This window comes from Triticum aestivum, chromosome 2D (assembly GCF_018294505.1).
Source record: "Triticum aestivum cultivar Chinese Spring chromosome 2D, IWGSC CS RefSeq v2.1, whole genome shotgun sequence".
NCBI lineage: Eukaryota > Viridiplantae > Streptophyta > Magnoliopsida > Poales > Poaceae > Triticum > Triticum aestivum.
The window spans coordinates 73797324-73869412 of NC_057799.1; the positions used below are offsets into that span (position 1 = coordinate 73797324).

General features: G+C 45.4%; 2 protein-coding genes, 1 long non-coding RNA gene and 1 pseudogene across 7 annotated transcripts; all 4 read left to right on the top strand.

Annotated features, from left to right (window-relative positions):
- Window positions 1-15264: 15264 nt before the first annotated feature.
- LOC123051661 (uncharacterized) lies at window positions 15265-21728 on the top strand. Its single transcript, XR_006424229.1, has 3 exons — window positions 15265-15651; window positions 15942-16167; window positions 21189-21728. It is a non-coding gene; the product is annotated as an uncharacterized lncRNA (long non-coding RNA).
- Window positions 21729-22553: 825 nt separating this feature from the next.
- Window positions 22554-25779, top strand: LOC123048779 (uncharacterized). Of its 4 annotated transcripts, none has more exons than XR_006423373.1 (3): window positions 22554-23015; window positions 23151-23543; window positions 25198-25779. XR_006423373.1 is itself a non-coding variant. In XM_044471811.1 (2 exons), the coding sequence occupies exons 1-2, from the start codon at window positions 22661-22663 to the stop codon at window positions 25260-25262; spliced, it is 420 nt and encodes a 139-aa protein (XP_044327746.1). In that variant the 5' UTR covers window positions 22554-22660; the 3' UTR covers window positions 25263-25779. The 4 variants fall into 4 exon arrangements, 1 of the variants encoding a protein (XP_044327746.1); XR_006423374.1 differs by having other exon boundaries at window positions 23223-23543; XR_006423372.1 differs by having other exon boundaries at window positions 23264-23543.
- Window positions 25780-30533: 4754 nt separating this feature from the next.
- LOC123048780 (uncharacterized) lies at window positions 30534-32899 on the top strand (annotated as a pseudogene).
- Window positions 32900-35808: 2909 nt separating this feature from the next.
- Window positions 35809-42799, top strand: LOC123051662 (uncharacterized). 2 transcript variants are annotated; one of them, XM_044474622.1, is made up of 3 exons: window positions 35809-36364; window positions 36880-36945; window positions 42392-42799. In XM_044474622.1, the coding sequence occupies exons 1-3, from the start codon at window positions 35993-35995 to the stop codon at window positions 42551-42553; spliced, it is 600 nt and encodes a 199-aa protein (XP_044330557.1). In that variant the 5' UTR covers window positions 35809-35992; the 3' UTR covers window positions 42554-42799. The 2 variants fall into 2 exon arrangements, with proteins under 2 accessions (XP_044330557.1, XP_044330556.1); XM_044474621.1 differs by having other exon boundaries at window positions 35817-36364; window positions 36639-36945.
- The last annotated feature ends 29290 nt before the right edge of the window (window positions 42800-72089 follow it).

A 72089-nucleotide genomic window follows, 5' to 3' on the forward strand; every position in this document is an offset into this window, starting at 1 on the left:
TCACCGTGGACCGACGCCATTACGCCAAGACCGACCCCGTTTAGCTGTAAAACGAATCCAGTAACCTCCACTGATGCTGCCTGGCCGTTCAAACCACCTGCCAACCCACTGCTCCGCCGTAATCGCTCGCCGGAGAATCTCCGTTCACGGCCACCCCGTCGATCTGCCTATAAATAGAGGCCCCGAGCTTCAACTCGAGCACCCACCAGCCCTGCACTCCCCCTAGAGCACGCCTAGCCACTGGAAGAGCCCCGAGGAGGTCTCCTTCCTCGACTCTGGCCGCCGCGACCCGCCACGGGATCCAGCCCGATTCGCCTCCGTGTGTGCTCCTCCGCCTCCATTCTCTTGCCAGTAGCTTCACCTTGCATCACTCGTTCTGACCCGCGCCTCAATTCGTAGTTTGCAGCCCTCCACCGGAGTTCCCCATCCTCACCCGAGCCACCGTCCGCCGGAGAAAGTGTCGCCGTCGACGTGGTGCTCCCCGTTGGACGAGTCCACCACCCACCGACGCGGAAGAAGACGCTGAAGCTCTTGGTACCCTCCGTTTCTCCTAACTCGCCGTGGTTCGACGCCGGCGTCCACCGCAGTCTTTGGGCGCCGGCGAGCTTTTCAAACCTGACATGTGGACCCCGCGTGTCAGCCTCTGTTCTTTTATTCGCGAACCGTTTTCTGTTGGCACCTTCGGGCAAAATACGTCTTCTCCTTTGCGCTTGCGCATTCCCAGCCGAAGCGTTTTCTGTTTTCTAAGTTAAAACCCTGGAACTTTTCTGTTTCATTACAGATGAGTCCCTGGACAGAAACCTTTATAACTTTTTAATAAAAAGGTATTTTTGAGTGATTCTTTTTCTGACAATCTTCAAATTTTGTCTAGTTTTTTATGGGATTTATTTGAAAAATATTTGGAAAGGTTTCTGTGTATGTGTTGGTTTTCACGTTAGTACCCGTTTCGAGATTGCCGTAGGTTCCGGGAGAGGTGACGGAGCCGCGAACTTCGCCGAGCTAGACTCCGACTTCTCCGAACCAGGCAAGCATGTTTTGAACATTTTATATGGCAGATGATTTGCATGTTCACGTGAGAGTTTGTGCGTGGCATATGAGTGCCGGTAAAAACCTCGTTGCTTGTAAGGCGACGACCCGGTTGTTCCAAAGTTGCGATGACCTCTGATGAGAGGTGGCCAAATCATGTGGTGACATGAAGGGCGGCAAGGTGGTACTGTTGTAGCATACCAGCCTTGCGTCATCCGACTTTCCCCGACGTTAACATGGTTGGAGCCACGTTACCGTTCTTTTCCCGCATGTTCCAAAGTTGCGATGACCTCTGATGAGAGGTGGCCAAATCATGTGGTGACATGAAGGGCAGCAAGGTGGTACTGTTGTAGCATACCAGCTTTGTGTCATCCGACTTTTCCGACGTTAACATGGTTGGAGCCGTGTTACTGTTCTTTCCCCTTCCGTGCTACCACATGTCTCATTGCCAGGATGCGGTTTAGTAAGTTGGTAACCTCTTTCCGTGTACACACCAAACAGAGAGGCCGGGATGATGGTACCTTGGCCCAGGATTAAAGCCAGTCATCCGGTCAGGGGGCATGGGTGTTTCCGGTTGGGACCGAGAGGGGGGCACCCCCTTAGAGCGCGCGTATAAAAATTTGATCCCATGCTACGCGAGGTTGTAGCCTCCCCGTCTCAAGGTTTTTCTTGGACGTTGCCGAGGGTGATCCCTGGCTTCGGATGGTTGAATTGGGTGTGTACTGGTTAGACGTGTTTCTTCCAAAACACCGTAGACGGAACTAGTCCCCGTGACTACTGAAATCCGTTGGCTGTGGTTAAGTACAAACTCTGCAGAGTCAATTCTTTCCAAATCATCGTATCCATGATCAAGTAATGAAAACATTATTATCCATATCTATCCGCATTGAAAAAAACTTGTCCCGGTGAACAAGCTCAAGTGGTAAATTCAGATTTATTGCTATCCCTGTGGATGGACTAACTGTATATTTGTCTCATGCTTGTGATACTTATGTTCCCGAACTATTGTATTATTGAGTTGTGATATAAGCCCTTTATGAGACGTCGCGCAGACGTCCGACTGTGGCGTGTTCTTGTTCTTTACTTTAAATATAAGCCCTTTCTGTGATGTCGCTCAGACGTCCGACTGTGGCACGCACTGCCTTTACTTTCTGTAATAAGTCCTTTATGTGGTGTCGCCCCGACGCCCGACTGTGGCATTATTATTCCGCATTTTCCTCTCGAGGAGTCTTTCAGACACTCGTTTGGCACCTGTACTACTATTCTGCATTTTCCGCTCGAGGGGTCTTTCAGACACTCGTTTGGTACCAGTATTACTATTCTGCAGTTTCCGCTCGAGGCGTCATTCAGACCCTCGCTTGGCACCCAGTATTTATTACCTCTATGTCTGATCGCACTGGTTAATTTGTTCATGTGCTTCATGTTTACATTTATTATACCTTATGTCCGAACTGTCTTGCGAGTACTTTCATAGTACTCACCTGGCTTGTTGATTTGGCCAGATGTTGACGAAGGCGATCTCTTGGATGAAGAGTTTGATAGCGCGTCCGACGCCTAGAGGAGTCCCAGTCAGTCTTGTGCGATCCCGGATATTGGTCACTTGGATTGTATACGCTTCCGCCACCCGCAATAAGTCTTCTCGAGCCTCACTCCGACGCTCGATGAGTTGTAGTTTTCTGGAATCATATCACTCGCTTCGCGATGATATTTCCACCACCATCATTATCGTGAGTTAGTAGTTGCCACCCTATCCGCCGTTTTGTTTTAGCGGCGTGCATGTAATAAATTGTTGGGCAGTCTCTGCTCAACCTTGTATTATATTTAGTACTCCTGGTATTTTTATTCTGTGACCAAGATATTGTCTATCAGTGAGAAGGAATTCTTCCTCGCTGGTCCGTAAAAGGGATTGGTCTCTCAATAATTATTTTATTGAAAAACCGGTCGTGACAATGCCTCCGGCGGTGTACCGGGATGTGCAATGATCTAGCGTAGCAATGACATCAAAACGGACAAGCCATGAAAACATCATGCTAGCTGTCTTACGATCATGCAAAGCAATATGACAATGAACGCTCAAGTCATGTATATGATGATGATGGAAGTTGCATGGCAATATATCTCGGAATGGATATGGAAATGTCATAATAGGTAGGTATGGTGGCTGTTTTGAGGAAGATATATGGTGGGTGTAAAGCACCGGCGAAAGTTGCGCGGTACTAGAGAGGCTAGCAATGGTGGAAGGATGAGAGTGTGTATAATCCATGGACTCAACGTTAGTCATAAAGAACTCATATACTTATTGCAAAAGTTTATTAGCCCTCGAAGCAAAGTACTACTACGCATGCCCCTAGGGGGGAGGTTGGTAGGAGTTACCCATCGCGCGCCCCCGACCTCCACACAAGGGAAGACAATCAATAAATACCTCATGCTCCAACTTTGTTACATAACGGTTCACCATACGTGCATGCTACGGGAATCACAAACCTCAACACAAGTATTTCTACTAATCCACAACTACCCACTAGCACACTTTAATATCACCACCTTTATATTGCAAAACTATTGCAAGGAATCAAACATATCATATTCAGCGATCTACAAGTTTTATGTAGGATTTTATGACTAACCATGTGAATGACCAATTCCTATCATCTCTCTAAATTGATATAAGTGAAGCAAGAGAGTTTAATTCTTTCTACAAAAGATATGCCCACACTCTAACAAATATAAGTGAAGCAAAAGAGCATTCTACAAATGGCGGTTGTCTATGTGAAGAGAAACAGGCAATCCAAACTTCAAATGATATAAGTGAAGCACATGAAGCATTCTATAAGGCCATACTCAAAAGATATAAGTGAAGTGCAATGAGCATTCTATAAATCAACCAAGGACTATCTCATACCAGCATGGTGCATAAAAGAAAAGTGAAAACTAAGTGCAAAAGACGCTCCAAGATTTGCACATATCGCATGAACGAAACGAATCCGAAAACATACCGATGCTTGTTGAAGAAAGAGGGGATGCCTTCCGGGGCATCCCCAAGCTTAGACGCTTGAGTCTCCTTGAATATTTACTTGGGGTGCCTCGGGCATCCCCAAGCTTGAGCTCTTGCCTCTCTTCCTTCTTCTCACATCGGGACCTCCTCGATCATCGAACACTTCATCCACACAAAACTTCAACAGAAAACTCGGTAAGATCCGTTAGTATAATAAAGAAAATCACTACTCTAAGTACTGTTGCAAACCAATTCATATTTTGTTTTTGCATTATGTCTACTGTAATATAACTTTTACATGGCTTAATCCACTGATATAAATTGATAGTTTCATCAAAACAAGCAAACTATGCATCAAAACAGAATCTGTCTAAAACAGAACAGTCTGTAACAATCTGAACATTCACCATACTTCTGATACTTGAAAAATTCTGCCAAAATTGGGAAAAATAAATAATTTGCATAGAAAGACAGTGCAAAAAGAATCAGAACCAATTGACGTTCCAGAAAAAAAATTAAAAATCGCGCACTACAGCCAAAGTTTCTGTCCTGCACCGCACAAACCAACGAGCATTGTAAACATCCTAAAGGCAAACCTTGGCACATCATTTTTATAATACAATGGAATTGTACAAGGGGATAATTATATTTATTGAAAAGTTTCTGTAATTAAGATTCACAAAGTTCCCATGGGCATGAACAAAGTTCAAGGACGTCCCCCACTTTCACAATGCTCGTCTCTCTCACTTTCACTTTTCTTTTTGAAAAGTTTTGGGTTCCCCTCTTTATCTTTTTTTTGTTTAAACTATATAAAAGCACTCAACAGAAATAAATGACTCTCTAAAACTTCCGGGTTGTCTCCCTGGCAGCGCTTTCTTTAAAGCCATTAAGCTAGGCATATAGTGCTCAAGTAATGGATCCACCCGGATCCCAAGGTATATCAAAGCCAATTTTAATTAACAATGATTTGTAATTTAGTAGTGAGCACAAAGTAACATATATCAAGCAATGACAAAGTCTAACTCTCTTCCTATGCATCGGCATGTCATAAAAGAACAATTCATGCACACCAAGTAAAGGCCAATATATAGTATAAGCAGTTTCTTGCAATTTTATCATATTGGAAACATAGAGAGGTGGAGATATAGTTCCTCTCTCATAATAATTGCAAGTAGGAGCAGCAAGCACATGCATATTATATCTATCAAAATCATCATGTGTGGTAGTAAAACACAACCCATCAATATAATCTTTAATAAGCACAAACTTCTCCGATATATTGTAGTTGGGAGAATTCAAAAAGATAATAGGACTATCATGCATGGGTACAATAGCAACAATTCATGTTTAACATAAGGAACTATAGCAAGTTCATCTCCATAAGCATAATTCATATTGGCATCTTGGCCACAAGCATAGCAAGCATCATCAAAAAGGGATATTTCAAAAGAATCAAAGGGATCATAACAGTCATCATAGCAATCATCCTTCGGTAAGCACGAAGGGGAATTAAACATATGAGTTGAAGAGTTACTCTCATTAGAAGGTGGGCACGGGTGATCAATCCGCTCTTCCTCCTTTTGTTCTTCGCTCTCCTCCTCATCTTTTTCATCCAATGAGCTCACAGTTTCATCAACTTCTTCTTCCATAGATTCCTGCAAAATATTAGTCTCTTCTTGGACAGCGGAGACTTCTTCAATAAGTGCATTAATATCGTAATTGTATTCATAATTCTCATAAAAATATTTAAGGATAGCTAAATTTTCAGGTCTATAAATCGAATCATCAAAATCTTCAAACTCTTTAAACATAGATTCAATTTCATAAGCACCCATAAAAGCAACAAATTCTTCTATTTGTTCCACATCATAGTAATCATATATACCTCTAGCATAAGAAGCTAAGGTTTTATTATCATTAAATTCGCATGAAAAGGGAAGGTGTGGAGACTTCATCCTAGAGCAACAATTATAATCATATCTCAAGCATAGTTGCCTAGCATACCACTTCAATATATGAATTTGATCCCATAATAGTTTCCCTTTTTGTGTCAAGCGATAATCCCTAAAGTATTCACGTTGATCCAACGTTACTCCCATTACATAATTGAATGGGGTTTTCTCAGGATTATTAAAGTAGTACATAATATCTTTCACATAACCAGCATCGAGGGTTTTAGGAGGTTCCCCATCTCCATGAGCAGCAAGTACACCTAACTTTTTTGGTATTTCGTGTTCCATATCCATAACTGATGATAAAGAACAACTAAGAACAGCAAATAAAAACTACTTAGTGATAAAGCAAACAAGCACACACGAGAAAATCCACCCCACGCTATTGCTCCCCGGCAACGGCGCCAGAAAAAGGTCTTGATAACCCACAAGTATAGGGGATCAATTGTAGCCTCTTTCGATAAGTAAGAGTGTCGAACCCAACGAGGAGCTAAAGGTAGAACAAATATTCCCTCATTTTTTATCGACCACCGATACAACTCTACGCACGCTTGATGTTTGCTTTACCTAGAACAAGTATAAAACTAGAAGTACTTTGTAGGTGTTGTTGGATAGGTTTGCAAGATAATAAAGAGCGCGTAAATAAAAAGTAGGGGCTGTTTAGATAAAGACATAACTAAATTAGTTTTAGTAGAGAGCTTTTTGTCACGAGAAAGTTATTTGTCCCTAGGCAATCGATAACTAGACCGGTAATCACTATTGCAATTTTATTTGAGGGAGAGGCATAAGCTAACATACTTTCTCTACTTGGATCATATACACTTATGATTGGAACTCTAGCAAGCGTCCGCAACTACTAAAGATCATTAAGGTAAACCCCAACCATAACATTAAAGTATCAAGTCCCCTTTATCCCATACGCAAACAACCTACTTACTCGGGTCTGTGCTTCTGTCACTCACGCCACCCACCATAAGCAAATCATAATCATATTGCAAACCCTACAGCGGGGATCCCTCATGCTTGCGCGACACGGAGAGCACCATAGGACAGCACCAATAATAAAATATGCAACTCAAACCAATCACGATCATCAATAAACCCATAGGACAAAATGGATCTACTCAAACATCATAGGATAGCCATACATCATTTGGAAATAATATATAGTGTTGAGCACCATGTTTAAGTAGAGATTACAGCGGGTAAGAGAGAGGTTACACCGCTGCATAGAGGGGGGAAGAGTTGGTGAAGATGTTGGTGAAGATTGCGGTGATGATGATGATGGCCATGGCAGCGCTCCGGCGCCACCGGAGGAGAGGGGGAGAGGGCCCCTCCTTCTTCTTCTTCCTTGACCTTCTCCCTAGGTGGGAGAAGGGTTTCCCCTCTGGTCCTTGGCCTCCATGGCATGGGAGGGGCGAGAGCCCCTCTGAGATTGGATCTGTCTCTCTGTCTCTCTCTGTTTCTGCATTGTCCTCCGCTGCCCTTTCACCGTTTCGTATATATGGAGATCCGTAACTCCGATTGGACTGAAACCTTCGCCGTGATTTTTTACTAAAAATTAGCTTTCTTGCGGCCGAAGAAGGGCATCAACCGCCTTATGGGGGGGCCACGAGGGTCAGGGGCGCGCCCCCTGCCTCGTGCCTCCCTCGGGCACCGTCTCGCGTGGATTTTCCTTCCCATATTCTCCGAATATTCCAAAAATAATCTCCGTCCGTTTTTATCCCGTTTGGACTCCGTTTGATAAGGATATTCTGCGAAACAAAAACATGCAACAAACAGGAACTGGCACTGGGCACTCGATCAATATGTTAGTGCCAAAAATAGTATAAAAAGGTGCCAAAAAGTATATGAAAGTTGTATAATATTGGCATGGAACAATCAAAAATTATAGATACGACGGAGATGTATCATTTATCTATATGGCGGTAGATATAGATCTCGTCTTTTCATCCTTAGTAGCAATGATACATACGTGTCGGTTCCCTTTCTGTCACTGGGATCAAGCACCGTAAGATCAAACCCACTACCGGGCACCTCTTCCCATTGCAAGATAAATAGATCAAGTTGGCCAAACAAAACCCAAATATCGGAGAAGAAATACGAGGCTATAAGAGATCATGCATATAAGAGATCAAAGAAACTCAAATAACTTTCATGGATATAAAAAGATATGACTGATCATAAACTCGAAGTTCATCGGATCCCAACAAACACACCGCAAAAAGAGTTACATCATATGGATCTCCAAGAGACCATTGTATTGAGAATTCAGCGAGAGAGAGAAAGAAAGCCATCTAGCTACTAACAATGGACCCGAAGGTCTACAAAGAACTACTCACGCATCATCGAAGAGGCACCAATGGAAGTGGTGAACCCCTCCTTGATGGTGTCTAGATTGGATCTGGTGGTTCTAGACTCTGCGGCGGCTGGATGAATATTTCGTCGACGCTTTTAGGGTTTCTGGAATATTGTGGTATTTATAGAGCAAAGATGCAGTCCGGGGGGCACCCGAGGTGGGAACAACCCACCAGGGCGCGCCTGGGCCTCCTGGCGCGCTCTGGTGGGTTGTGCCCCCCTCGGGGCACCCCCCAGGTGCAACGAGGGCCCATTGCCTTTCTTCTAGCCCATAAAAAATCATCATGGAGTTTCGTGGCATTTGGACTCCGTTTGATATTGATTTCCTGCGATGTAAAAAACATGGAAAAAACAGCAACTGGCACTTGGCACTATGTGAATAGGTTAGTACCAAAAAATGATATAAAATGATTATAAAACATCCAAGATTGATAATAAGACAGCATGGAACAATCAAAAATTATAGATACGTTGAAGACGTATCAGCATCCCCAAGCTTAACTCCTACTCGCCCTCGAGTAGGTAAGTGATAAAAACAGAATTTTTGATGTGGAGTGTTGTTCATCAAGTCATATCATATTCTTTTCTTTATAGCATGGACATTTGGACTTTTATGTGATTCAAAGTAATAGTCTAGTTTTGACACAATAATTTAGATACTCAAGCATATCAACAAGCAACCATGTCTTTCAAAATATCAATGCTAAAACAAGTTATCCCTAGCCCATCATGCTCAAACATTGATCCATTCATGAAACACACTCGAATATTAACTACACCCAATACTTGAGCATGATCATATTGCCTCCTAGTTGGTGCTTTTGTAAGAGAACATGGAGACTCAAATTTCAAAAATAAAAATTGCATAAAGTAAAAGAAAGGCCCTTCGCAGAGGGAAGTAGGGATTTATAGAGGTGCCAGAGCTCAAAGCGAAAAATTAGAGATAAAAACATTTTGGGAGGTGTATCCATCCCACCAACGAAAACGACTTAGAGTTCCCAACACTTTCCATGCTAGATATGCCACAAGCGGTTCCCAAACAGAAAATAAAGTTTATTCCTTTTTCCACCATTACTTTCACTTTCCATGGCTAACCGTATCCACGGGTGCCCTCCATACCAACACTTTCCAAGGAATTTATTATTTGACAACATAAAGTAAATATATTTTTTTGCATTTCGGGACTGGGCATCCCTAAAACCTTTGCCTTACTCTCGTGCAATGACAAGTGAATAAACACTCATCTTGAGAATAACACATCTAGCATGGAAAATATTAGCCACCCGTTACCGTTCCGCGAGCGAAACAAACACACAAAAGAGAAGTTTATTTTGAAAATTAGAGATGGCACATGCAAATTTGCTTAGAACGGCAAAAGAATACCACGTATAGGTAGATATAGTGGAACCATGTGGCAAAACTGGTTTAAAGGATTTTGGATGCACAAGTAGAGGTCATACTTAGTGCAAAATGAAGGCTAGCAAAAAGATTGAGAAGCGACCAACCAAGAAACGATTAATCTCATAAGCAAGCATTAAGCATAATTAACACCGAATAATGAACCACAAGTAGGATATAATTTTTATTGCATGATTATTGACTTTTGTGCATGCATAGGGAATCACAAACCTTAACACCAATATTCTTACTAGAGCACAATTACTCATCAACATAACTCACATATCACATCATCATATCTCAAAACTATTACTAAAAATCAAGTTTATTTTGTCCAATGATCTTCATGACATTTTGTTTTTCTTTATCCTTCTTGGATATCTATCACTTTGGGACTAATTTTCATGTGTTGCTTTTCATAAGCTCAAACAAATATAAGTGAAGATCATGAGCATAACAAATTTTCTTTCTCTCAAAATAATTTAAGTGAAGCAAGAGAGAATTTATTCAAAATTTTACTAACTCTCAAACAATCTAAGAGAATCAAGAGAGCATTTCTTCAAAAATAACAAAGCACACCGTGCTCAAAAAGATATAAGTGAAGCACTAGAGCAACTCCTAGCTCATAAAAGATTTAAGTGAAGCATAGAGAGCAATTATAACAAGTCATGATATAATTTTAGCTCTCTCAAATAGGTGTGTCTAGCAAGGATTGATGACTTAAAACACAAAATAAAACAAGCAAAGACACATATCATACAAGACGCTCCAAGCAAAACACATATCATGTGACGAAAAAAAATATAGCCTCGAGTAAAATACCGATAGTTGTTGGAAGAAAGCGGGGATGCCACTCGGGGGCATCCCCCAGCTTAGTTGGTTGCTCATTCTTGGATAATAGCTTGGGATGCCGGGGCATCCCCAAGCTTAGGCTCTTACATCCTTCCTTCATCCATCATAAGATAACCCAAAACTTGAAAACTTCAATCACACAAAACTCAACAAAACCTTCGTGAGATCCGTTAGTGAAAGAAAGCAAACCACTACTATAAGTGTTGTATCAAACCAACTCATATTTTGTTTTTGTATTATATCTACTGTATTCCAACTTTTCTATGGCAAAAACTCATCAAAGAAAACCATAGAGCCATCAAAATAAGCACACAACAGAAAGAAAACAGAATCTATCAAAACAGAACAGTCTGTAGTAATCTGGAACTTCCGAATACTTCTGGAACTCCAAAAATTCTACAAAATTAGGACGACCAGGGTAATTTGTATATTAATCTTCTTCAAAAAGAATCGGGGCAAAATCTCTTTTCTGTGATTTATGAAAATTATTTTCGTGAGTGCAAAGTTTCTGTCTTTTTCAGCAAGATTAAACAACTATCACACAAGAAGATCCTAAAGGCTTTACTTGGCACAAACACTAATTAAAACACAAAAAACACAATCACAACAGTAGCATAATTGTGTTAACACACAAGAACAGAAAGCAAAAAGCAAAAATAATTTTTATTCATTGGGTTGCCTCCCAACAAGCGCTATAGTTTTACACCCTTAGCTAGGCGTAAGGCAAGGATCTAAGTTTTGTCTTCCGAAGGTTTGGCAACTTTTGTAAGGGTTTTCTCAAACCCGGGAGGCTCTTTACGCTTCCCTAAATTCTCCGGAAAAGAAACCATCTTAAGATCCAAAATATCCAACCGGTTGTTGCAAAGAGTAATCAAGGTATTCATGCGGTTGATACTACCATTGATGTGTTTGAGGGGTTCATTATATTTCTGTATTTCAACCATATGCTTATGCAAATCACCAAGTTTGTCCAACATTTGCGCTCCCTCAGGGGTAAAATGAAACCCCTTCTTTTGAGGTGGAATTCCCAAGATTCCCTCTAAGAGTTCATAGGCAGCATTGGCATCAAGTTCAATAAAATTTCCTTTAGCGGCGAAATCAAGAAGTTGTCTATGATGCAAAGCCAATCCTATGTAAAAATTACGAAGCAAAACCTTGGCGTCCCCCTTTAAGTTGGAAATACGATACGATTCCATAAGCCTATACCAGGCATCTTTCAAATTTTATCCTTGTCTTTGTTTGAAGTACAAGACTTCAAAATCTGGTGACAAAGGAGGGGTAGGGACGCTAGCTAGGCATCGAGACTAGAAAGCAAGAGAACGGCGAACAGAAAAAGAGAGGCGAATAAAACGGCAAATTTTGTGAAGTGGGGGAGAGGAAAATGAGAGGCAAATGGCAAATAATGTAAATTGCAAGGAGATGAGATTTGTGATTAGGAACCTGGTTATGTTGAAGATCCTCCCCGGCAACGGCGCCAGAAATTCTCCTTGATGGCAGCTGGAACTATGTCGGTATTTCCCCGGAGAGGGAGGGATGATGTAGCACAACGACGATAGGTATTTCCCTCAGTTATGAAACCAAGGTATCGAACCAGTAGGAGAACCAAGCAACACAACGTAAGCAGCACCTGCACACAAACAACAACACCTCGCAACCCGACGAGTTAAAGGGGTTGTCAATCCCTTCCGGGGTACGGCGCCTCAAGGTAGGCAAACGAACGTGAGGTAAATTGTAGTAGATTGATAGATCGAACGCCAAATAAAATAAATAAAGATAAAATGCAGCAAGGTATTTTTGTATTTTTTGGTGTAATAGATCTGAAAATAAACGCAAGGAAAAAGTAGATCGCAAGGCAAATATATGAGAAAGAAGACCCGGGGGCGTAGGTTTCACTAGTGGCTTCTCTCGAGAAAAATAGCAAACGGTAGGTAAACAAATTACTGTTGGGCAATTGATAGAACTTCAAATAATTATGACGATATCCACGCAATGATCATTACATAGGCATCACGTCCAAGATTAGTAGACCGACTCCTGCCTGCATCTACTACTATTACTCCACACATCGACCGCTATCCAGCATGCATCTAGTGTATTAAGTTCATGGAAAAACGGAGTAATGCAATAAGAACGATGACATGATGTAGACAAGATCCGTTTATCTATATGGCGGTAGATATAGATCTCGTCTTTTTATCCTTAGTAGCAACGATGTGTCGGTTCCCTTTCTGTCACTGGGATCAAGCACCGTAAGATCGAACCCACTACCGGGCACCTCTTCCCATTGCAAGACAAATAGATCAAGTTGGCCAAACAAAACCCAAATATCGGAGAAGAAATACGAGGCTATAAGAGATCATGCATATAAGAGATCAAAGAAACTCAAATAGGATATAAAATGATATGACTGATCATAAACTCGAAGTTCATCGGATTCCAACAAACACACCGCAAAAAGAGTTACATCATATAGATCTCCAAGAGACCATTGTATTGAGAATTCAGCGAGAGAGAGAGAGAGAGAGAGAGAAAGCCATCTAGCTACTAACTACGGACCCGAAGGTCTACAAAGAACTACTAACGCATCATTGGAGAGGCACCAATGGAAGTGGTGAACCCCTCCGTGATGGTGTCTAGATTGGATCTGGTGGTTCTAGACTCTGCGGCGGCTGGATGAATATTTCATCGATGCTTTTAGGGTTTCTGGAATATTGTGGTATTTATAGAGCAAAGATGCGGTCCGGGGGGCACCCGAGGTGGGCACAACCCACCGGGCGCGCCTGGGCCTCCTGGCGCGCCCTGGTGCTTGTGCCCCCCTCGGGGCACCTCCCAGGTGCAACCAGGGCCCATTGCCTTTCTTCTGGCCCGTAAAAAATCATCGTGGAGTTTCGTGGCATTTGGACTCCGTTTGATATTGATTTCCTGCGATGTAAAACATGGAAAAAAACAGCTACTGGCACTTGGCACTATGTCAATAGGTTAGTACCAAAAAATGATATAAAATGACTATAAAATGATTACAAAACATCCAAGATTGATAATAAAACAACATGGAACAATAAAAAATTATAGATACATTGGAGACGTATCATGGAGCAGGATAAAATCGGCCATTCACCATTTCGGCATGCCCGTTTGAAACCCGAATCCACTAGATGAAATGGGTTAGAACTGAACCGGAAGAGGGACAGTCGCTAATCCCCATTTCCCACAAACTCCCTCAGCCCCTCGCTGTGGTCAGAGCCGCCTGCCCTCGGCCCTGCAACATTCTCGTTGTTGCGATGGTTGTTTCGCCCCTCTGATTACAACATCGGCGTGATGGCCCCTCCCGATTCTATAGCCGCGGTGGCGGCGGTCGTGATGTGATTCTATCCTCTAGCCTTGAGTGACGAGATGAAAGGAGGTAGAGAGAAATATGTGGAGGAGAGAGCTTCTCCTAATAAGAGGATAAAGATTGAGGATCTCCACGGGGTGCGTCTAGCAAATCCAGCTGACCTGGCCGCAATTACACTCACACTGTAAGGGCATCTCTAACGCTGATCCGCAAATTTGCTCCAATCCGTTCACGGACATGGACGCTGAAGCCGGCCATCCAACGTTGCCCGCATATATTTCAAGCCGGATTTTGACTTAGCGGACCAAATTCATGCAAATAGGCTGATATTCATCAAAGTTTAGAAAGAAAAAAGCACAAACTATCCATGCATAACATGCAAATAAGTCTAGTACAGCAATGTCTCAAATTCGCCAATAAGTTTTTCAACAGATCATCTCGTCCAACAGTGTGTACGTAAATGGTCGTCCCTCTGTCCTGTGGTACATCACGTCAGCGCGTACGGGCTACACAATGTGTAGAGCAACATTGAGTGGACAAATAATTCAATCAACAAGTTGAGAAAGAAGAAGCAAAAACTTACGATCTCCTCCTCTGCAATGGCGACCTTGCCTCCAACTGAGTAACTATGTGACAAAACTTGGTGATGATGGTATGGATGGCGTATTGGCGTACCATCGATACGATAACGACCTCACATTGAGATCATGGGTAACGTGCATGTTGTAGGGCGCAATGTGTTTTCATGCATGAAACGATTCATGCACTTGCTACCAGAAGGCCCCCCTCTGCTCCTGCCTATGAAATCCGCGGATACGGCCAATCACGCATCGCACAATAACTCATCCCCCATGGTCGAGTACCCTGCCATCCTTCTTACTCTGAAGGAACAACATGAAGTCCGAAAATAAGCTCAATGACATTTGACGGAACAACTGATGGACGTGGTGGCCGCCATGGAGGTGTTCGACAGGTTGATGAAGTGTACCTGGGTACAAACGACTCTAGGGTGGACAGCGATGTCGTAAAAGGCGAGCGGGTGTGTCGGTGCTGGTTGCGAACGTCCGACAATGCCTGTATGACGGCCAGAGAGTTACAACAGCGACAGCGAAGGTGAAGGATGCAGACGCAAAGCAAAGAAAGAAATAGTGAAGTGCAACAAAATAGAGCCGGGAGGGCAGATTTAGCGGGTTTGGGGTGCCGGAGGCCGCCATCGACTCTCACAACCTACCAAATTTTATCTCTACGTTGGATGGTTTCACAGTTAAAACGTATCGGGCGGTTTGAGGGTTGCCCTACCGACCCGTTTGGGACCCGATCGACCACTTCACTTCCCGAAGGCCGAAACCCACAAAGCGTCCCCCGTCGCCGTCTTCGTCCACCCTCCCGCTAAACCCACTCCACACCACCCACCCACCGCCGCCTGCGCCTAGGGTTCCGCCCCCCATGACCGTCGGCGAGCCGGAGATGCCGGCGTCGGCGCGCAGGCGTTTGTTCCTCGCCAGCGTCGACGCGCTCATCTTCCTCAATTGCGGGCTGTTGTGGGTACTCTGCGCGGGGTCCCTCGCCTTGGTCTCACCGCGCGCCTTGCCCTGGGTCAGGTCGAGGTTCCCCCCGCGCTCTGGGCGGCGTCCTGGGTCTCCATTTACTTCCTTATGTTGCTCGGCCCCGTTGCCTGGTTCCTCGCCGGCGCGCGCTCCTCGCGCTCCCCGTACACCACCACCGACGCCTACAAGGTATCCCGGAAGAACTCCCCTTGCTCCTTTGAATACGTATGACCCGATTTGCTTCGAAAATAATTAAATAACCGACCGATTTTACATGTCCGCGGTTTAAATAAAGTTGCCAATTCGAAATTAGGAAGTGAGATCCATTGTTTTCCTGAATTCAAAAGCGGCTACCGGCAAAAAAAAAAAATACAAAATCAAAAGCGGCTGCCCTTATATGTAAACGCCTCTGCGCCTGTCTAGCTTCAGAGCATATAATATGATCTCGTACTGATTTTTCTTTTTTGACGATGCTCAAGGACTTGATGGGGATCCTTGTTCCGGGGGCCTTCATTCTGCTCGCAATTGATTATGATAAGGTGGTGGGTCTGCTGGGTGTGGAAGGATCCCAGAGGGAACGGATTGGTTCAACAGTGAGGGATTTGGGGTTAATGGGTGCTGGTGCAACATGTTTGGTCACCTTAACAACTATGATACTGAGGCAATGGAGGATGAAGTAGAGGGTTATGTGGTTATGTTGTTGAGGTATATACCTGCCATCTTCTCTGTCCACCTATTGGTGCCACATTATATGTTTTCTATGACCATGCTGTTTCTAGTTTCATGAATCCTGATAACTTGTTTTTTATTTGTGTCGCGATCATTTATACATGTAACCGAATAACACTCTTGGTGTTGATAACTTTATACCAAGCCATTTTGTCGTTCATCCCAGTTAGACCTACAAGAAAGTTTGGTTACTCGGCTTGTTGACCGAATGATCGATGTTAGCTTTCCTAAAAGTATTTGCATTTAACATTGATTTCTTTGGTAAAACAAGTTGCCATTTGACCACTCAGATCCATACGGATATATCATCAGCGGAAACCTAGTATGCATTGTCCATGTTCAGTCGTTGCCATGATTATTATGACCGGGAAGCTTTGAATTTATCATTCAAAACCCACCGTAAGTGGTAGGCCTCAAATTTCGAAGGGCTGGGTTCTGGGGTATCTCTTATTTAATTGCACTAGTTATTTATCTGCCTGTTTATCTGTTACATATAAATTTGTTGTCTTATTTTATCTGCCTGTTTATCTGTTTCATAAAATTTATTGTTTTATTTTAGTCAAGATAGCAAATAGAAATTTGATTTGATTATTCCAGTAAACTATGATGGTATTATTATAGAACAGATCTTCATTTAATTCGCAGCTAATATATACTTGCATGTGGTGTTGTGCCATGACATTTTTATCGAAGTGCATTCACACATGTCGAAGTGCATTCATACTTGCATGTGGTGTTGTGCCCACATCTGACAATCACCAGGAGTGATGCTGTTTGTCGACTAGATTCCCGGCTCTGACATGTTTTGACGATATGAGCCGTCTGCATAATTATTCTGTTCCCAACGACGTCCGTCCACGGGGTCCTATTTATGACAGCTGCACAGCTAGACCTGCTTACTTTTCCCATTCCCGTCTTATCTCTTTCTATAAGGTGTTCACCTCCGTCATTGATCAAACCCACAGCCCCCTTCCACTCCAACGAATCGGATCCTATAGCTTGATTCACCGAAGAGTCGGACGCAACCCCATGGTGCACCGTCATGACATCTTCAGTTATGCAATAGAAAACCAGTACATGCGCATAAAGCTAATACTGTCAACTTGTTTACCTATTAACTTACATATGTTAATCCATCGTCAACAACTGAGTATCACTCGGACTCCGTAATCGAAGAAGAGGCATCAGAGAACTCCGAAGGAGCCATGCACATGCACTGAACCTCTCCTTCCTCTGAACTTTGATCTTGCCCCCACTACACTGTTGTGTAGATGACTGCTATACAAACTATGCCTTCAGTGCGGCCTCTGAACCACCTTCTTGCGCACACACCTCGCTGAAGGCTCCCGCCTTTGTTGTCCAAATTCCAAACTTGCTCTGTATTGGACCTGTTAGCATAGAACCTGGCAAATGGCTACATTTGTCAACAAGCTTGCTTTCAGTGCCAACAGCATGAAATATTTTACACCATACAGCAAGCAATTGCAGTGCCAAATTTCACATTTACGGAATTCCAGATAAAGGAACAAGCTCATAGTATGGACAGATAGATCAACGAATTTGTATTCAGTGGTATAATTTTTGCTCCCGCCGCAGTCGGTCTCGTTGGTTAAATTTATGGTCAAACTTAGATCTCGGGAAGCGCGGGCGCACTACATTGTGGAATGGAGGGAGTATATAACAACAACGAGTTGCTCAAAGAATCAGCAAAATCATTTTTCTACAAATATAGTTCGATGAACTGGAGCAGAGTTATTGATACTATCATTCAGAAAACGTATATCCCCTCACAGCGGACACATGGCCTTAAACATGGTTTCACTAAATAACAACAAGTACATCATAGTTCTGAAGACATGATCACAGAGACAACATTTTCATCAGCACATACAGATACACAACAGTTTGTTAGGCAAACTCATTCGGACCTGTTCAATCTCATCTACAGTGTTTAAGAGCTATCATGCAGTCTAAGTTCCGCAGCTCTTGTGCAATTGTTCCTTCGACGACCCTCCATGTCGCAGTAACTGCAGCGAGCCGTCTTGCAAGGCTGTTCCGGCACATCACCTTGGTCCAGGCAGGTTGTCCTCCTGTGGACTTGCCATTGACATATTTTGCAGAACCTGATACGTTTACTTAAACCTTCATACGGCGCCCTATCCCTGCTTGTTGTTGCCATCCCCATCTCTTTCCTCTTAGCTGATGGCAACAGCCTTGCTAATCTATTGTCGGACTCATTAGCTGAATATGTATCACCATTGGCCTCATCGTTATTACCACCAGTCCCTGCAAATAAGATAGGAACATCTAGCTGATTCAGGTTAACAACGTCTCCATTTTCTGCAATTCGATCCTGTCAATCGGCATACCTTTCCGTCCACCCAGGAGCTGCAGGTTTATCTCGTCTATCGATTGCTCGGACGCTTGTGGGGATTCTTGCCTTCCAGCATTCATCACGGTGCCCGGCGCACATATCTGACTCTTGATGCTTAATGCCGGCATCCGCAGCGGTTGATGGACGCCCACCGCAGCGACACCTAGATAATGCAGTGGCTCCATCAGAGTTTCCTTGTTGTTCACCTCCTCCAGCACCGTCACTCTGCACAACCATATGAGTTAGGGGTGGATTGGTACTAGGACCGATAAGCACAGCCAAATATACAGCATGCCCAAAAAGATTAAGTGAGTAACCTTTGAATCGGTTGCATCAGGAACTCCATGTTCACCTTCGGTGTTAGCGTTCCTCTTCGCCTGCAGCCTGAACCTAATCCACAACGCGCCCGCAATTGGTACTCGAAAAATGCAGCCGCCGAAGGCAGGATACGATCCCAACTACCAACCATTATCACTTTGTTTTTTGAGCACCTACCAACCATTCTCCCATTTACTCCATCTCTGCCCCCCATTGAACGGAAAGTGTGTTTGCTGATCCATGGATCAGGAAAGCAACGGACGTCATGAGCTACGGTCCAGGGAATCAAAACTTATCCCTAATGTGGGCACTATCACATTCTCGCCTGGGCTCTCTGCAAAACCATAGATTGCTTTCTCTAATGCACTGATGCGGCCAGGACACAGTGTCCTCCCTGGTTCAGCAGCCCCGATCCTCACCCTGCATGGAAGAGCGCTCATGAGAAAATTCTCAAACTAGCATACTACCTAGAATCTAGTGATCACATCGTTTAACTGATTACAAACTATCTCTCTACCATGGTACCGGAGCACACAAATCATTCCTGCCACAACTAAATTTTGTCTCCTATTCTTTCCTTTTTTTGCTGCAATTTTTTTCCAATTGACATTCAACACCGTGTTTGTCTTGTGGCATAGGTTATACCATTATTTCATACTACAATAGCTACCAAAAACAATGCCATTTGCAGGACATGTAACTTAACATTCAGGGCGTAACACTCCCCCGTTAATATATCTCTGAATCTGAAATATAGCTACACCAGCTGCCAATGGTTGTAATGTATCTATGAATCTGAAATCCAGCATCCGAACACTGCAATTCTACCACTGTAGCACTAACCATACTGAAAATTTCACAGCACAACCATGGTAACTACAGGTGCCATACGGAAATCCCCCTTCAGCGCAGTCCGCAACATGCTAATACAGCTCATACCTGAGTTTTTGGGTCAATCTGATCAATACAATGCTCAAATCCTTGTGGCTGCTCCGCTCCTTGGGCAGGCACCTCTGCTGTACAGATCTGGTCATCCGCATTCACTGCATCCATGGGCGTCAGGAGATCTCCGGTTGGCTGCACGCCTGCACCACAGGGTAGTGTAGTGGCTCCTTGGCGACGTCTTTGTCGTTAACCTCCACCCCGTGGTCCTGCTCCACCAAATCTTGTATGATGCGAAAGATTGCATAGAAACTGCTCCGTAAATCAATGGATTTCACATGCCTAAATCAGCACCTCTTAATCGGCTGTAACAAGAACTACATTTCCTTGCGCCGTTTGAGTATTTCTCGAGCAACAACTCCGCCGCACAGCAGATCGCAGAGGAGAATGGAGAAAACCTATTAGCTCGAGGTGGAAGACAAGTGCAACCAGACTTCCATACAGCATTTACTACTAAGCAGAGCCAGATGACGTAAAGCATGTTTTCTGATCCACGGATCACAACGGAATTGACGTCCCGAGCCACGGCTCGAGTATCCCGTGCCTCACAGTGACTTCTTCCCATCACATGTCCTGGCCCATGTAGCCCATATGTCTCTCCTGTATTTCGGGTTTTACTTAATTATGGGCTAACTCCAACAGGGCACAGGAATTTAATGCACCGAATCCCAAAGATCGAACGAGCAGCCCAGATAATGAGCTCACGTGTGCTCGAGACTGGAACAACTGCGTCCATTATATTGGTGTTTCTTGAGCAATAAAACTGAAGAATACCACTGTCGGGGAGTCGATTCCATAATGATTGTTTATACCATTCTTTTGTGCCCTGTGGAGAGTGGATTGTCATGCTTGTTCTGCCCACCAGTCTCATAGTCTAATGCATGTGAATATATGGGGTTAGTGATCTCAAGATGGTCTCCATATATGGGATAATTACTGATTAGGCCATCTTTTACCATCGATTGTGCTGAAATTCAGAGTCCATTTTGAGCTAGCTACCTTGTACATTGAATTTGCACCTTTGAGGCCAGCTTTTCCCAATTAGGCTGTTATACGGAGCAAGAAGAATTACGCTCTATATATGTTGAGTTTCAATCGTTGTATTCTCCATCAGGTCTGAGGTTCCACACAGCCCTTCCCACTCTACTCTTCATCTTCAAAATCCCTCTCGCTGGTCTAGTAGTTGCAGTGGCATGGTAGTGGCTGTGACCCTTGACATATTGGCAGCATAATACTACTCTACATATATCAATACATACATGTTCATAACATTGGTTGCTTAATATTGAGACATCTCCATATCCTCATTCAAGTACTTGTATATGCTGCTAATCTAATTGATTTTTGGTTTTTTTATTGACAGACGTAACCCTGAACGGATGGTATTAAGATGGACAAGACAAATACAAGAGCTGACTTTTTGCTGAAGTTTATGGCCACGGATAAGTACTGGATTTTATTTAGTTAGTTACATGTATTCACGACTATAGATTGATCCACTGCTAGTATTGAGTACTCCATGTGTTAGGAGCTCACGTAATTCGTCATTGTGGCGTTGAAGTGCTTACCTGCTGCTGCTGGGAAGCCTGGAATACATGGCCAGACGGTGAGGGGTATACCACCCTCCAAGAGGACAATGCTTTTGTAGGCATATAGAATTTGCCATGTTGGTATTGTTATGTTCGATGACTACCATTTCTTCGCAAGAGCACCATGTGGCAGTTACTGTAGAATATTATGTTTGTAGCGATCACAGATGTTAACGATCTACGGATTTGCGGGGTATGAGTATGTTCATTTTTTTGTCATTTGATATTTGGTAGGCGGAGCTCATATCTTAAGCGATGGTGATCATGAATCTATTGCTACAGATATGTTTAAGTTGAAGGGTCTACCTGTGTAAGTTTTTTTTTATGTTGCCTTCGATTCATGGTGTCAAGCAGTTCTCTGTATTATTCTTTGGATTGCTTGCATTGAAAGAACGTACCCAAATTAGAGCCTAGAAGTACTTGAACATGGCTTATTGTGGGTGGTGCTCAAACATGGCCTATAGGCATTGTTATGTGGTTTTTCCAGGCTTTTTCTTTTTTTCCATACGATGGTAACACGTGAATGCAATTGTCCAATATGCATTCCTAACACTTTTTTTTGTATAAATTATGTCAAACTGTAACACTAATGTGAATTTATTTCTTAAAACTGTGTTATCCCACGAAGAGGGTAGGTAGATTAGACCAAATATGTTGTAGGGCGCCCTCCAATTAGAAGTTCCCAACTAACAGTAAAATCAACCATAGTTGTCATTTTTTCGCACAACAGTTTTGATATGCAGCCTCATAATAATTTGACCTGTCTAAAAAAACCGGTGTTGTCAACTTGAAAAACCCTTTTCTCGCTGGCGACAAACTTTTTATCATCTAATTTTCAACACTATAAACCAATATGCATTCTGCAACCAATATTCAATATGTTGTTTGGACTAAATTATTTGAGAGTCTATGGGCTAACAATTCGAATACTAACATTTTCCCTAAAAGTTTCAACTTTAATTTCGGAATCCCTATTGCAATTATAGAGAGAGTGAGCGAGCAGGGTAATTATGAGCTGGGGCAGGACCGAATCGGGCGCTCACCATTTCGGCATACCCGTTTGGAACCCGAATCCACTACTAGTGAAAATGGGTTAGAACAGAACCCGCAAGAGGGACAGCTGTCCGCAAAACCCCCTCCCCTGTTCCTCGCTAATCCCCATTTCCCCTCGCTGCGCCAACCCCAACCACTCCGGCATTCCGCCCCCGTCGAAGCTTCGAGGAGCTAGCTAGGGCTTCCCATCCCGATGGCCGCCGTGAAGCCCTCGCCGCCGCCGGTGCCGGCGCAGATCGTCGTCGTGGTGCTCGCGCTCGCGCGCGTCGTCCTCGCCCTGATGCTGGCGCTCGGCCGCGGCCGAAGCGCTCCCCTACCTGGGCTTCGCGGCTCTGTGGGTCATCTCCGCGGCCGCGGCTGCCAGGGTCGTGGGGAGCGGAGCCTGGGACGAGGGCTCCGCCCCCGCCGTGTTTCTCCAGGCGCTCACAGGCGGGGCTCTCAAGGCCAGCTTCCTTGTCCTGCAAGCGCTTGGCGCCGTGATGCTGTGCGGCCAGTTCCTGCTCTACGTGGTTGCAGCTGTATCTGGATCCGGTTCAGAGTTCCAGAAGGTATCGTCGAAATAACATTTCCTTCGATTGAATTGCGGCAGTAGATAGGCAGCAAGCTTAGTGGCTGCTCTGCACTAATACACAAACAAAATTCACATGTCTACTGTTCTAATCAAGTTGTCCTGATGGGGATAGGAATGGGATGTGGTATAGTGTTTCATGTGAGTTCATCTGCATCGTTCAATTTTCGACCCATTCCATACTCAGGCCCCTCGTTGTGGTTTTGCTGAATTTGCTGCCCCCCTCAGAGAGCCCATGGAGCTTTCAACCAGGAGTTGATTAGGGGCGTTCCTCCCCGCACTGCAGTCCTTGGAACGTTCGCGTCTACGCCCTTCATCCTGCTAATTTTAGCCGGTTCTCTGGTGCAATGCATGATGTCGAAAAAGATTGGTTCTGTGATGGTGGATGTGGGGATATTTGGCTCCAGTGCGATACCTTGCTTTGTGGTCATTCCAGCTGTAGTACTGAGTAACTGGAGGGAGGACCAGATGTCAAAGAAAAACATGACTCACATTGCAGACTGTTGAGGTATATACCTTTCCCTATATCCAGAAGCCATATTATTTTCAGTTAATGTGTATATCTTGTGCACATTATTGGTCTCCTAATAACAAAACAGTTCCCAATGTTGTGAATTTGCAATCATTTTTGTTGGCTGTAGGAACCTTGATTGCTGTTTGTTAACATGGAGTATTGTAATATCTTAAACCAATGAGGGTTTTCCTATTCCTTCTGGTAGTTGCATATTTGCATTGATGACAAACATTGGGGTTAGCCTCAATCTTCAGTTATGCTGAGTGGCCAAGTGCCGCAGTTCTACTGTGTGCCTTTGTTGTGAACTGATCATCAAATGATATTAGATATTTACATTTAGTACTGATCTTCTTTGGTTCAAGTTGTCAATTGACCAATCAGATGCCTACTGATAGATCACCAGTGAAAACCTAGTATGTGTTGTTCATGTCCAGTCATTCCTGGGGTTATTGTGATTGGGCAGCAATTTATTCATCGAAATCCACCATAAGTGGTAGGTCCCAGATTTCAAAGAGCTGGGTTGTCGTCGGGCATCTTCTACTTAATTGCATTATGTTGTTATTTATCCGCCTTGTTTTATATGTTACGGATAAACTTAGTGCTTTGTTTTAGTGAAGATAGCAAACAGAATATATATTCAACTATTCAAGTCGCTAAACTATGGTAGCATGATTGTGATATGTAGAGTAGTCGACACTTCCCTTAACCTGTAGCTACTTGCTACTTGCATGTGGTGTTACTCCATGTCATTTCTGTAGAAGTGCCTTTGGAGGACACATGCTGACGTTGTAGTGAAATATTCTCCACTTTCATGGGGTTTCGGTGTCCCTTCAGCTATTCCTAAAAAGTGATTCACTTGGCAAAAGCATTTTTCAAGAAATATTGTCGATAGTTTCATATGTTTATTTCTAATTTTATTGGTGCTTCTTGTGCAAAAAACTTGAAGAAGAATACTGTTGTGGGGATGATTGCATAATGAAAAATATATTTCATTCAGACAAGCTACATGATGCCATTAGTTCCATTGAATTTTTCTTATTCTGCTACCTATCCCCGAAAAGTAATTTCGCCAACTAGTTTCCTATGCATACCATTCTTTCGTGCCCCGTGGAGTGTGGATTGCCCTGCTTTGCTCTGTCCAGTGGTCCTCATAATGTAGTTCATGAGAATATGCGGGGCTTATGAGCTCAAGATGGTTCCCATATGTGGAATAACCACCGATTAGGCCATTGTGTGCAATTCAGTGGCTAGTTTGAGCTAGCTACCATTTACATTGAATTTGCACCTTTGAAGCACTCAGCCTTTCCAGATTAGGCTGTCATGCGGACCAAGAAGTATTACGCTTTATATGCTGAGTCGCAATTGTTCTCCGTTCCCACTCTTGATCTAAAAATACCTCTACCTGCTCTAGTTGCAGCGGCATTGTAGTGAACCTTGCCATGTCAGTGTACTACTACTACTACTACTACTACTACTACTACTACTACTACTACTACTACTACTACTACTACTACTATACTGTACATATATCACTGCATACAAGTTTATAATGTTTGGTGCTTAATATCAATAGACACCTACACAACCCCATTCAAGTTATAGTTTTCTGCTGCTAATCTAATTGAACGTTGGTTTTCTTTATTAACAGACATAACACTGAATGGAAGGTGTGAAGATGGGCAAGGCAAATTACAAGAGCTGACTCTTTGCTGAAGTTTATGGCCGCTGATGAGTTCTGGGTTATAGTTATCTGTAGACATGACTGTAGATTGGTCCACCGCTAGTATTGTATACTCCACGTGTTACGAGCTCCTGTAATTCGACATCGTAGTGTTCTAGTGTTTACTTGCTGCTGGGAGGTCGGGAGTACGAGACCAGATAATTAACGAGGGGTATAAATAACACCCTCCCGGAGGAGAATGCTTTTCTAGGCGTGTAGAATTTGCCATGTTTGCACTTATGCTGGGTGACTACTATTTCTTTGCAAGTCAATGGCCCATCAACATCTCTTAGCTATAAAGGTTGTTCAACATTTCTCGTCTGTCTGAAATTTCTGCCTAGGAGTCTGTCTGAAATTTCTGCCTAGGAGCATCGACGTGAGGACAACGTAGGATCTTCTCACCAGTCACCACTGACAAATCCGCCTTGTTTACGGTATTCTCAGTTTTACTGTATCGCCAGTTTGCAATCAACATTGTTATGGATTACATATGACTGGCAATTTTACATAGTTGTCCCAAGTTTCCATTTGTCAACAAACGATGAAGGCAATTCTCATACATGCATGATGGACTGTGGTCCATATAATCATTTTTTCAGTACACTTTGGACTGCTGCTGTATTTTGAACCTTGTTTTTCGAAATTGTGTAATCCCCAACAGGAGGGTAGGATCAATCAGAACTGTCACTTGCTTTGGACAACAATTACTTTCTTATTGGCCGCTTTTTTATTTATCAAAATCTACCTAATTGTCAGGGTGGACACGGTCCGGGCCGGTCCGGTCCCTGACCGAGCCGTCCTTTGGACCGGCCGTCGGCGGTCCGGACCGGACCGGACCGAGCAGGGTCACGGTCCTGTTTCCAGGGACCGGACCGGCAGGGACGAAGCCCGAGCCGGACCGAGCGGCTCGTTTGGACCGGCCGGAGTTCACCACAGAGCACGCGCCGGAGCATGGCGACGCGGGGAGGGCGCTGGAGGCAGCGGGGCTTGTCGTGGAGATGTCAGGCAGCTTTGGAAGTTCCAGAGGGAGATAGAGGAGCCAAGAAGATCACCAGAGCGAGCTCATCGGCGACGAATTTGGCACGACGGCCGGTGGACGGAGATGAAAAAGACGATGCCCGATGCGGCGATGCAGGACCTCCCATGTCGTGTTCGTTGGTGCATACGATAGATCCGAGTGGGGCGCATCCAGTGGACATATTTCCCGGGGCCAGCGAGTCCAGTGGCCGCGCGGACGACGGCCCCCGCGGCGGCGGACATGAACGGCGACAGTTTCTTCAGCCCCCGCCGTGCCTGGGCCGCCACACCCCCGCCACACCCTCGCCACGACCCCGCCACACCCCCGGCACGCCCGCCACGCTCTCGCCATGCCCCCGCCACGTTCTTCGGTCCGCTCGGTTAAAGCCCGGACCGGACCGAAGTTTTGTCGGGCTGGATTCCTGAGCTCGGACCGGCCGATTTTTTCAGCGGGCCAGGACCGAGCCGGCCCGAGCCGAGCGGGCCACGAGCCGGACCGCGGGACCGGACCGTGTCGTCCACCCTGACCTAATTGTGCAGTCATAATAGTTCGACCCTGGTCTCCAAAATGCACGGTTGCCCATTTGTCAAACCTTTTTTTTCCCGCGACAGGCGATCTTTGCTTCTATGCTCCAGTTTGAAACTTTCAGAAGCTAATATATGGGGCCGACTAACAGTCAGGCGATTGATTTTTTTTAGAAGATTTCATTAGAATCATCCAGAGTCCAATGGCTTCGGTTCATTTTCTACCTCGAGCTGAAACCGTAAAATCCCAAACCTGAACCAGTCAATGCCTTTCCTCCCCTTTGGCTGCGAAGCCGCTGTCTTCGCCTCCATTGAGGTCATGGTGAGCCCTCATCGGAGATGCTGCGGCTGTAGTTGTGTCCTTGGCTCGAGCTCTGATGCTATCTAATCCTAGCGGCAATGAGAGCAAAAAAAGAAAAAACCACCCACCTGCACCGCAAACCCTCTTTGACGCATGCACCGGCACCCCCGACGTCCCCATCACCGTCCCATCCAGCCGTGTCGCGACCTCCCGTACTTCGTGCTCCGCTTCTTCTCCAGAATTCAACCTTTTTTTGGCAACAGAAGCCCTCAAAGAGGGCTAAACTTCATTATTTAGCAACCTAAATAGTGTAAAGAAAGAAGTTTCCACATAGGAAAGGAGATGGCTTCAAAAGCCATTTTGGAATTACATCTAGAGGCTTTGTTGCATAAGAAGGTGCAACTACAGGAAGATCCACGCAAGTAAGCCTTTTTGGCTAGAGAATGAGCTAGGAGAATTTTGAGCCTAGGAATGTGCTTGATCCTGCAAGAGCCGAGGCTAAAAGTGAGGTTGAAGAAATCTGCAAGAATGGTCTGAACCTCCAATGTCCTGGGTGTTTAAGTAAATTCTTGGCTTCAACAACTTCAACTAGTGTCTTGCAATAGAAGAAGGAAATCAAGCTCCAATTCAAAGCCTTGGCAATTGCTGCCGCAAGGAGTAATCTGCAAAACCGGATGCACATTCATGGATGCCGCTTGTATGAAAATTGAATGACCAGTAAGCTCATTCCTTAGAAATACTCCAAGAGAAGCTTTGTCTGCTGCCACAACAGGATTGAATGCCGCATCAACATAGGATGATAAACCTGTAGGCAGTTAGGCAAATTTGTACTTGGGGAAGATTTGGAGTAAGAGCCAGCAAGGAGCTTATCTTCATCCCAAAGTTTGGAATTGGGTTTTCAAAGATCGCTAATATGCTAGGATAGCTCCCTCCAAATTAGGCTTAAATGACCATGAATATTTCCCCATCATTTGCACCAAGGACTAGTCCATATGCAAGTGTTGCCATTAACAATTGGAAGTTGACAAGATTTGAGCATAAGAGGAAGAATTTTAATAATGGAGGCCTAAAAAGTAGACTTGGGAGCACAAGAGTTAGGTTTCCAAATAGAAGAACTATAGAAAAATATGGCTCTAAGGGTGTTGGCAATCAAGGAGGAAGGGTTATCGATAATTCTCCAAGCAGCCATAGTCACCAAAGATATATTCATAAGGGACAAATCTCTAATACCTCCCCCCACCTCATGCGTAGGTTTAAAAATGTCCTCCCAAGCTCTAAAGGAAACAGGATTGGACTCACTTTCTAGATTTCAGCCCACCAAAATTCTCTTACAATTGAAGTAAGTTTTGCTATGCTACATTTGCTCAAGAGAATAGTTGACATGTAGTAAACATGCAAAGAAGCAAAAACTTATTTAATGAGGATGAGTCTACCTGCATGTGGTTTAGGTTTAAACTTGTTAATAATAAAGCTGTAGGTTGCAGCTCTATTCCTACTCGGGGGAATGAGATGGTGACCAAGGTGAATAGTACTAAGGTCCATATTTGGAGCAGGAAAAATATTTTAAATTAAATTCCTAACGGTATTATCCGTGTGTTTACTAAATAAGATGACATATTTATTCCAGCTAGGGGTTTGACCCAAGACAAAACTGAATTGATTAATTATGCAAGCAATAGGATTAGCATCATTGTTATTTGCGTTACCACAAACAATCAGATCATCGGCGAACATCAATGAGTGGATAGGGGGACAAGAGGGGCCCAGCTGAATGCCACTGAAATGATTGACATTTAAAGTCTCCCGCATGGAAAGTGACAATTTGTTGGCAGCGAGAATAAAAAGATACGGAGACAAAGACAACCTTGTCGGATACCTCGAGACCCCCTAAAGTTGCCGAACAACTGACTATTAATGTTAACTACAAAGGTGGCAGAGGATTTGCATTCAAATATCAGATGCGCAAAATGACCATGCAACCCTTTACGTAGCAACACCCTCCTGATGAAGCTCCACTCTATCCTATCAAAGACTTTAGCAAGATCTATTGAAGCATTAAGGCTTTGTGTTTCCAGGGAGGTAGCTGAAATGAGTGAGCGTTTTCCTGGGCAACAATAATATTATTGGCAAGTCTCCTACCTTGAATAAAAGCTTTGCTGAGATTCATCATTCATGTATACTAATAAGGTACACGTGCGTGCATGCATGAGATTTGACAACCAAATTATGAATAAATACCACATTATAGCATGTAAGCTTTCAGATATGCATGATATAGACATTTGTTTAATTCTTATAGTTCATTTAATTCAAAATCAATTAGTTTTTATAAAAAAACTAATCTATTTTAAGATTCATGAAATTATGCGTTGTAAAGCATAAAGTAAAAACAAATAATGGCAATTCATCTAGAATTTTTTTTTGGGCAATTATGATATAAAAGATTCTAGAACAAATGAGAAGTGCTTGTGTTTTGAGGTTTGTGCATTATGCTTAAATTCAACCATGGAGTCTTCTAGATTATACATGTGGCAAAATCTGATGGAATGTAGATGATATCCAACGGCCAGTAGTGCTCGGATTTGCCATCTCTGCACTGTCGGATTGGCTTCATCCAACGACCATCTTTCAAGGTTATTCGCATACTATATAGGGGTATAGATATGTAATCAGGGAGGAGATTATTAAGTCTATTAGCCAAAGTTTTGATGACAGTTTTATAAACTACATACATTACAAATGCTAATGAGTCTAAACTCTTGAAGAGTTTTGGCATTATCTTTTTTTCAAAATCAATGTAATATATGTTATTTTATCCGAGGGCGACTAATATACTCCCTCTGATCCATATTTTGGATCGGAGGGAATAGAAACCTCAGACCAACTTGGTTACAACATTATCAATCAATTTCCAAGCTGAGAGATAGAAAGCCACATTAAGGCCATCCGGTACTGAAGAAGCATTATTCTTCGTTCCTTTGAGAACCTGTAGAATTTCTTCTTTGTCTGGCATGCCCTCAAGGTTATTGCCAAGGCGTGAAAGAACATAATGATATATAACTAAGCAAATTAGAGAAAATGAAAAAAACAATATCACCAGGATTGCAAAACATGTTATTGTTATGGTCAAGGATCACACTATTCTATTTGGCTAAAAAAGAAAAAGGATCACACTTTTCTTTTTTCTCCTTTTGTGAGAACTAAAAATAAGTGGTGTTCCTGCCCCCTTTGGTCGCCCAATGCCGCCCTTTGACTAAACCTGCAAAATTTCAGGCGGATGAATATTACAGCAAACACACTAATATATGCCTTTAAAAAAAATAAGATATACGCCCTACTCCATCAAAGTTCAAAACAAATAACTTGAATTCTACCATTCGGCCACTCACCACCGCACTCATCAAAGTTAGAACCCGAACTCGCTAGAGGAAACGGGTTAGAAGCCGAACCCGCAAATGGAAGAGCTCGCCGGAAAACCCCATCCCGTGCTCGCTCGTCGCTAATCCCCATTCCCACAAACCCCCCGCCCCCTCGCCGCCCCAACTCAACCACTCCGACTCCGCCCCCATCGAAGGCGAGAAGCTTCCATGAGCCAGGGTTTGCTGCACCGATCGATGGCCGTCGCCGACGCGGTGCTTCCCTCGCCGCCGCCGCCGGCGCGGATCGTCGTCGTGGTGCTGGCGCTCGTGCGCTTCGCCCTCGCCCCGATGCTGGCGCTCGGGCGCGTCCTCTGCGTCGCGGCGGGGGCCCTCCCCTACCTGTGGTTCGCGGCCGCGTGGGTCATCTCCGCGGCCTCGGCCGCGTAGGTCGTGGCGCGCCGCGCCTGGGGCGAGGGCTCCGCCCCCTTCCTCTTCCTCCAGGCGTTCACGTCCGGCGCTTACAAGGTCTGCGCCTACAGCTTCCTTGTCTTGCTCGCGCTTGCCGCCCTGCTGCTGTGCGGCCTGTGCGTGGCGTACGCGATTGCAGTTCTATCTGGATCCGGTTCAGCATTCAACAAGGTATAACATGCAAATTAACTCCCTGTGACATCTGTCCTGGCCGAATTACAGCAGTATATATATACGCTAGTGGATGAGTAGCAGTGGTGTTTCCATTGAGTTCATCACTTTCATCTGCATCCTTCCATTTTCGAACCATTAATTCCATATATACTCATTCACATTCATGTGTTTTTGTTTAAATTGTTGTCCTCCTTAGCGCGCCGGAGCAATTGCGTGGGAGTCAGCTGCAAATCACTCGTTTAGGCTGCCCCGTGCCGCGGTGCTTGGATTGATCACAGATGTGCCCTTCTTCCTGCTACTTGTCGCTGGTCTTCTGTTAGCGATGATGTCACATGCAGAGGGCTCAATATCTCAGGGAGAAATGGTCGGTTTACTAATCGCGGATGTGGGGATATTTGGTATGCACGCGATATCTTGCATTCTTATCATTCCAGCACTAGCACTTAGTGTCTGGAGGGAGGACCAGGCGGACAGGACAGCACCATCGCAGTCTTGTTGAGGCATATACATATATCTCTTCCCCTTTGCTTTGAAATATGCACATCAATTGAAAAGATCATATGACTCACAGATACATGGAATCATTTATCTTAGTTTACTGCCTACTGGTGTTGATATTTGATTAGATGGAGTATTATTGTATATTAAACCAACAAGGATTTTGCTATTTCCTCTAGTCATTGTATTAGCAATTTAGTATTTATGATAAAATTGGGACCATCATGGAACTTAAATTTGTGAGTAGACAACTGATGCAGCTCCTACCATATGCTTTTGTTACGAAGTAATGATAATAAAATGATCAGTTCTACGTATTAGAAAAGAGCAATAGTAATTGCTTACAGATTGCTCTGCCTTGCTCTGTCCACTGGTCATCATAGTGTAATTCATGAGAATATGTGGGGCTTGTGAGCTCAAGATGGTTTCCATATGTGAAGTACCTACTGATTAGGCAATCTTTTACCATCAGGTGTTCTGCAATTCAGTGGCTAGTTTTGAGCTAGCCACCATGTACGTTGAATTTGCACCTTTGAGGCACTCAGCCATCCAAATTAGGCTGTCATGCGGGCCAAGAAGAATTATGCCTCATATGCTGAGTTGCAATTGTTGTCCGTTCCCACTCTTGATCTAAATAATACCTCTCCCTGGTCTAGTTGCAGCGGCAGAGCCTTGCCATGTTGGTATATATACTGTCACTACTGTACATAGATCAGTACATACAAATTTATAATTTAGTGTGCTTAATATTGATAGACATCTACACAACCGCATTAAAGTTCTAGTTTTCTGCAGCTTATCTAATGGAACACTGGTTTTCTTTATTATCAGAGATAACCCTGAATGGAAGGTGTGAAGATGGGCAAGGACAAGAGCTGACTCTTTGCTGAAGTTTATGGCTGCTGATAAGTTCTAGGTTATAGTTTCCTAGTCATGACTGTAGATTGGTCCACTGGCCACTGCTAGTATCGCGCACTCCATGTGTTAGGAGCTCTGGTAATTCGACATCGTAGTGTTCTAGTGTTTACTTGCTGCTGGGAAGTCTGGAGTGCTTGACCATATAATGAGTTGTATATCACCCTGCGGAGGACAATAATGCTTTTCTAGGCATGTAGAGTTTGCCATGTTTGCACTTATGTTGGATGACTACCACTCTATTCTTGTGCAAGTCATTAGCCCTTGTGGCAGTCATCATAGAATGTTCCGTTTGCAGCGATCTCGGATGTTAGGGCTTTACAGTTTTGTGGGAGTACCTTGTTTGTGTCTTGAGGGTGCGGCATGGCATGGGTCGAGCTCAAATGTTAGGTAGCTTAAACTTAAAAAGGTAGGCGATGGTGGTATTAAATATATCACTACAAATGTTTAAATCGATGGGTTATCTGTGAGAAATGTTTTGATCTTGCCTGTGATTCATGTGGAGTAAAATTTCCACATATTGTTCTTCAGATTGTTGAAAGAGAAAAAAAATTGGAGGAACTATGCATAAAGAAAGACACTCAAATCTGATCTATTAACTTGTTCGACGTTTCTGGTGTGTTTTTTCTGGAAATTCTGGCATTGTTATATTCCAAGTTTCTTTTGTGGACGGCATCATATATGCATGATAGACTATGACCCATATTGTCAATTTTTCAGTTCATTGCATTGAACTGCAGCAGCATCTTGAATCTACTTGAAATTGCTGCGTTATCCCCAAAAGGAGGGTAGGGATGTAGGATCGAGCAGATCTGTCAGATGCTTCCTCAAAGAAAACAAAAAAGAAGTCAGTTGCTTTTGACAATTATTGTTTTCCTTTCCGGCTGGTTCTTCCTTAAAAATATACTCCCATCCGTCTTAAAATATAAAAACGTTTTCTATACTATGCTAGTGTAAAAAACGTTATTATATTTTGGGACAGAGGGAGTACCTAATTGTGCAGCCATCATAGTTCGACCCTAGGCTCAAAATTCAGCTTTGCTAAAACCTTTTTCTCGCAAACAGGTGATCTTCTCTTCTATTGGAACTTTTTTTTGAAACAAATGCAAAAGATTTGCCTCTTCAATTAAATAAGGGAGAGTAGAGTTTAGAGTATTTTACAATGCACTCACAAATGCGGCATTGCAATTACTTGTACACTATGATGTTCCCTAGTTTCTTTCTAAAATGTTGGTAAGAAGGATCGTTGGCGGCGCGCTTTTATGGCGGAAAATGCGGGTGTTTCTCTCGTTCTAAATGGCCCAAGAAACGAGCATGGTGAGGGAGGCCATTGCGTTTCGGTTAGGAATACTATCGTTGGTCCTTTTTGGCCACCACACGTTGACGGTTTCATCCAAGTGCCACTCGGAGGTGTCCATGTGTGCAAGTCCAAGTTTCTTTATGATCAATCTCCAAAACCTAAGCGTGTAGCGACACTTGAAGAAGAGATGTGTCCCTGTTTCTTGTTCCCTCTTGCAAAGCGGGCAAAGGCTACAGTTTGGCCAACCACGTTTCTCCAGACGATCGGATGTCCAAATCCTATCTTGCAAGGCCAACCAAACAAAGAATTTAACCTTCGTAGGTGCCCAAGCTTTCCAAACCATGCGGTCCATGGGGAGAGGGTCAAGCCTAGAAACTGAGCCTTGTAGGCGGAGCTTGCCGTGTATATCCCCTCGTTCGTATGCTTTCAAATGATATCATCTTCCGCTTGCATATCAAGGCGGAAGTCATGCACGAGCATCCAAAGATTGAAGAATTCCGAGATGTGGTTGACAGAGATAGTGGTGTCTTGCTTTATTTTGAGGATCCAAGCATTTCTCTTGAGAGCCTCACGCACCCTCCAATTCTTTCTTTTCAGAGGCCTAAAAAATTAGCGGTGCAATGTCCTTGGGCTTGCGACCAAGAAGCCAAGGGGAGTCCCAAAAAGGCGTTTTGGCACCATCCCCAACCTTGATAGTCGTCGATGCATAGAAGAACTCGCGGTCCTCTTCAATGCAGGGGTTGCCAAGACCAACCCAAATTTTTCGGGGCTCCTTTCCATTCAAACCACAACCATCGCAACCACAAGGCCCTTGCGAACTTTTCGGTATTGAGCACCCCAAGGCCACCCTACTCCTTTGGTCTACAAACCGCATTCCAGTTAACCTTACATTTGGCTCGTGTGGTCTTTTTTGCACCCGACCAAAGGAAAACCCTCTCAAGCTTGTTGAGGCTATCCAGAGTGCTAGGGGGCATGATGAGAGGTGTGATCGAGAACACCGCTTGGAAGGAAATCACCGACTTGACAAGGGCGTTCGCAAAAGCTAAAACAAGGGAACTTTCAAAAGCTAATATAAGGGGACGTCTTACAATCAAGTGACTGGTTTTTTTCCCGGTAATGGTAGCCGGCGAACGCCCACTATATATAGGAGCGATGGCAAGCGAATCATCTTTGCTGGCAGTTGTAAAACGAGATCAAACGACGATAATTTTTTGCCTTCTGAGAGAGTAACTACAATGCCGCCTCAAGAAACTGCCACCTCTCCCCTCTCCCTCTCAACTAGAACTGGGAGGCAAACATTCGCAAATGCCACCCTCCTTGGTGAACGTTTGCCAGTTATGGGCGTCCTTCTAAAAAAAACTTTCATTCGAATCATCCGAAGTCCAACGGCCTCCTCCTCCTCCCCCCCCCCTAGTTGTGATGCTGCGGCGAGCTGCACTGTCTCCGCCTCTGCGATGAGGTTATGGTGAGCCCTCGCCCACGATGCCTCTACCAGCCGCAGCATCACCGACTTGAGCTCGGCGGGTATATAAATCCTAAAGACAATGAGAGCAAAAATAAACAAAACCACCCGCATCACCGAACCCTCTTCAACGCCTACGTCGGCGAAGCCACGGCTGGCCACGTCGCTCCGCCTTGTTGTTCCGCTTCATCTCGAGGATTCAACTGAAGCTAAAAAAAATCTCCGATCAAACGCACTAATACAAGTACTCCTCCAAAGTTCAAGATAAAAAAACTTAAATTCTACTCCCTCCATCCTAGTATAATATAAGAGCGTTTTTAATACTAAGTGTGTGAGCGTTTTTAATATAAGAGCGTTTTTAACACTAAGTGTGTGAGCGTGGTCAAAAACACTCATACACTTAGTGTCAAAAACACTCTTATATTATGTGACACTAGTGTCAAAAAGACGGAAGTAACATTACACTCACCATTTCAGCATGCTCGGTTAGAACCAACCGTAAGCATGCTCGGTTAGAACCGGAGTCCACTAGTAGAAACTGAACCCAGAAGCGGCACAGCTCACCGGAAACCCCCCTCCCGACTCCCGTGCTCGTCGCTAATCCCCACTCCCCACAAACTCCCCGCCCCCTCGCTGCGCAGCCCACACTCCGCCCCCTTCGAGTGCGAGAAGCTTCGAGGAGCTAGGGTTTCCCGCACCGATCGATGGCCGTCGCCGACGCGGTGCTTCCCTCGCCGCCGACGCCGCCGCCCCCGCCGGCGCGGATCGTCGTCGTGATGCTGCTGCTCGTGCGCTTCGGCCGCATCCTCCGCGTCGCGGCGGGGGCCCTCACCTACGTGTGCTCGTCGGTTGCGTGCATCTCCTCCGGGGCCGCGGCTGCGCTGCTCGTCGCGCACCGCGCCTGGGGCACGCGCTCCGGCCCCTTCCTGTTCCTCCAGGCGCTCATGTACGGGGGCCTCAAGGTCTGCGTCGTCAGCGTCCTTGCGTCGTTCGCGCTTGCCGTCCTGATGGTGTGCGTCCAGCGCGTGGCATACGAGATTGCAGTTCGAACTGGATCCACTTCGGAATACAATAAGGTATCGTGCGAATTGACAGCTCCCTGTGATCTTTATTCCGGTCCAATTGCAGCAGTATATAGGCAAGTGTTATGATTATGATCTTCGGAGTAATTCAGTTGCCATATACTTATATTGTTGTCAAATTAATTTCGTGCTTCAGGTTGTCCTGAACTCCTGATGAGCAGTAGTAGTTTTTTTCCATGTGTGTTCATCACTTCATTTGCATCCTACCATTTCCGAACCATTCCATATATACTACGTATGGTTTTGTTGAAATTGCTCTCCTCCTCAGAGCCGCTTCGTATCAATCAAGCGGGAGCCGCTTTCACACTTGTTTAGGCTTCCGCGCACCGCGGTGCTTGGATTGGCCGTGGATGTGGCTTTCTTCCTGCCAACGGTCGCTGGTCTTCTGGTAGCGACGATGTCGCCGCACGTGGAGGGTTCGAAATCTCATGGTCAAATGGCCGGTTCCGTGATCATGGAAGTGGGGTTATTTGGTATGCTTGTGACAGCTTGCTTTGTTACCATCCCAGCGCTCATTCTTCATGCCTGGAGGAGGGACCAGGCGGAATGGAAAGCACGATCACAGTGCTGTTGAGGTATACCTCCCCCTTTGCTTTGCTCCCCTGTTTCTGTGAGCCATATGATCATTTCTATTATTATCTGCATATTTTGTTGTAGCCTCCTAATAGCATGAAAACAGTCCTCCAGTGTTTTTAATTACTGCCTACTGGTGTTGATATTTGTTAAGATGGAGAATCATTGTATATAAAACCAATAATGAGGTTTTTGCTATTTCCTCTGCTTATTGCATACTAAATTGGGATTGGCATTGATCTTAAACTGTGCAAGTAGCCAACGAATGCAGTTCTACCGTATGCGTTTGTTATGAAGTGATGATAATAAAAATGATCAGTTGCACGTATTAGAAAAAAGCAAATTAATTGCCTATGGTCCATCGTTCACTGTGATAGTTGTATCTTTGCAGCGAGTGAGATATAACAATGTTTGCATGCTTCCAAACTGTTTGCAAGCACCTTTCTTGAGTTTTCTTGTCATTGCTAATTTCTCCATTGAAACCAATGGAAAGACCCAAAGTTTTGAGGTTTTGGCTATGCATACGAGTCTACACTTCTTAGCTGCATTTGGCATTTATGACTTTGTACCATGTTCCCTCACTCTAGTTAAAAGAAGTGAACTGTTTTTTTTTTCAGGAGTACGCAAATTGCGTACCATAGCTTTATAGAAGGCAGAGGTAAATGTAGAAGAAATATCCAAGCCACTCACACCACAAGCCGGTGCAAGAGCAACGAGAAAACTCAACTCCTAAAACCATTCACTACTCCTCACTGAGATGTTGAACTCTTCTAGCTCCAGCGAGAGCCCACAACTTGAGCTCTTCAAAGATTTTTGAAACCCATTCGGATACCGTGTCATGCCTACCAAACACTCGTCCATTCCGTTGCTTCCAAATACTCCAACACACAATAGTGATCATCGAATCAAACCCTTTCCTGTACCTTTTAGGAATGTGTTTGCGATTAGAGCTCCACCAAGATTCAAGACGATCCGTCACCGTCGGCAGCAGCGCCAAATCAATCCTCGCCCTCCTGAAGTAAAGATACCATACCTGGCGGGAGTAGACACGTTGCAGCAAAATATGGTCCACGGTATCTTCTTATTGATCGCATAGAAAGCACGATTAGCTCCGATCCTGCAAACCGTGCCTCAATCTCCAATCCGAGGTCCACAGTCGATATTGCAGCGCAAGCCACATAAATATCTTACATGGCAGGGGAGCCCAACACTGCTAAACTATCGATGCACATTGGAACCTGATGGCACCCTCCCACAGCATGTGATATGTAGAAGCCGAGGTGTACTGCCCCTGAACGTTCCACTTCCATATCGCAACATCTTCCTGATCAGGGGAGATTTGCATGGGCAGCAGAATCTCCCAGAGCCAGATGAATTGCACTACCCCATCGGTAGAGAGCTCTCCAATGTCAGATGCCCAGCTGTGAAGATACAGACCCTCTTTAACCGATCTGCGACTAATCACCTGGGTCCGGACGTGCACCACAACAATTGGCGTAATTTCCGCCAGCCTAGCACCATTAATCCAACGGTCTCTCCAGAATAAAATTCGATCCCCGGTTCCCACCTGCCATCGCACCAAACTGTCGAACGCCTCCTGGACCTGAGGATGAGGTGACATGTTCAATCCCTTCCAGGTTCTAGTATCGTCCCTGCGCTTCAACCATTCCCAACGTAGGTGCAATACCTTGCCTCCTGAGATCAATCACTCCCAATCCTCCGAGGCATTTTGGCCTACAAACACGTTGCCACGTCACCTGGCAATTCCCGCCATGGATTTCTTCTGTCCCAGCCCAAAAGAAGGCCCTGCAGCCCTTGTCAACACGATCAGGCGCCCACTTCGGAGCGTCTGCCACAATCAGGTGATGCGTAGGACGGGTTCTGATAACATTTTTCACAAGGATCAGCCGTTCTGGCCTGGTGATCAAACCTCTCTGCCATCCTGGAAGTAATCACAGCACCGAATCAACTACTGGTTGCCACTCCGACCTCGTGAGCTGTAGCCCAAATATTTGCATGCAAAAACTTCCATCTTCCACTGCATCGCCGCAGCCACCGCCTCCCTCTTCCACATGGATCATAATGACCGATGACTTGTTGAAGTTCACTTGAAGAGCCAAAGCAGCTCCATAAATGCGTAGAGATTCGTGGACACACAGCAAATCGATCGCCCTCGGCCAGAAGAATAGTACTACATCATCCGCATAAATAGAGTCTCTGGAGAGGTGAGCATCCTGCAATGCACCGAGCACTCCACATTCGTGCTCTCGGGCGACCATGGAGGTCAAGGTGTCCATGGCGATCACAAAAAGGAGGGGTGAGAGCAGATCTCCCTGACGAAGCCCACGTGCGTGGATGAATTTCGCCCCACCCGAGCCATTTACCACCACTCGAGAGCTAGCCGTTGTGAGCAGGGTAGCAACCCAAGCTCTCCAGATCTTTGAGAATCCTTTAGCTCGCAGCACCTCGAACTGGAAGGGCCATGACAGAGAGTCAAAAGCACGAGATATGTCTAACTTAAGCAGCACACCCTTGGCCTTCCACTTGTGCAACTTCCTCGCTAACTGCCGGACAAGCATGAAATTATCATCTATATTTCTCCCTTTTATGAACGCTGATTGGTTCACCATTACCAGATCTTCCATACGTCAGCTGAGTCTCGTCGCGAGCAATTTAACGAATATCTTCGGTATACTGTGAACCCAGCTAAGCGGATGAAAGTAACGATCGTGCATGCATCCGGCTTTTTCGAATCAGCGTGATCAGGGCTTAATTTAATCAGCCAAAACTGCGGCCGTTATCGAGAAACAGCTTATGAATTGCTGCCATGACATCTCCTTTAATGATCACCCACACCTTCTGGTAGAACAAGCCAAAGAAACCATCGGGGCCAGGTGCGCAATCTGCCGGCATCTCCTTGATTACCGCCCAGACTTCCTCTTCAGAGAAAATCAGGTCTTGATCACTAAGATCCACCTGGGCAATGTCAAGGAAATCCAAATCAAGAGCATGCTCTCTTGCCTGTGCTGTTCCCAGGAGATTCTTGTAAGCAGCATGAGATAATTCCTCTTTTCTGCGTTGATCCGTAATGGTGTTAGGGTAATTGCCGGTATCATTTTTTTTGTTTTACTCCCATTGGCAATAAGATTGAAAAACTTCGTATTAGCATCTCCGTCACTCAGCCATCTAATACGCGAGCTCTGTCTCGTGATCATACGCTCAAGCGATGGAAAACCCAGCACTAGCTGCTTCAACGTGCGTCTCAACAACCTCTCCGCCGAGAGAGATCTCCATTTCTGAGCACAATCGAGGCGCAAAATCACATAATTTGCGATGGCGATCTGCAGCTTCACGTTACCAATGCGCTTTTGTCCCCAAGCCGTGAGATAGCGCGCCGTGTTTCTCAATAGCAAATCCAAGCGCTTGAACGGGTCAGTAATGGTTGTGTCGCAGACCCACGCCTCTTTGACCGCCTCCTATAAACCCTCAAGTTTTGCCCAGGAAATCTCGAACATGAAGCGGTGCCTTGGTTGGATGCGCTCACTCAGCGCCAAATGAAGCAGACAATGATCAGATTACGCCGTGGATAGCGCCTGAAGAAAACAGTCCGAATGCTCCAATTCCCAATCCACCGAGACAAAAACTCTGTCAATCTTGGTAAGCATGGGTGATTCCCGCTCGTTACTCGACGTGAACCTGTGCCCATGCAAGTACAGCTCTTTGAGGCCATTGTCATCAAGGAACCACTTGAATCTCCCCATCACTCTTCAGTCCAGGTTAGCATTATTCTTGTCTGATGCGTGTAGAATCAGGTTAAAATCCCCTAACACCAACCATAGGCCAGGGCAAAGCTGGCGGTGAGCCGAGAGCTCCTCCAGGAACTGCATCTTCTCCTGATCCTCTTGGGGTCTGTAAACAACCGAAAGCCACCAAGGTGCACCCTCCGATGGCGAAACATAGCCCGTGATGAAGTTTGTATCATTCACAAAGTTAGAAATCTGTAGCATGGAGGAATTTCAGGTGATAAGGACCCTTCCCTTAGTCTCGCACGCAGGAAGGTAAGCATAACCACATAAAACGACCCAAAACATTCCATAATAGTGTACTGGTCGATCACCGCCAGTTTAGTCTCCTGGATACAGAAAATTGCAGCATGTAATGAGTCAGCAAACTCCCTTAGTCTGGCACGCAGGAAGGTAAGCATAACCATCGTAAGACGACCCAAAACATTCCATAATAGAGTACTGGTCGATCACCGCCAGTTTAGTCTCCTGGATACAGAAAATTGCAGCATGTAATGAGTCAACAAACTCCTTAAGCGCCTTCCTCTTTCCTGGACTGTTAAGCCCCCTATCATTGCAGCAAACAATCTCCAGGTTAAGGCCTGACATAATGGAGAGTGTGTCTCCATTGCCATCATCCAACAGCCTATGCTGACACTGCCAGTGTCAGATCTCCATCCACTCCAAGATCGATGGGGATAGCTTTCCCAAAGATAGAAAAGTAAACTGTTTGACCACTTTTGTTATGAAGTTATGATAATAAAAACGATCAGTTCCTTTTACATATTAGGAAAAAGCAATATTAATTGCCTACGCTCCATCGTCCCCTGTGATCGTTGTATCTTTGCAGCGAGTGAGATTATAACAATGTTTGCATGCTTCCAAACTGTTTGCAAGCACCTTTCTTGAGTTTTCTTGTCATTGCTAATTTCTCCATTTGAGCCAATGGGAAGACCCAAAGTTTTGAAGTTTGGCCATGGCATATGAGTCTACTCTTCTTAGCTGCATTTTGCATGTATACTTTGTGCCGTGTTCCGTCACTCTGGTAAAAAGAAGTGAACTGTTTGACCATGTAAATAAATAACATGACGGTAAAATGACACACCTCTAGTCATTTTAACAATTATCAACTTCTATGTGGCGCTATGCCCACTACATTTTGGTAGAATTGCCATTGTGCCTTTGTCTGCTGTTGACTCAGTTTAATGCTTCTATACTTCAGTAAAAATAAGTAAACTGTTTGATCATGTACATAAATAACATGACAGTAAATGTATGCACATCTAGTACTTTAAGGTGGTGCTGTGCCACTACATTTTGGTAGATGTCCGTTTGAGAACAGTTAATATCTGATGTTGCAAGTTCATATCATCAGTTGTGTGTTTGTTAGCACTACCAATTGAAAGGGTGAGAAAGATACGAATTCTATAATATCTCACAAGATAGAAGTTACTTCATTGCTGGAAAATGAGTGGCATGGGCTTTAGATTTACAGGACTTAAAGTTGAAAATACTCCCTCCGTCCGAAAATAAGTGTCTCAACTTATGTACAACTTGCGACACTTATTTTGGGACGGAGGGAGTATACTACTGGATGCTTAATGTTGATTTGGCAATGTGCTTTTATGTGGTAATTTGATCAAATCTTGGGCCTGGTTATTGGCAGATGAAGCTAAGAAGAGAAGGTGTCCGCAGAATTTGGCAAGGAGCTACAGTGCCCATTCCGCTGATGGTCGTCAGTGATCCCAACAGATACAAGTTTTCAGAGGAAAAACAGCCTTTGCAGACTTGCTTCTTTCTACTATTAGTAGATCCTAATCATCATTAGCCATGGGAACTTTTGTAGACTTGCTTATTTCTGATATTACTAGACTGTAATCTTCAATAGCCGTGAAGTTTGTGGGTCATTATGGATCTGGTGATGATGTTTGATGCTGCTCCGGGTTACTTGCTTACAAGTTTGCACTGGAGTATTGGTGTATACATGATGGTAGAATTTGTGTCCTGTTTGTAATACCCTGTTGGAAGAAAATGCTTCCATTCCATGAGACATTAATGTGGTGATGAATTGGTATGACTGCCGTCAGTTTGCATTCTTATGTTGTATGCATGGTAGTAACGTTCTGCAATTGGGCTATGTATGCGTTGCCATTTCGAACAGAATATCCTTGTGGTTATGTTTATCAGGAGTGGTTATCTACTGCCATCTTGGTCGTTGGGTCATCTGTTAGAATGTTAACTCTTTTTTCGATAAAGGGTGGATTTTATTGATTCAAAATAGAGCATCAAGAGGATACAAACATAATGAGTACACACCCGGCCTCTGCATAGCTAAGATGAACACAGCCAACATCTACGCACGCACACAAAAATAAAGCCAACAAATAGCAAAGTCATACAAGACCAAAGCAATGCATAGGCGAGAAAAAAAAAACCCAAAGGCGATCAAATCTACAATGGGCAAACTACAGTAATGACCATATTCACACCAATCATATCATGACACCACACTAACGATGAGGTTCTTCGACGGCAACGCCTTTAAGAAGCAAGCGACGCTCAACCATCGCCGTTACCGGATCCAACCACCTAAGGTAGAATCTAGGTTTTCACCCCGAAAAACCAGTCCGAGCATATCCAAACAATGCCTTCAACAAGGTAGCGATGTAAAAACATCATCATTGCCAGGTATAACCAACTCGGGTCAGACCTTAGGCTTTCACCGGGAAGCTCGAGACTAGGTGCTCAAGTAGCACCACCATCAATCTCGCTTGTGTTGTCGCCACCACTTTTCCGCATGTGCCGCTGCCGTTGCACAATCATTCCTCTGCGTCAAGCCATCATCAATAGTTTGCATCTCAGCTCCAAAGTCAACCACCAGATCTGTATGAAGAAACTCTCACAAAGATCTTTCGGTGACCGCCACAATCCGCAATCCGCATCGAGGCCGCCGCCATAAGCCTGAATGGTCACCGCAAGACCCATACAGCGAGGCAGTCATGACGCTTCTGGCACGACCCCTTGCCGGATCTGAGCGTAGACCGGCCCGCAACGGTGACCCGGCCAACCCTTGACAGGGTCAGGGGGAAGGCATGCCTCACATCCATGATTGGATCTGGGAAGGAATCAGCCCACGCTGACATCCCCCGGCCTGCCATGACCGGATCTGGGCAGCTCGCGACTGCCGACGGCCTAGATGGGGCGGCTGCAGCCCTCCTGGTCACACTCCCGAAACCTCTGGCTGGCCTCCAAAGTCAACCACCAGATCTGTATGAAGAAACTCTCACAAAGATCTTTCGGTGACCGCCACAATCCGCAATCCGCATCGAGGCCGCCGCCATAAGCCTGAATGGTCACCGCAAGACCCACACAGCGAGGCAGTCACGGCGCTTCTGGCACGACCCCTTGCCGGATCTGAGCGTAGACCGGCCCGCAACGGTGACCCGGCAAACCCTTGACAGGGTCAGGGGGAAGGCATGCCTCACATCCATGATTGGATCTGGGAAGGAATCAACCCACGCTGACATCCCCCGGCCTGCCATGACCGGATCTGGGTAGCTCGCGACTGCCGACGGCCTAGATGGGGCGGCTGCAGCCCTCCTGGTCACACTCCCGAAACCTCTGGCTGGCGATCAGGACGGACACCGGAAGGAGAGGAGCGATCGCCTCGAGCGAAGGAAGGAACGAAGTGAAGGTAGAGAAGCCCCGCCGCCACCGCCTTCCGCACGGGGCATCGCCCGGCGGCGCTGGCCGGCGGCGGCGAGGAAAGAGAGAGGACACGGGCGCTCGAGGCGGTGGAGATGGGATCGCCTCCCGTGTCGCCCGCTGAGGACGACGCGGGGACCAAGTTAGAATGTTAACTCTACCTGGTGGCATGCTTGTATTGTCGTTTTCATCCTCATATTTGCTGCTGAACTTCGTCAGCATTTTTAACATTATGATGATTAATGCTATGATCAGGGATACAAATTTGCAATCAGTGTTGGATATTTGGTAAATAAATTTGCATTTTATCTATGTTACACAGATGAGCTGAACCATTAAGAGGGCGCGCTAGACTGGTTTGTTCATTCATCAATTTGTTATTCTGAATTTGACAACAAAATGCATGTGTAAATTCAAGAAGCCCTTTAACTTTGATTATGTTCCGTTTTCTGTTAAATAAGTGAAGACAAATTCTTCGCACAAAATCTCTCAATGTAAGAATGAATTAGCCTAAAAAGCAACGGTCGAAAAATAGGTTAGACATTTTTATCCAATTTTTGTTTACAAGATTCACTACTGTGAAAAAAGTCGTGTGCCCTTTTTCTTCCATTTTTACTAAAATTCAGTCGATTGAACTTCCATTTCGTTCTTGGTAGAATTTTCGATCCTTGAATCTCGTCGGCAATCGCAATGTGGGCTGCCCATCATGGATGAGGCGTCTGCTTGCCTTGGTTTTGTGTCGTTGAAAACTGTCACATGCTCCAATTTTCTTTTGTCGAACCGTAACATCTAAAGGCACTTCTCAGATATGCATGATGGACTGTGGTCCATAGCGTCAATTTTTCATTACACTGCATTGAACTGCAATTGTATTATTTTTGTCTAGTTATTGGGTATGTTTTCCCTTTCAAACCGATTATCATCAAAATCTATTTCCAGGCGAAAGGATCTATCATGACTTTCAGTTGCTTTTGAAAATATTGTCTTTTCCTTTCAAGCCGTTTTTCAATGAAAGTTTACCTAATTATGCAATCATAATAATTTGACACTAGGTCTTGAAACTTTCAAAATACTTCAAACTAAATAAATTGGGTGTTAACCATTTCCCCTAGAATTTTTCAACTTCAAATTGAGGATCCCGATTGAGAGTTTTTTTAATTCAAAAACCCTAACTGAAACTCAACTCAGTATTATTTCGTTGGAAAGAAAATTCGGTAATAGATTTTAACATTTCGCCCGGTGGCTTGAACAAGAAATTCGGTAATTCTTGTAAAAAAAATGAAATTCGGTAATTGTGCAGGATCGCATCAGGTACTCACCATTTCCAAGTACCCGGTTAGAGCATCTCTAGCAGTCCCCTTAAAAACCGCGACCCTTATAACCGGGACAAGGGCCGAGAAAAGCGCGTTTTAAGGCCGGAAATCGGCTGCGACCGAACAGAGCCCGCAAACTAGAGATAACCTTAAAACCACACAATGCAATTGACCGCGATTTTGACAAATAAACACAAATTTTGAGAATTCAAATACAGTTTTGGCGACATTTGAACATAGTTTTCGCGCCACAACCCAAAAGACATCGCATCCATCATCATCATCATCACAAGATGAAATCTTCACCGCCACCATTGCCACCACCACTTGCCGAACCACCACCGAACCTTGGCACCGCATGGTCTCTTGCGGCTAGCCTTCTCCTCTCCAAGGTCTCCAACCTTGCCATGTCATGCCATTCTTTGGTGACCATCCATCTCATTTCGATTTATCATCATGATCTTGTTCTCCTCTTGAAGGAGCTTGGCCATGGCTTTGTTCTCGTCGGCCATGGCTCTTCTCTCCTCAATGGCAGCCTTGCGCATGGTCTCCTCCTTGAGTAGTTGCCACTTCTCTTGCTTCTCTTGAGCCTTCTTCTCGGCCAACTCCTTTTTCGCCTCCAATGTCTTGATCACCAATATCTAATTGGACTTGACCATATGATCTAACTTGTCCCGCAAGCTTGATGCCTCCACTTCCTTCTTGATTTTGTCCTAGGCCTTCTTGTTTTCATCAGGCTTGTTCTTGGTGAGTGCACCTCTCTTTGATGGGGATTCTTTGTTAATCACCTTCCACTTCTCGCTATCTTTAAGAAATTCCCAACAATGCTCTAGTTGAAATGCTTTTTTATCAGAAGTTTCCATGTCCTTGTACCTTTCTTGCGCAATTTGTCCTACAAAATGAAAATAATGTCAAATTATGCAACCTCTCCGACGGCTACAAAAGATTTGCACAACTTGGGACATGAAAACAAACTCACATAATCGGATTCAACGGTACCACTTGGAGGTGCATTGCGGACTTGAGTCAAACAAGCAGCCCAACGGCTAAAAATCGGCTTGATCACGTCCCAACGACTTTGGAGAGACCAAAAGGTGCGCGGCGTCCTGTTGGGATACTTTGCCATCATGCTGAGGTACTGGTCCTCTATCCTTTGCCAATACCACTTGGCGGTTTGGTCAGTGCCGGTGCACACATCAAGAGACACCGATTCCCAAGCCTTGATCAAGTTTTTTTAATCTTCCAATGGCGTGTAGTTCTTCGATCTTGCGCGTGATTTTCCTTGCGCCGCGTCGAACACCCCCTCGTCAACCTCCTCCACATCATCTTCTTCCTCACCGTGACCGTGCACGGGCACCATCCATCTCATTGTAACCGTAATCACCGATCGGGGCTTGATCGATGTCAATGAAAGCTGAATAAAACTGTTGCTTATTGATGATTTGGTGCGGCATACAAGAGTATATAAGAGGGTACAAACCGACTTGGGGTAGGGGTACAAAACTGACTTGGACTAGAAGTCGTATACCATAATGACTACTCTAACATCCCCCCGCAGTATCAACGGCAGGCTCGACGACGTTGAGACTGAAACAGATATCTTGAAACGGCTTAGTAGGCAGTGCCTTGGTGAAAATGTCAGCAAACTGAGCCGTAGAGGGAACATGAAGCACCCGAACCTGACCAAGAGCAACCTTTTCACGAACAAAATGAATATCAATCTCAATATGCTTTGTGCGTCGGTGTTGAACTGGATTGCTGGTCATGTAGACTGCTGATATGTTGTCACAGTAGACAATAGTGGCCTGCTCAATAGGCCTATGTAGCTCGGAGAGTAACTGCCGAATCCAGATTGTATCTGCAACGGCATGTGCCACAGCGCGATACTCAGCCTCGGCCGACGAACGTGAGACTGTAACCTGTCTTTTTGAAGACCAAGAAATCAAATTATTACCAAGAAAAACACAAAAACCAGAAGTGGACCTTCGAGTGTCAGGACAACCAGCCCAGTCTGCATCAGAGTATGCGGTAAGCGAGTTTGGAGAAGAATTATTGAGGTGGAGACCATGATTGAGAGTTCCTTTTAAATACCGAAGAATGCGTTTAACATGATTATAGTGAGGAACCCGGGGATCATGCATATAGAGACATGCTTGTTGAACAGCAAAAGAGATTTCAGGACGAGTAATGATGAGATATTGGAGAGCACCTGTTAGGCTACGATAGAGAGTAGGATCGGAAAAGGGTTCACCGGTAGCCGAAAGTTTAAAACTAGTATCGACAGGAGTGCGAGATGATTGACAGTCAAGCATACCAGCACGATTAAGAAGATCAAGAATATACTGGCGTTGGGAAAGAAAAAGGCTGGAGGAATCTCGAACAACAGCAATGCCTAAGAAATGATGAAGGAGTCCTAGGTCAGTCATAGAAAATTCAGATCTAAGAAGAGAGCAATATGATCTAAGAACTTTTGAGAGGAGGTGGTAAGAATGATATCATCTACATAGAGAAGTAAATAGGCAGTGTCAGAAGTTTGATGATACACAAAAAGAGAGGTGTCGGAGAGAGATGGAGTGAAGCCTATTGTTTGAATGAAGGAGGAGAAGCGTTGAAACCAAGCTCGTGGGGCCTGTTTAAGACCGTAGAGATATTTCTGAAGAAGACATACATGAGTTGGAAAGGATGGATTTTCAAAACCCAGAGGTTGCTGGCAGTAGACAGTTTCTTGAAGGGAACCATGGAGGAAAGCATTTTTCACATCAGGTTGGTGAATGGGCCATGAAGAGGAGACAGCAACACTAAGAACGGTGCGAATGGTGCTAGGTTTAACAACAGGAGAGAAGGTTTCTTCGTAATCAATTCCTTGTTGCTGAGAAAAGCCACGACAAACCCACCTGGCTTTATATCGTGAGAGGCTCCCATCGGAGTGGAACTTTTGGCGAAAAATCCATTTGCCAGAAACAATATTTGTATTAGGAGGACGAGGAACAAGTTGCCAGGTGTTGTTTTGAAGTAAAGCATTATATTCTTCTTGCATGGCAGCGGCCCAATTGGGATCAAGTAGAGCAGTTTTGTAATTCTTTCGAAGAGAAGTGGGAGATACGGAGGTATGAAGGTTTAGGCGGTCTTGGGGTTGATGAAATCCTGATTTGGCCCTAGTACGCATGTGATGATCATTAATCGGGGCTGCTGTAGGAATAACACGAGGGGGTAAGGTGGGTACTGGTGAGTCCGGCGCAGCGGAAGAGTCGGACGAAGGAGTAGGGCTGGGTGGTGGAGTGGGAGCAGGGCTGGGTGGTGGAGTGGGAGGAGGGGCCGGGGGTGTTGGGGAGGGAGCAGGGGTCGGGGGTGTTGGGGACGTCTCGGGTGGGGTGAGTGTATGGTTGGGATTGGCTATGGTGGGTGTTAATGGTGGTGGTGATAAGTTGTGTTCGGCAGGTAGGGGAGTATATAGTTGGAAAGGACGGGGAGAGGGGGTGTTCGCGGAGCTAGGGGTGTTGGATGGTGTAGTAGTGCGTTGTGAGAAAGGAAAAATGTGCTCAGCAAACGTGACATGACGAGAGACATGAACGTGTCCGGTGTGAAGGTCGAGACAGCGATAGCCTTTGTGCTCGTCAGAGAAGCCGAGAAAAGCACATGGGATAGAGCGTGGTGACAATTTATTTGCAGAAGTGGCGTAGGCATTGGGAAAACAGAGACAGCCGAAAACACGAACCGCGGAGTAGTCGGGGTGGGAAAGAAAGAGGGAGTAATAGGGAGTAGTGTTGGGTTTAGTTTTAGAAGGTCGAATATTTAGAAGGAAGGTGGCCATGTGTAGGGCTTCAGCCCAAAACTTGGGAGGCATAGATGATTGAATGAGGAGAGTGCGAACTATATCATTGAGGGTGCGAAGAGAGCGTTCTGCTTTACCATTTTGAGGGGAGGTGTAGGGACATGAGAACCTAAGCAGGATGCCATGTTGTAAGAAGAAAGTACGATTTTTAATGTTATCAAACTCGCGACCATTGTCACATTGGATAAAGCGAATTGGGAGGAAGAAGTGAACAGACACATAGCGTTGAAAATTAAGGAAAAGAGAATGGACCTCGGATTTGTTGCGTAGAGGAAAAGTCCAGACAAAGTGGGTGAAATCATCTAGGATAACAAGGTAGTATTTAAAACCCGAAACACTTGCAATGGGAGAGGTCCATAAATCACAATGTATTAATTCAAAGGGATAAGTGCTACAAGAACTAGAGGAACTAAAGGGAAGACGCACATGTTTGCCTAATTGACAAGACTCGCAAAACACAGAATTATGAGAGTCCCTATTACACGGTATGGTAAATTCACTAAGCATAGAAGCTAAGACGGCGGGGTTGGGATGGCCCAAGCGACGATGCCAGAGATCGACGGAGGCCAGCATGGATGTTGGAGGGGTGGCGGCAGGAAATCCATTAAGAGAATAAAGATCACCGGAGCTATTGAAGCGAGCGATCTCGGCCTTGGTCAGGTAATCCTTCACAGATAGACCAAAAGGGTCAAATTCAGCCGAAACTAGATTGTCGCAAGTAAATTGGCGAACAGAGATAAGATTTTTAATGAGGGCGGGTGCAACTAGAACATCGTGAAGTAAAAGAGGTTTGGTGGAAGAGGGAAGTTGAGCCTGACCAACACAATATATAGGAATAGATGATCCATCTCCAAGGATAATGGAAGGGAAAGGAGATTTAGTGCAAGAAGATAACCAATTACTAGATGCAGACATATGACTAGAGGCCCTTGAATCAAAGATCCAATCCGTACCTGAGTTTCCTTGTGCAGCAAAGTTATTCATGGCCTGGAGAAAGACAGCTTGATCCCAGCTCGGCGTCGCAGGTGAGGGTGGCGTCGGAAGCAGTGCCGGCGGATACGATGGTGAAGGCAGTAGGGCCGGCTGGGGAGTGTAGTAGGCATTGGCCGACTGTGGTGGGGGTGGCGTCGGGAGCAGGGCCGGCTGAGGTGTGTAGTAGGCGCCGCCGTCGGTGCTGTAATGACCATAAGGAGCATACGTCGGGGCGGCGTGATAGGCATTGGCCGGCTGTCGGGGGTTGAGAACCCCGGGAGCACCAGTAGGCGGCCGAAGGCCGGGTTGCCAGGCACCTGAGTATGCCGGCGGAGCACCGAGGGTGGACGGAGCGGACCAGGGCATGGGCCATGCTTGAACAAGCCCCGTCCAAGGATCATGAAGAGGCCGCCATGCAACTGCAGATGGAGCACTGGTGGGTGGTGCAGGACTTGGTGCTGGTGATGTCGTAGGCGGAACCGAACGAGTCGGCGGCAGCCTGCAGATAGGGTTTTTGCCGCGGTAGTTCGGACTAGGACGCCAGCCTGGGGGCGGTTCAACAGATGACGATGCGGACGGCCCGGCGGCAGGAGCCGGCCTGGAAGGCGGCGCTGGTGTAGACGACAGAGGAGGACGAGCCGCAGCATGAAAGACCTTGGGGCGAGAATCCTTGCGAGCTTGTGTTTCCACCGCGAGTTGTAGCAAGGAACGTACTTCAGCGAAGGTAGGAGGGGGCCGTATCATCGGTATGAACGAGGCTTGCTTGTCAAAGTCTTCGCTGAGGCCGCCGACGATATTGATTAGCTGTGAGTCGCTAACTGTATCGCCGAGTTCGCGGAGCTCATCGCCAATGGTCTTAACGCGCTGGCAGAACAGGTTCACCGGGGCGTCTCCTTGCACCATATTGCGAAGCTCGGTGTGGAGAGCGTTTTTACGAGCGTCGGTGCTGCTTTGGAAGAGCTGACGGAGGGAGTGCCAGATGTTGGCAGCGGTGGCGCCGTCGTGATCGAGCATGTTGAAGATCTCGGTGGTGATGCGGGTGTAGAACCACTGGACGATCGCGAGATCGTCTTTCAACCATTGCGGATCGTCGGGGCGGGGAAGACAGTTGGCGGCGACATGCGAGCGCAGGTTGCAGCGGCCGAGGTGGAGATCGAAGAGATGTCTCCAATGGTAGTAGTTGTGGGCGGCGAGATCAAGAACTATGGGGATGTAGGGGCTGACGTCGGAGATTGTGTCAGCAAGAGATATTGGTGCGGCGAGGATGGGTGCAGGGTAGTTTTGTGGAGCTATGGTGAGGGCCGAGAGAGAAGCGGCCGCGGCGTTGGCAGCCTTGGCGATGAGTGCGGCCCGGCGCTCGAAGTAGCCGGGCGGCGGCGGCGGTGGCATTGGCGGAGTCATACCCTAAACCCTGGGACCGTGTAACACCCCGCATGTAACTTGCCATATTTGTAACTCCGACTCTTGCCATTTCCGGCTATGTGTTATGATTTTCCCTCCGTTGTCGGGTTTTGTCTTTCGTTTTGTATTTTGTCATGTCATGCATTTTCATATCATGTCATCATGTGCTTTGCATTTGCATACGTGTTCGTCTCATGCATCCGAGCATTTTCCCCATTGTCCGTTTTCCAATCCGGCGCTCCTATCTCCTCCGGTGCACCCCTCTTGTTTTCTTTCGTGTGCGTGTGTCATACTTTCTCGGAATGGACCGAGGCTTGTCAAGTGGCCTTAATATACCACCCGGAGACTACCGGTCAAGTTTCGTTCCATTCGGAGGTCGTTTGGTACTCCAACGGTTAACCGGGCATCCGCAAAGTCCATTTGAGTGTCCAGCGAAACCCCCCTCAAAAACCAGCCCAAAACCCACCAAACTCTCTTCCATGCTCTAGGTCGTTCGATCACGATCGTGTGGGCAAAAACCGCACCTCATTTGGAGCCTCCTAACTCCCTCTACCTATTTATATGTGGGCATCCCGAAAAACAGAATCGCAGACGAAACCCTAGTTCGTTTTCCCCTCGCGCCGCCGGACGTGTCCGCCTCCGGCCGGACGCTTCCACTCCGCCCGCCGCCGCCACGTGTCGCGCTGCCGCCGCCGCCACCGAGGCCCGCCGGCCCACCCGCGGCCCTCCCGGCCAGCACCGCGCCGCCCTGCCGCCTCCGCCGCCCGCCGCCGGTTCCCTTCGCCGCCGCCGCCGCGGGACGCCGCCCGCCGGGCCCCGCTTCGCCACCGTTCGCCGACTCCGGCCGCCGCCTCCACGCCGGCTCCGGCGAGCCACCGCGGGCGACCCCGCCGGCCTCCTCCTCCCACGAGCGCCCGCCGCCGCCGCCTCCTTCCCTCTCCTCCGGCCACCGCCGGCGAGGCCGAGGACGAGCCCGAGCCCGAGCTCCTCGAGCTCCTGTAGCTTCCCCGATCCAGATCTCGTGAGCGTTGACCTTCTCGCCCTTCCTTTTTTATCTAAGTCCTGGAAAATCTATAGCAAGTGCCTCTGTTCGTATAGCTATAACTCTGTGCATGTAGCTCCGATTCGCGCGTGTAATATGTCAAATTGTTCGTCTCGTGATGCTCTTAATTTGGTTCAATTGCACCATGTTCATTAGAGGTCATCTTGATGCCCAAATCTCTGTTGGAAGAGGGCTAGTTGCTGTTATTCTCTGGTTCTTATCAGAACTTGGAGATTTGTCATTTTTGTATCATTAAATCTGTGCATCTTTTGAGCATGAGCTCTACATGTGTTTTGAAGTATGACATGCCATCTTTCTAGTGGTGTGGTCCATGTATTTTTGTAATCTCTGAGGTGACTAGCACAAGCATGCCAAGTAGGCCCCGTAATATTTCTGATTTCAGGGACTTAGTGATTTCTCTAAGTCCTTGTCTGCTGTAATTTTGTTGCCATGTAAACTTGATGTTACAGAGAGATCCATGCATATTTTGGAGATATTCAGTAAGGATGTTTTGTAGATATAGTTGTAATTGATCCATTCCTGCAATTGTTTGCAATTATGGAGTGCCATAGGATGACTCAATCTTGCTCTACGTTTGCTATAAAATATTTCTGGCAGATTCTTAACATGATATGCAATTTTGCCAAGCTTATTGTAGTTGATCCATACATGCTATGCAATTGTTCTTGCCATGGTTAGCTTCATAAACATGCCATATTGCTTTAGGTATACTTGGTTTGTCATGCATTGCTCTGTAGTGAGTGCATCAAGCTCTCAAAGAGGCCTACATATTAATATTTCTGCCATGCTCTGTTTTCTGCTAAGTCTGAAACCTGATAACGAAACTTGCTATGTTTACATGCTCTCCACCATATCTTCTGGTCCTTTTTGGCTTATGGTCAGTAAGGGACTTTTGTCATGTACATTTAGTAGAACACTGCCATGCCTTGATTTTCTATGTTAAGTTCCTGTAGCATGTTGATTTCGTGCTCCGAACATTGCTACCTGATGCTGTTTTCTGCCATGTCCAGTTTTTCACTAAGTCTGTGAACCTGTTATCTTTTGCACTTTTGACATGCTTGTTTGAGCTTGATATGTTGTGAACTAGCCGTAGCTCAGTGTTCATCTTTTGTCAAGCATCTCCTGTAGATCATTTCCATGTGCTTTGTTGCTATGTTGGGGTGCTGTAGCATTGTTACTTGTTGCATTTTAAGTGCTATCTTGCTGTTTATCGCAGATTCGTGTCATTCTTGTTTTGCTTGCCATTTGCAAACCGTGCATCCGATTCCGGTGATCTTTATATCGATTTCGACCGAAATCATCTCATCTTTCCAGTGGCATGCTTGGTTTGCCAAGTTACTGCCATGTTCATCATTTCCCTTCCGGAGCACGCATATGCATCGCATACCATATCTCGCATATCATGCATGTTTTGCATCATGTTGCTTGTGCATTTCTCGTTGTTGATTGTGGTTCCGTTTGTTTGTGTTCTTGTCTTGGGTAGAGCCGGGAGACGAGTTCGTGAACGAGGAACCTGTCGAGTACGCTTACGAGGATCAAGCTTTCGACAACTCTGAGAACCTTGCAGGCAAGATGACCACCCCTCGAAATCACTTCTATCTTTGCTTTGCTAGTTGTTCGCTCTATTGCCATGCTCGCTACCTATCACTTGCTATATCATGTCTCCCATTTTAGCCATGTCAGCCCCTAACCATCCTTTCCTAGCAAACCATTGTTTGGCTAAGTTACCGCTTTTGCTCAGCCTCTCTTATAGCGTTGCTAGTTGCAGGTGAAGTTGAAGTTTGTTCCATGCCGGAACATGGATATGTTGGGATATCACAATATATCTTATTTAATTAATGCATGTATATATATTTGATAAAGGGTGGAAGGCTCGGCCTTATGCCTGGTGTTTTGTTCCACTCTTGCCGCCCTAGTTACTGTTATACCGGGATTATGTTCCTTGAGTTTGCGTTCCTTACACGGTCGGGTGATTTATGGGACCCCCTTGACAGTTCGCCTTGAATAAAACTCCTCCAGCAAGGCCCAATCTTGGTTTTACCATTTGCCACCTAAGCCTTTTCCGCTGGGTTTTCACGAGCCCGAGGGTCATCTTTATTTAAACCCCCGGGCCAGTGTTCCTCTGAGTGCTGGTCCAAACTAGAGCCACTTGCAGCGCCATCTTGGGGAAACTCGAGGATTGGTTTTAGCTGTACGTAGTGTTCATCCGGTGTGCCCTGAGAACGAGATATGTGCAGCTCCTATCGGGATTTGTCGGCACATTCGGGCGGCTTTGCTGGTCTTGCTTTACCATTGTCGAGATGTCTTGTAAACCGGGATTCCGAGACTGATCGGGTCTTTCCGGGAGAAGGTTTATCCTTCGTTGACCGTGAGAGCTTTTGATGGGCTAAGTTGGGACACCCCTGCAGGGTATTATCTTTCGAAAGCCGTGCCCGCGGTTATGAGGCAGATGGGAATTTGTTAATGTCCGGTTGTAGACAACTTGTCACTTGACCCAATTAAAATACATCAACTGCGTGTGTAGCCGTGATGGTCTCTTATCGGCGGAGTCCGGGAAGTGAACACGGTCTGAGTTATGTATGACATAAGTAGGCGTTCAGGATCACTTCTTGGTCATTGCTAGATGACGTCCGTTCCTTTGCTTCTCTTCTCGCTCTCTTTTGCGTAAGTTAGCCACCATATATGCTTTTGCCGCTGCAGCTCCACCTTGTTGCACCATCCTTTCCTATAAGCTTAAATAGTCTTGATCTCGCGGGTGTGAGATTGCTGAGTCCCCGTGACTCACAGATTCTACCAAAACAGTTGCAGGTGCCGACGATGCCAGTGCAGATGATGGCGTCGATCTCAAGTGGGAGTTCGACGAGGAACGTGGTCGTTACTATGTGTCTTTTCCTGATGATCAGTAGTGGAGCCCAGTTGGGACGATCGGGGATCTAGCATTTGGGGTTGTCTTATTTTCATCTGGATTTTGACCATAGTCGGTCTTTATATGTTTGTATTTTGGATGATGTATGAATAATATTTATGTATTGTGTGAAGTGGCGATTGTAAGCCAACTCTTTATCCCATTCTTGTTCATTACATGGGATTGTGTGAAGATGACCCTTCTTGCGACAAAACCACTATGCGGTTATGCCTCTAAGTCGTGCCTCGACACGTGGGAGATATAGCCGCATCGTGGGCGTTACAGACCGGTATCTGATACCATGAAAGCTGAATAAAACTGTTGCTTATTGATGATTTGGTGCGGCATACAAGAGTATATAAGAGGGTACAAACCGACTTGGGGTAGGGGTACAAAACTGACTTGGACTAGAAGTCGTATACCATAATGACTACTCTAACAGTCAAAGGTGTTGTTGTCCAACATTTGCACGAAGTTGGCAGTCGCAGCATGCAAACCGGTGCTACAATTTCGCTCAACAAGTCATGAACACGCGCAATGGAGAAAAGTGAAAGAAGTGCAAGAAATCGAAGCATCATACCTTGCGCCCATTCTGTCGAACACCTCGGGGGGCGGCGGTAGCAGCGCCGTCGGCGGGCATCCTCAGGGTAGTTCTCGTCGGGGCAACAGGGGAGGTGTTGGTGGGGTAGGTCTTCCGGCGAGCTTCTTGCGTTTAGCACCGGAAGCCTTCCCCTTCTTCGCTGGCGGGTGCCCGGCCGAATTCACATCGGAGGCGGCGGGGCCGACGGGCGCGCGTGCCTTCCTGGCGGGGGCTGCGGGAGCGTCGCCCTGGATGAGGACGTTTCCCAGCCACTTGCGGGGTGGCGCAGTGGAGCCTTGAACGACAACGGGCGTGACATGACCAGCGACGAGATCTGCCGAAGGGGATGGCGTGTGGGTGACATCCACGGTGACGACCGACGACTGGGAGGCTTCCATGGTGGTGGAGGGAAGCCGGGGAAGGTGCTCCGGAGCGGGCGGAGGGAGGTGGTTGGCGGCGGAGGGAAGGGGAAGCGGGAACAACCGCGCGAAAATGTCCCTCCCGCCAAATCTCGCAGCCGATAAGGGTCAGGCTCGGGTCGGCCTCCCATCCTGTGTATCTAAAGGTTGAGGGCGAAGATTTTCCATGCCCCCAATTTTTTTAGAGGTCGCGGGCTGATACACTATCTGATCAGGCCACTTTTTTGTCTGAAACCATAAACGGGTGGTTATTTTGCGGGTCGGCGCGTTTTAAGGGTCTGCTAGAGATGCTCTATGGTCTGCTAGATATGCTCTTAGAGCATCTCTAGCAGACCCCGCATCCCGCCGGCCCACAAAACACATTGCAGTTCGCGGAAACCGGCCTTTGCGGGCCGGCGCGGACGGCTGCAGATGCAGACCCCTAAAACGGACCCGTATAAAAGTATATTCGTGGAATATGCTTTTTTACAGGTCGGCTTTGCGGGGTTTTTCTTGCACCGCTGCATCCCGCATCCCATCGGCCCGCAAATATCAAATCCAACATAATACAACAAACGGAAGCAAACTAAATCATTATTCAATACCAACATAATACAACAATCATCCACATTACAAATAATTATTCAAATCATCGAAGCAAACTTAAATAATGCAATACAAAACTTGTTATGAATACAAATACAAATGAATTCAAAAATGAGTTACTGTCCAGCCCTTTGCCAATGGTGCTCAATGAGATCCTCCTAAAGTTGAAAGTGTGTGTTTGCATTTTCAATCTCCTTGTATGTCTGAAGAAAAGCTCTAATGCGGTTAGGGTCTCTAGCTAGTTTGACACGGCTACCCACATTGTCGTAGAAGAATTCCAAGTTCATTCCTCTCTCATCTTCAAGAATCATATTGTGAAGGATAACACAGCATGTCATGATATTTTTCAAGGTTCTCTTATCCCAAAAACGAGCAGGATCACTGCTACCTCTTGAGCACTGCGTTGGTTTTCCCTTGAAGAGGAAAAGGGTGATGCAGTAAAGCAGCGTAAGTATTTCCCTCAGTTTTGAGAACCAAGGTATCAATCCAGTAGGAGGCCACACACGAGTTCCTCGCACCTACACAAACAATTAAAATCCTCGCAACCAACACAATAAAGGGGTTGTCAATCCCTTCACGGTCACTTACGAAAGTGAGATCTGATAGATATGATAAGATAATATTTTTGGTATTTTTATGATAAAGATGCAAAGTAAAATAAAAGGCAATAAAAATAGCTAAGTGTTGGAAGATTAATATGATGGAAAATAGACCCCGGGGCCATAGGTTTCACTAGTGGCTTCTCTCGAGAGCATAAGTATTACGGTGGGTAAACAAATTACTGTTGAGCAATTGACAGAATTGAGCATAGTTATGAGAATATCTAGGTATGATCATGTATATAGGCATCACGTCCGCGACAAGTAGACCGACTCCTGCCTGCATCTACTACTATTACTCCACACATCGACCGCTATCCAGCATGCATCTAGAGTATTAAGTTCAAAAGAACAGAGTAACGCTTTAGGTAAGATGACATGATGTAGAGGGATAAACTCATGCAATATGATATAAACCCCATCTTTTTATCCTCAATGGAAACAATACAATACGTGCCTTGCTGCCCCTACTGTCACTGGGAAAGGACACCGCAAGATCGAACCCAAAGCTAAGCACTTCTCCCATTGCAAGAAAGATCAATCTAGTAGGCCAAACCAAACTGATAATTCGAAGAGACTTGCAAAGATAACCAATCATACATAAAAGAATTCAGAGAAGATTCTAATATTGTTCATAGATAAACTTGATCATAAACCCACAATTCATTGGTCTCAACAAACACACGGCAAAAGAAGATTACATCGATAGATCTCCACGAGAATCATGGAGAACTTTGTATTGAGATCCAAAGAGAGAGAAGAAGCCATCTAGCTAATAACTATGGACCCAAAGGTCTGAGGTAAACTACTCACACATCATCGGAGAGGCTATGGTGTTGATGTAGAAGCCCTCCGTGATCAATGCCTCCTCCGGCGGAGCTCCGGAAAAGGCCCCAAGATGGGATCTCACGAGTACAGAAGGTTGCGGCGGTGGAATTAGGTTTTTTTGCTCCGTATCTGGTAGTTTGGGGGTACGTAGGTATATATGTTGGGGAACGTAGTAATTTCAAAAAATTTCCTACGCACACGCAAGATCATGGTGATGCATAGCAACGAGAGGGGAGAGTGTTGTCAACGTACCGTCGTAGACCGAAAGCGGAAGCGTTGGCACAACGCGGTTGATGTAGTCGTACGTCTTCACGATCCGACCGATCAAGTACCGAACGCACGGCACCTCCGAGTTCAGCACACGTTCAGCCCGATGACGTCCCTTGAACTCCGATCCAGCCGAGTGTTGAGGGAGAGTTTCGTCAGCACGACGGCATGGTGACGATGATGATGTTCTACCGACGCAGGGCTTCGCCTAAGCACCACTACAGTATTATCAAGGTGGACTATGGTGGAGGGGGCACCGCACACGGCTAAAAGATCAAACGATCAATTGTTGTCTCTAGGGTGCCCCTGCCCCCGTATATAAAGGAGCAAGGGGGGAGGTGCGGCCGGCCAGGAGGAGGCACGCCAGGAGGAGTCCTACTCCCACCGGGAGTAGGACTCCCTCCCTTCCTTGTTGGACTAGGAGAGGAGAGGGAAGGAGAGAGGGGGAAAGGAAAGGGGGGGCGCCGCCCCCCTCCTTGTCCAATTCGGACTTGGGGGGGGGGAGGGGCACACGGCTGCCCCTTGGCCGCCTCTCCTCTTCCACCAATTGGGCCCATGAGGCCCAATAGCCTCCGGGGGGGGGGGGCGTTCCGGTAACCCCCCGGTACTCTGGTATATATCCGATAACCCCCGGAACCATTCCGGTGTCCGAATATAGTCATCCAATATATCAATCTTCATGTCTCGACCATTTCGAGACTCCTCGTCATGTCCGTGATCACATCCGGGACTCCGAACAACCTTCGGTACATCAAAACATATAAACTCATAATATAACTGTCATCGAAACGTTAAGCGTGCGGACTCTACGGGTTCGAGAACTATGTAGACATGACCGAGACACGTCTCCGGTCAATAACCAATAGCGGAACCTGGATGTTCATATTGGCTCCCACATATTCTACGAAGATCTTTATCGGTCAGACCGCATAACAACATGCGTTGTTCCCTTTGTCATCGGTATGTTACTTGTCCGAGATTCGATCGTCGGTATCTCAATACCTAGTTCAATCTCGTTACCGGCAAGTCTCTTTACTCGTTCCGTAATACATCATCCCGCAACTAACTCATTAGTTACAATGCTTGCAAGGCTTATAGTGATGTGCATTACCAAGTGGGCCCAGAGATACCTCTCCGACAATCGAAGTGACAAATCCTAATCTCGAAATACGCCAACCCAACAAGTACGTTCGGAGACACCTGTAGAGCACCTTTATAATCACCCAGTTACGTTGTGACATTTGGTAGCACACAAAGTGTTCCTCCGGTAAACGGGAGTTGCATAATCTCATAGTCATAGGAACATGTATAAGTCATGAAGAAAGCAATAGCAACATACTAAACGATCAAGTGCTAAGCTAACGGAATGGGTCAAGTCAATCACATCATTCTCCTAATGATGTGACCTCGTTAATCAAATGACAACTCATGTCTATGGCTAGGAAACATAACCATCTTTGATCAACGAGCTAGTCAAGTAGAGGCATACCAGTGACACTCTGTTTGTCTATGTACTCACACATGTATTATGTTTCCGGTTAATACAATTCTAGCATGAATAATAAACATTTATCATGAAATAAGGAAATAAATAATAACTTTATTATTGCCTCTAGGGCATATTTCCTTCAGTCTCCCACTTGCACGAGAGTCAATAATCTAGTTCACATCACCATGTGATTTAACACCAATAGTTCACATCACCATGTGATTAACACCCAAAGGAATTACTAGAGTCAATAATCTAGTTCACATCGCTATGTGATTAACACCCAAAGAGTACTAAGGTGTGATCATGTTTTGCTTGTGAGAGAAGTTTAGTCAACGGGTCTGCCACATTCAGATCCGTATGTATTTTTGCAAATTTCTATGTCAACAATGCTCTGCACGGAGCTACTCTAGCTAATTGCTCCCACTTTCAATGTTTATCCAGATTGAGACTTAGAGTCATCTGGATCAATGTCAAAACTTGCATCGACGTAATCCTTTACGGCGAACCTTTTTGTCACCTCCATAATCGAGAAACATATCCTTATTCCACTAAGGATAATTTTGACCGCTGTCCAGTGATCTACTCCTAGATCACTATTGTACTCCCTTGCCAAAATCAGTGTAGGGTATACAATAGATCTGGTACACAACATGGCATACTTTATAGAACCTATGGCTGAGGCATAGGGAATGACTTTCATTCTCTTTCTATCTTCTACCGTGGCCAGGCATGAATAATAAACATTTATCATGAAATAAGGAAATAAATAATAACTTTATTATTGCCTCTAGGACATATTTCCTTCAATATATAGGAGGAAGAAGTACGTCGGTGGAGCAACATGGGCCCCACGAGGGTGGAGGGTGCGCCCCCTACCTCGTGCCCTCCTGGTTGCTTTCTTGACGTAGGGTCCAAGTCCTCTGGATCACGTTCGTTCCAAAAATCACGTTCCTGAAGGTTTCATTCCGTTTGGACTACGTTTGATATTCTTTTTCTGCGAAACTTTGAAATAGGCAAAAAACAACAATTCTGGGCTGGGCCTTCGGTTAATAGGTTAGTCCCAAAAATAATATAAAAGTGTATAATAAAGCCCATTAATGTCCAAAACAGAATATAATATAGCATGGAACAATAAAAAATTATAGATACGTTGGAGACGTATCAACCACAAACAATTGCAAACCTAGATTGCAAAACCCCGAATGCTCTTTCAATGTCTTTTCGGGCTGCCTCTTGCACCCTTGCAATTTCACAATGTTGTCTAGATTTGGGATCTTTGATGCTCTTGACAAAGGTGCACCAAGAAGGGTATATACCATCTGCAAGATAGTACCCTTTTGTGTATTCATGTCCATTGATAGTGTAGTTACAAGCAGGAGCATCACCACTAGCAAGCCTAGCAAACAAATGAGACCGTTGCAACACATTGATATCATTGAGAGTGCCCGGCATACCAAAGAAGCAATGCCAAATCCATAAATCCTCGGATGCTACAGCCTCTAACACAGGCAAGAACTCTTTCTTTGACTGTTCCATTTTGAACTACTTCAAAATCTTGTCAAGGTATGTACTCATTGAAAGTAACTTATCAAGCGTCTTGATCTATCTCTATAGATCTTGATGCTCAATATGTAAGCAGCTTCACCGAGGTCTTTCTTTGAAAAACTCCTTTCAAAAACTCCTTTATGCTTTGCAGAATAATTCTACATTATTTCTGATCAACAATATGTTATTCACATATACTTATCAGAAATGTTGTAGTGCTCCCACTCACTTTCTTGTAAATACAGGCTTCACCGCAAGTCTGTATAAAACTATATGCTTTGATCAACTTATCAAAGCGTATATTTCAACTCCGAGATGCTTGCACCAGTCCATAGATGGATTGCTGGAGCTTGCATATTTTGTTAGCACCTTTAGGATTGACAAAACCTTCTGGTTGCATCATATACAACTCTTCTTTAATAAATCCATTAAGGAATGCAGCTTTGTTTATCCATTTGCCAGATTTCATAAAATGCGGCAATTGCTAACATGATTCGGACAGACTTAAGCATAGATACGAGTGAGAAACTCTCATCGTAGTCAACACCTTGAACTTGTCGAAAACCTTTTGCGACAATTCTAGCTTTGTAGATAGTAGCACTACTATCAGCGTCCGTCTTCCTCTTGAAGATCCATTTAATCTCAATGGCTCGCCGATCATTTGGGCAAGTCAATCAAAGTCCATACTTTGTTCTCATACATGGATCCCATCTCAGATTTCATGGCCTCAAACCATTTCGCGGAATCTGGGCTTATCATCGCTTCCTCATAGTTCATAGGTTCGTCATGGTCAAGTAACATGACCTCCAGAATAGGATTACCGTACCACTCTGGTGTGGGTCTCACTCTGGTTGACCTACGAGGTTCGGTAGTAACTTGATCTGAAGTTACATGATCATCATCATTAGCTTCCTCACTAATTGGTGTAGGAGTCACAGGAACCGGTTTCTGTGATGAACTACTTTCCAATAAGGGAGCAGGTACAGTTACCTCATCAAGTTCTACTTTCCTCCCACTCACTTCTTTCGAGAGAAACTCCTTCTCTAGAAAGGATCCAAATTTAGCAACGAATATCTTGCCTTCGGATCTGTGATAGAAGGTGTACCCAACTGTCTCCTTTGGGTATCCTATGAAGACACATTTCTCCGATTTGGGTTTGAGCTTATCAGGATGAAACTTTTTCTTATAAGCATTGCCCAAACTTTAAGAAACGACAACTTTGGTTTCTTGCCAAACCACAGTTCATATGATGTCGTCTCGACGGATTTAGATGGTGCCCTATTTAACGTGAATGCAGCTGTCTCTAATGCATCACCCCAAAACGATAGTGGTAAATCAGTAAGAGACATCATAGATTGCACCATATCCAATAAAGTACGGTTATGACGTTCGGACACACCATTATGCTGTGGTGTTCCAGGTGGCACGAATTTGTGAAACTATTCCACATTGTTTTAATTGAAGACCAAACTCGTAACTCAAATATTTGTCTCCGCGATCAGATCGTAGAAACTTTATTTTCTTGTCACGATGATTTTCCACTTCACTATGAAACTCTTTGAACTTTTCAAATGTTTCAGACTTATGTTTCATCAAGTAGATATACCCATATCTGCTCAAATCATCTGTGAAGGTCGGAAAATAACGATACCCGCCGCGAGCCTCAACACTCATCAGATCGCATACATCAGTATGTATTATTTCCAATAAGCCAGTTGCTTGCTCCATTGTTCCGGAGAACGGCGTTTTGGTCATCTTGCCCAAGAGGCATGGTTCGCAAGCATCAAGTGATTCATAATCAAGTGATTATAAAATCCCATCAGCATGGAGTTTCTTCATGCGTTTTACACCAATATGACCTAAACGGCAGTGCCACAAATAAGTTGCACTATCATTATTAACTTTGCATCTTTTTGGCTTCAATATTATGAATATGTGTATCACTACGATCGAGATCCAACAAACCATTTTCGTTGGTGTGTATGACCATAGAAGGTTTTATTCATGTAAACAGAACAACAATTGTTCTCTAACTTAAATGAATAACCGTATTGCAATAAACATGATCAAATCATATTCATGCTCAACGCAATCACCAAATAACACTTATTTAGGTTCAACACTAATCCCGAAAGTATAGGGAGTCTGCGATGATGATCATATCAATCTTTGGAACCACTTCCAACACACATCGTCACTTCACCCTTAACTAGTCTCTGTTTATTCTGCAACTCCCGTTTCGAGTTACTAATCATAGCAACTGAACTAGTATCAAATACTTAGGGGTTGCTATAAACACTAGTAAAGTACACATCAATAACATGTATATCAAATATACCTTTGTTCACTTTGCCATCCTTCTATCCGCCAAATACTTGGGGCAGTTCCGCTTCCAGTGACCAGTTCCTTTGCAGTAGAAGCACTCAGTTTCAGGCTTAGGTCCAGACTTGGGCTTCTTCACTTGAGCAGCAACTTGCTTGCCGTTCTTCTTGAAGTCCCCCTTCTTCCCTTGCCCCTTTTCTTTAAACTAGTGGTCTTGTCAACCATCAACACTTGATGTTTTTCTTGATTTCTACCTTCGCCGATTTTAGCATTGCGAAGAGCTTGGGAACTGGTTTCGTCATCCCTTGCATACTATAGTTCATCACGAAGTTCTACTAACTTGGTGATGGTGACTAGAGAATTATGTCAATCACTATTTTATCTGGAAGATTAACTCCCACTTGATTCAAGCGATTGTAGTACCCAGACAATCTGAGCACATGCTCACTGCTTGAGCTATTCTCCTCCATCTTTTAGCTATAGAACTTGTTGGAGACTTCATATCTCTCAACTCGGGTATTTGCTTGAAATATTAACTTCAACTCCTGGAACATCTCATATGGTCCATGACGTTCAAAACGTCTTTGAAGTCCCGATTCTAAGCCGTTAAGCATGGTGCACTAAACTATCAAGTAGTCATCATATTGAGCTAGCCAAACGTTCATAACGTCTGCATTTGCTCCTGCAATAGGTCTGTCACCTAGCGGTGCATCAAGGACATAATTCTTCTGTGCAGCAATGAGGATAATCCTCAGATCACGGATCCAATCCGCATCATTGCTACTAACATCTTTCAACATAGTTTTTCTCTAGGAACATATCAAAATAAACATAGGGAAGCAACAACGCGAGCTATTGATCTACAACATAATTTGCAAAATACTATCAGGACTAAGTTTCATGATAAATTTAAGTTCAATTTAATCATATTACTTAAGAACTCCCACTTAGATAGACATCCCTCTAATCCTCTAAGTGATCACGTCATCCATATCAACTAAACCATAACCGATCATCACGTGAAATGGAGTAGGTTTCAATGGTGAACATCATTATGTTGATCATATCTACTATATGATTCACGCTCGACCTTTCGGTCTCAGTGTTCCGAGGCCATATCTGCATATGCTAGGCTCGTCAAGTTTAACCTGAGTATTCCGCGTGTGCAAAACTGGCTTGCACCCGTTGTAGATGGATGTAGAGCTTATCACACCCGATCATCACGTGGTGTCTGGGCACGACGAACTTTGGCAACGGTGCATACTCAGGGAGAACAAATTTAGTGAGAGATCATCTTATAATGCTACCGTCAATCAAAGCAAGATAAGATGCATAAAAGATAAACATCACATGCAATCAATATAAGTGATATGATATGGCCATCATCATCTTGTGCTTGTGATCTCCATCTCCGAAGCACCGTCATGATCACCATTGTCACCGGCGCGACACCTTGATCTCCATCGTAGCATCGTTGTCGTCTCACCAATCTTATGCTTCTACGACTATAGCTACCGCTTAGTGATAAAGTAAAGCATTACAGGGCGATTGCATTGCATACAATAAAGCGACAACCATATGGCTCCTGCCAGTTGCCGATAACTCGGTTACAAAACATGATCATCTCATACAATAAAATTTAGCATCATGCTTTGACCATATCACATCACAACATGCCCTGCATAAACAAGTTAGACGTCCTCTACTTTGTTGTTGCAAGTTTTACGTGGCTGCTACGGGCTGAGCAAGAACCGTTCTTACCTACGCATCAAAACCACAACGATAGTTGTTCAAGTTGGTGTTGTTTTAACCTTCGCAAGGACCGGGCGTAGCCACACTCGGTTCAACTAAAGTTGGAGAAACTGACACCCGCCAGCCACATGTGTGCAAAGCACGTCGGTAGAACCAGTCTCGCGTAAGCGTATGCGTAATGTCGGTCCGGGCCGCTTCATCCAACAATATTGCCGAACCAAAGTATGACATGCTGGTAAGCAGTATGACTTATATCGCCCACAACTCACTTGTGTTCTACTCGTGCATATGACATCTACGCATAAAACCAGGCTCGGATGCCACTGTTGGGGAACGTAGTAATTTCAAAAAAATTCCTACGCACACGCAAGATCATGGTGATGCATAGCAACGAGAGGGGAGAGTGTTGTCCACGTATCCTCGTAGACCGAAAGCGGAAGCGTTAGCACAACGCGGTTGATGTAGTCGTACGTCTTCATGATCCGACCGATCAAGTACCGAACGCACGGCACCTCCGAGTTCAGCACACGTTTAGCCCGATGACGTCCCTCGAACTCCGATCCAGCCGAGTGTTGAGGGAGAGTTTCGTCAGCACGACGGCGTGGTGGCGATGATGATGTTCTACCGACGCAGGGCTTCGCCTAAGCACCGCTAAAGTATTATCGAGGTGGACTATGGTGGAGGGGGGCACCGCACACGGCTAAAAGATCAAACGATTAATTGTTGTCTCTAGGGTGCCCCTGCCCCCGTATATAAAGGAGCAAGGGGGGGAGGTGCGGCCGGCCAGGAGGAGGCGCGCCAGGAGGAGTAGGACTCCCTCCCTTTCTTGTTGGACTAGGAGAGGAGAGGGAAGGAGAGAGGGGGAAAGGAAAGGGGGGGCGCCGCCCCCCTTGTCCAATTCGGACTTGGGGGGGAGGGGCGCGTGGCTGCCCCTTGGCCGCCTCTCCTCTTCCACCAATTGGGCCCATGAGGCCCAATAGCCTCCGGGGGGGTTCCGGTAACCCCCCGGTACTCCGGTATATATCCGATAACCCCCGGAACCATTCCAGTGTCCGAATATAGTCATCCAATATATCAATCTTCATGTCTCGACCATTTCGAGACTCCTCGTCATGTCCGTGATCACATCCGGGACTCCGAACAACCTTCGGTACATAAAAACATATAAACTCATAATATAACTGTCATCGAAATGTTAAGCGTGCGGACCCTACGGGTTCGAGAACTATGTAGACATGACCGAGACACGTCTCCGGTCAATAACCAATAGCGGAACCTGGATGCTCATATTGGCTCCCACATATTCTACGAAGATCTTTATCGGTCAGACCGCATAACAACATACGTTGTTCCCTTTGTCATCGGTATGTTACTTGCCCGAGATTCGATCGTCGGTATCTCAATACCTAGTTCAATATCGTTACCGGCAAGTCTCTTTACTCGTTCCGTAATACATCATCCCGCAACTAACTCATTAGTTACAATGCTTGCAAGGCTTATAGTGATGTGTATTACCGAGTGGGCCCAGAGATACCTCTCCGACAATCGGAGTGACAAATCCTAATCTCGAAATACGGCAACCCAACAAGTACGTTCGGAGACACCTATAGAGCACCTTTATAATCACCCAGTTACGTTGTGACGTTTGTTAGCACACAAAGTGTTCCTCTGGTAAATGGGAGTTGCATAATCTCATAGTCATAGGAACATGTATAAGTCATGAAGAAAGCAATAGCAACATACTAAACGATCAAGTGCTATGCTAACGGAATGGGTCAAGTCAATCACATCATTCTCCTAATGATGTGACCTCGTTAATCAAATGACAACTGATGTCTATGGCTAGGAAACATAACCATCTTTGATCAACGAGCTAGTCAAGTAGAGGCATACTAGTGACACTCTGTTTGTCTATGTACTCACACATGTATTATGTTTCCAGTTAATACAATTCTAGCATGAATAATAAACATTTATCATGAAATAAGGAAATAAATAATAACTTTATTATTGCCTCTAGGGCATATTTCCTTCAGTCTCCCACTTGCACGAGAGTCAATAATCTAGTTCACATCACCATGCGATTTAACACCAATAGTTCACATCACCATCTGATTAACACCCAAAGGGCTTACTAGAATCAACAATCTAGTTCACATCGCTATGTGATTAACACCCAAAGAGTACTAAGGTGTGATCATGTTTTGCTTGTGAGAGAAGTTTAGTCAACGGGTCTGCCATATTCAGATCCGTATGTATTTTGCAAATTTCTATGTCAACAATGCTCTGCAAGGAGCTACTCTAGCTAATTGCTCCCACTTTCAATACGTATCCAGATTGAGACTTAGAGTCATCTAGATCAATGTCAAAACTTCCATCGACGTAATCCTTTACGGCGAACCTTTTTGTCACCTCCATAATCAAGAAACATATCCTTATTCCACTAAGGATAATTTTGACCGCTGTCCAGTGATCTACTCCTAGATCACTATTGTACTCCCTTGCCAAAATCAGTGTAGGGTATAAAATAGATCTGGTACACAACATGGGATACTTTATAGAACCTATGGTTGAGGCATAGGGAACGACTTTCATTCTCTTTCTATCTTCTGCCGTGGCCGGGCATGAATAATAAACATTTATCATGAAATAAGGAAATAAATAATAACTTTATTATTGCCTCTAGGGCATATTTCCTTCAATATATAGGAGGAAGAAGTACGTCGGTTGAGCAACGTGGGCCCCACGAGGGTGGAGGGCGCGCCCCCCTACCTCGTGCCCTCCTGGTTGCTTTCTTGACGTAGGGTCCAAGTCCTCTGGATCACGTTCGTTCCAAAAATCACGTTCCCGAAGGTTTCATTCCGTTTGGACTACGTTTGATATTCTTTTTCTGCAAAACTCTGAAATAGGCAAAAAACAGCAATTCTGGGCTGGGCCTCCGGTTAATAGGTTAGTCCCAAAAATAATATAAAAGTGTATAATAAAGCCCATTAATGTCCAAAACAGAATATAATATAGCATGGAACAATCAAAAATTATAGATACGTTGGAGACGTATCAACCACAAACAATTGCAAACCTAGATTGCAAAACCCCGAATGCTCTTTCAATGTCTTTTCGGGCTGCCTCTTGCACCCTTGCAATTTCACAATGTTGTCTAGATTTGGGATCTTTGATGCTCTTGACAAAGGTGCACCAAGGAGGGTATATACCATCTGCAGGATAGTACCCTTTTGTGTATTCATGTCCATTGATAGTGTAGTTACAAGCAGGAGCATCACCACTAGCAAGCCTAGCAAACAAATGAGACCGTCGCAACACATTGATATCATTGAGAGTGCCCGGCATACCAAAGAAGCAATGCCAAATCTCGGATGCTACGGCCTCTAGCACAATTGTTGCATCACGAGGCCACAATACATTCCTTGCCATGCCTTTGGGCAATTTTTCCAAGTCCAATGCATACAATCAATGCTACCTAGCATGCTAGGCCAACCTCTCCTCTCATTAGATGCCATCAATTTCTTTGTGTCATCCTCGTTGGGTGCCCGAAAATACTCAGGACCAAAGACACGGATGATCACTTTTGCAAATCTACGCACTGACTCAATTGTAGTATCTTCACCAATGCGAAGGTACTCATCGGCATAGTTAGTCGGAACGCCATATGCAATCACCCGCATAGCTGCAGAGATTTTTTGATATGCACAAAATCCCTTTAAGCCTACATCATTTTTTCTTTGAGTAAAATACCGGCAATTTGCCTCGCAAGCTTGGACAATTTTCACAAAGAGGGATCGGCGCATTCGGTACCTTCTCCGGAAGAGGTGCGGTGGATATGTTGGATTCTCCGCGAAGTAGTCTTGCATCAACATCTTGTTCCCAAGATGGCGATTCCGAGGAATGCAAAGACGCCCGACGGTCGATCCTCGCCGCCTCTTCCGGTTCTCGTCTTCGTGCTCCTTCACGGCAAGTGCCATCACTAATGTCTGAAGCCGAAAGGTCGCTAGCATGGTCTTAACATCCGAGTCATCCGAATCGGAAAAATCAAAGAGCAAGAACTTCTCGCACGGGCTCAATTCCATCTACATGGATAAGAATCACACGGCGCGTCAATCAACTATGCATACCGCTCGCAAATATCACAAAACAAACATTAACCGGCGGCTCGTGTGGCGGGTGATCCCGGGCGGCGACGAGGGGCGGGCTCGATGGCGGTCGATCCCCGTCGGCGACAATGACGAGGGGCGGCTCTTCTCGCCGGATCGGGGGGGGGGGGTCGGTGCAGTGTATCGGCGCTGGAGGGTGGGGGACGGCCCCGAGGCATGATTCCGCCCGCAGATTTGGCCGGAATCGGCGGCGGCGGACGGGCGGAAGCAAAGGCGGGCGGCGCGGAAGGAGATGGGGAAAGGCGCGCGGGCTGAAATGTCCCTCCCACCAACCGCTTCTCTGGGATGCGGGGCACCGCATGGGCGAGGGGTAAACCCGCGTATTCGCGGGTTGGGGCTGAAATTTTGCCGCGCCCCTAGAAAATTTTTGCAGGCCGGCCGCGTTTGCGGGGTCTGTTCGGGCGGGATTTTCCGCGTCGACCCGCATTTTGGCGGTTATTTTACAGGTCGGGACTTTTTGCGGGGTCTGCTAGAGTTGCTCTTAGAACCCGAATCTGCATCCGCTGGCAGAGAGGAAATGGGTTAGAGCAACTCCAATGGGGCGGCCCATTTCGTCCGCCGCCGTCCGTTTGGGTCGGCGCGGACAGAAAAGGCGGCACAACGCGCCGACCCAAACGGACGCGTGTCCGCTTGGCGTCCGCATGGCAACCCATTCCCGGCCAAATTTTGAGCCGGATTTGCGTCGACGCGGACACGAAACGGACGCGCGCGCGCGCCTACTCCTCTCCCCGGGCCCCCTGATCGGTGGCAGCCACCACCATTTCCCCCCATTTTCCCCAAAAACACACCCGCCTGCGCGCGCTCCCGCCCCACACCCCGCCATGGAGGACGCCATCAACCTCGACGCCGCCGCCGGCCTCGCCTCCCTCTCCTCGTCCGGCGCCGCCGCCCCCTTCAGGAAAGGCAAGCCTCGTGCCCCGCGCAAGACCGCCGCCGCGACCAAGTCAAAGAAGGCGCTGACGCCCGAACAGTGGGCAAGGGAGTTAGCCAAGAGGAAGGGCCGGAGGCACGCCGCGGACACGAGGGATGTAACACCCCAAAAAATTTAACCATGATTTATCAATTAAATTTTTTCCAGGAAATTAAATTTTTATTTTCTGGATTTATCTTTTGATTTCAGAACCTCTCTTTTCTTTGATATTGTGGATTTTTTACCCCAAGTGAAAACTTTCCAAAAATATTATTGGACTTGTATACCCTCTCAAGAAAACATTTCTTTTATCAGTGGGTTTATTTGCATAATTGTTTTTCCTGAGCTTTATTCTTCTAAAAATGATTTTTCATAAGTTATGGAGCCTCTTTTGCACTGTAACCCTTTCAAATACCTCTTTAAAATTTCAACCAAAATTTGGGGATGTCATGTGATGTTTCCACATCACTTTTATGCAAAAATATCTTTTGGTCATTGGAGATTTTGAGCTCTACACCAAATTTTCAAATCTGGTCCAGTTGGTAATTTTGCACTACAACCTATTTAAATATTTCTTTAAAAATTCTTCCAAGTGTTTGGAGATGTCAGTAGATGCATATAATTCAACTTTATGCAAAAACCCATGAGTGTTCTTTGAAAAATTTGAGCAAATCATCCTCTTTTGCTCTCTGGTCCAGTTTGGCA

What these genes read in the sequence shown, in the direction of transcription:
- LOC123048779 (XM_044471811.1), top strand. Translation starts at nt 22,661, where the DNA reads ATGGCCGCCGTGAAGCCCTCGCCGCCGCCGGTGCCGGCGCAGATCGTC. An exon ending in CCGGTTCAGAGTTCCAGAAG is followed by an intron (nt 23,016 to 25,197) that starts GTATCGTCGAAA and finishes CTTTATTAACAG; the next exon opens with ACATAACACTGAATGGAAGG.
- LOC123051662 (XM_044474621.1), top strand. Translation starts at nt 35,993, where the DNA reads ATGGCCGTCGCCGACGCGGTGCTTCCCTCGCCGCCGACGCCGCCGCCC. An exon ending in CCACTTCGGAATACAATAAG is followed by an intron (nt 36,365 to 36,638) that starts GTATCGTGCGAA and finishes TCTCCTCCTCAG; the next exon opens with AGCCGCTTCGTATCAATCAA.